Source organism: Loxodonta africana, chromosome 8 (genome assembly GCF_030014295.1).
Source record: "Loxodonta africana isolate mLoxAfr1 chromosome 8, mLoxAfr1.hap2, whole genome shotgun sequence".
Lineage (NCBI taxonomy): Eukaryota > Metazoa > Chordata > Mammalia > Proboscidea > Elephantidae > Loxodonta > Loxodonta africana.
In genome coordinates this window covers 84,238,227-84,307,683 of record NC_087349.1, presented here as the reverse complement: position 1 = coordinate 84,307,683, position 69,457 = coordinate 84,238,227, and the positions used below count along the sequence as shown (strand labels likewise).

The following is a 69,457-nucleotide window of genomic DNA, read 5'->3' as shown; positions in this document are numbered from 1 at the left end:
ATATATATAGTGAGAGAGAGATTTATCTCAAGGAAATGGCTAATGTAGAGGCTGGCAAGTCCCAAGTCCATGGGTCAGGCATCAGGCTGGAGGCTTCTCCTGATTCATGTAACTACGGGTGCTGACAAACCCAAGATCATCATGTCAGATGACAGGCTGCTGGCTCATGGGCTGTGGAGGCAGAGAAATCCCAAAATCAACAAGCAATACTGCAGGCCACTGTCTCAAGTCCCAAGAACCAGAGGTAAGATGATGATGAGCCAGATACAGGATCCAGAGCAAGCAAAGGTCAGTGAGCTTTGCTCGAACATCCACATATTTTGGATACAGGCCACACCCCCAAGGAAACTCCCCTACAACCGATTGGCTGATCATATCAGATCACATCATGAAATGATTACAAAATGGAGGATAACATCATTACATAACTGCCAAATTACATCATAACATAACTGCCAAACCATTGAGAATCATGGCCCAGCCAAGTTGAGACACAATGTTAACCATCACAGTCCACCTCTTGTCAACTTGGCACCTGTAAGCATTTCCTTAAACCATACATAATCTCTAAGTAAAGACAATTACACAGTCATACTTGCACCTAACATGATACAACTAACATGTACCACCAAAAATGCACTAGCCCCGTTTACATTTTATATTTTGTAAGTGAAGAAAACAAAAATATTTAATGCATACATACAATGAAGAAATACTCATAACAATTACAGTCCTCGTTTCTGCAACTGGTCACATAGTCATAACTGGTATTTAGAACTGCCTTCTTCCCCCACCCATTCTGTATTCCTTTTACCCTCAGGAAGTGCCTCAGCTGGTCATGGTTCTTTGGGGTGACCCAAACCTTCATTTCTGAAGGGTCTGGGCCATCGGTAGTCTTGTCGGAATTGAGTCGCTGTAATTTTCCATTGATTTTAATCACAGGGCATGGTAGTACTAAGAGATACCCTAAGGGATCTCCTGTATTCCAGACATACTCTTCTTTACCTCCATTATGTAATATCAATCAAATTTCCTGTCAATAATCAGGACCAAGCACACCAGCCAGTACACCCTGCTTCACACTTTTAGCTTTAAATAAAGAATAATAACTACCTTCAAAAGTTCTCCTATAAACAGGTCAAGTTTTATTATAATTATTAACACAAAAATTTCAGTGTATCTGGAAAATTTCTAAACCCCTTGACGTGCTTAATTTATTGGATTACTATTAATGCAACAAAAATGTCAGGCTGATGGAAGAATTTGGAAAATTCCTTTGAAAAATGAGATTTTTATTTATTGGCTAAAAGATGTCTCTTACTATTAAGTAAATCTGGACCTGTATTTTATTTATTTTATTGAATTCCTTATAATTATCTCTGAAGCTCCTTTTCCTACTAATTATACATATATGTAAAAGTTGATAAGTATAAAGATTTTTATTTTAATTCCTTTGAAAGGAATAAAACAGCCATTCTACATCATTTTATAAAGCATCTGTTTTCTTATGTAGGGAATTTCACATCATTATAGTTGAATTAACGTTTTTCCCCTAATAATTTTTACACCTTATATATTTAAGAACCTGAACCTTATTGCAGAAGTCAGTACTGAACTTGAGATGATTTGTAACTTTAAATCATAGTTGTAAGTACCAGTATACACATTTTTTTTTTAATTACATATTTTCTAGCTCTGTCCACTGAAAAAACCAAGAAGCGTTACTACAAATCACAGATTCGAGCCGCCTGCCACAAAGCCAATACTGAGACAGGAGAAGGTAAGCAGCAAAAGGGCTTTATTGAATACTGGTACCCAAGAGACAGAGGGGATAAGTTCCTCCCAAATTCTGTCTGACTCAAAACGGCTAACTAAAGGGTTTTATAGAGAGGAGGTCAGGGTTTAGATATTTCCGGGAATGTTGGTTCTTCTTTGAGGTGGACATGATGATGAAGTGACCTATTATTGAAGTCTTGCGGGTCTCTTGACACCATCCTGGTTTCAATCACAAGATGGATCTGAGTTTTGTTCAGGTACCTCTGTCCTGATGGTATCGCTCATTGTTCTGCCCCCTGGGAGAGGAACATAGTTTAATCAATAAAAAAAATCTTGATTACCTTATTTTTCTGCAAAGGAACAGTCGTGAGACCGATTCCAGAGCAAGTAACTACGTTTCAAAGACTAGAGATTAATCACAGCCCATACAGAAAATACATTCTCCCTACTTCAATACTAAAACACTGGGGAATATATATTTTCCCTACTTCAATCCTCCCCTTTTTCTGAAAGTTTCTCAAGCTTGGTTAACGGGGCATCGCTCAGTCTGGCTACTTCTTGCTGATGATCGCCATGGAGTCGGGATACATTTATTTAGGGTGGGTGTTAGAAATAGAGTTAGTATAAAAGGCAATAGCGTCTAAGTGAATTAAATGGTGAGCATCCCCTAGGTTGACCAGAGAATTCTCTCGACCAACCAGGGCAAGTGTATTTCCTGCTTTTAAAGTGGTCTCAGTTCTTTTGACAAAGATTTTTGTAAAACATGGAACACAAACACATGCAATTACAATTATCATTTCCAAGGTTACAAGGGGGACTAATCAAGATCCTATAGATGGGAATAGGTTCGAGATCCAATTCCATGGTCCACTGGGCCGTGCTATGGGATCTGTCCATTCAGCAACTTTATGGATCGCTTTCAATCCAACGTCCACTTCCCCTGAAGTGTTGATCTGGGTACAACAAGTCTTATTAATTATGGCACAAATGCCCCCTGATTAATAAGAAGTCTAGTACAATTCTGTTGTCTAAGACCACTACCACTAGGGAATTCAAGGAGGCTTGCAGGGATTTCAGGGCTCTTTCAGTACTCATGGCTAATAAATGGATTGTATTTGAGAGGTTTTTAATAGGTATTTCTATATAGTACGTTCTTAGTCTGGGGATTATTGTCTTGAGAAACTACTATCTAAAACCGGTTTCTTCTAGCACTGGGTTATATCTATCACTCTGGGTTTTTAATGTGACGGGATTTACAGAGAAAACATCTCACTTTCCCCTTGATGGGTGTGGAATGCTAGTGGTACAATAGAGTTGGGTGGGAAAGACCAGGAATCCTAAGGTGTATTGGCCTACAAAGTGTATCCCATTTAAGCACTGGATGGCCCAAGTCCAGGGTGACTCAGACAAATTGGGTGACTCACTATTGGGGTATGGCCTTCTTCCACATAGAAAAGTATACCCTGGTGGGGCACAGAAAGACAAATCTTTATTTGGGACATCTGGAATGTTTCAATCAAAATGTAACAGATAGGGGTTGACAAAGGAGTCACTGCATGAAGAGAGAAGCTGGAAATCCCTGAAGATTTGTTGGCTTATTAATACTTGGGGTACTTGGGACTTTAATTCCCATCTTCTTTTTTCACTATGGTTATACAGGTTAGAGAGGGAAAAGTAAGGGATGGAGAAAGGGTACTGTACTAATCTTGTGCTTCTAGGTGCTCGGGGAGCATGGTGTGTTAACACAACTTCATACATAATTTTATCTTAGTGGAAAACCAGGGCAGCCATAGGACTTGGGGGGCACCAGAGCGTGGCAAGTAGTTGCACACCCAGCAATTACTGAGATTTCCTCCCTTAGCCACGGCTTGGGACATGGCGACTAGACCATTAGATGATCAATCTCAGCCACCTGGAAGGTGAGGTGGTTCTTTTTTTCCCAATAATAATTACATGGGTCCCTTTTCCCCGGCTGATTTTGACATCCGAGGGGTATCCTTTTTTATATTTCACACAGAAATATGTCCCTGTATTAGATAGCGTAACATTCTGGATAATAATAGGAAAAATCACAATTTTTAGACTGAGTAGTGTCAGCCATGGGGGAAGCTTGAGGAAAATCACCAGCCGCTTCCCAAATTAGAGACCCTTCTTCTGGGGATTCACGAATCCACCTAATAGGACCTGCAGGGGTTAAAGAAGAAATAATGCAAGGAAGTGTCAGGGTATTTCCTACTCATAAAGTCAGGGTACCTCCAGACTGGAGGATTGTAGGAGCCTGGCTTGACTCTCTTCGGGTTGAGGCTGGCCCAACCTGGAACACAAAAAGGATAAGGATTAGAGTCACGTTTGAGTCTTTGCTAATCTATACTTTAGGCTTTGAACTGGGGTGTGTGTATATGAGGATTCTTTAGTCCTTTTACTAGGTTCTTCCTGAGGAGGTGGGGCTGCCCTCACTCTAGTGTGATGCGCCCATGTAGTTACTCCGGCCAGCTTCAGAGAGGAATGAGTAGTTAGAAGGGCTCCAAAGAGTCCCAGCCAGATGGGGGGTTAGTTGATCTTCACGGTACTGATTTTTCTAAACATTTAACAGGACTCAATTTCCTGGCTTGAACCTGTGGAGAGGCATATCAGAAGGGAAGGACAAACAAGAAGAAGCATGTTTATAAATGGTATTTATAACTGTTCTTAAGGATCGGACCCAATCTCTCTTTTCGACTTCTGTCATGACTGAGGTGGGTAAAGTTGACTGTTTCAGGAATGGTCTCTCTTATGTAAGTTTATAAGGACTCAACTTAAGTCTGCTTCAAAGGGCCACCCAAACCTAAGCAGGACAATTGGTAATACCTGTAGCCTAGTGGAGTGGGTTTCTTGGCAAAGTTTGGCAAGTCTTTTTCAAAGTATCGTTCATTTTTTTAGTCTTTCTAGTAGATTGTGATCTCCATGGTGAGTGCACTTTCTAGTGGATGTCTAAAGCTTTGCTAAGTTCTTAATTTACCTGGGCCACAAAGGCTTCTCCATTGTCGCTCTGAATTGAGAGCAGCAAGCCAAATCGGGGAATAATTTCTTTAAGTAATGCCTTAGTCACTACTTGAGCTTGTTCAGCCTGACAAGGAAAAGCCTCTACTCACCTAGCGTACGTGTCTACCAAAACCAGCAAATACCTGAAGTTTTTAGGTGCTCAGGGCATCACCGTAAAATCCACTTGCCAATCTTCTCCCATGTTCCTTCCTCAATGTTGGATCCCCAGCTCCCTGGGGTGAGGCACTGTCTTTGCATTGTTTTTAGCACACAGCAGACATCTTTTGGTGATCTCATGTACTGTGCTAAGAATCTTTAGTCCTGCAGCTATTCGTTGAATCCATTCGTGACTTGCGTCCCTCCCATGATGAGTGCTTATATTATGCAAAGTTGATATTATGTTATACACTTGGTCTTCTGGTAATATTTTTCTTCAGAATTAATCAGCCAATTAGAGCCTGGTGAAGACTGAAACCCCCACTCCTTTGCTCTACTTAAGTCTTGGGGGGTATATGATGGCTGGGGAAACTCATTAAGATTCAAATGGGGAATTAGGGCTAGTTCTTGTCTTGTTTCTCCCCATTCTTGTAAGGCTGGGTTTTTTTGCTTCCATATCAGCTTTCCAATTTCTGACAGTCTCAAGGGACTGCCCCCTCTGATGTCTTGGGCAATACACCACTGTCACCTGGAGAGGATCGTGAGCAGCTTCTAAGAGTTCAAGGATCTCAGGCACATTTTTTTATTTCTTTATTAGTAGCTGTCAGGAGTCTTCTCTCCTTCTATAGGGCCCTGTGGGAATGTAAAATTAAATGAGTGTACGTGCTGTCTGTGTAAATGATCACTCGCTTCTCTTTTCTCAAACAGAGAGCTAGACTGAGGGCTACGAGCTCAGCCTTCTGGGCCAAAGTTCTCTTTGGCAAGGGGGCAGCCTCCAAGATGTTTGTTAGGGTTACTACCGCATATCCTGCCGCTTGATATCTCCCATGCATAAGGCTACTTCCATTTGTGAACATTTTAACATCAAAATTCTGTAGTGTGACATCAGACAAGTCAGGTCTACTTGAATAGATTTCCTCAATCACCTCTACACAGTCATGCATCGGAGGGTCCTCAAATATTGGCAACAAGGTAGCGGGGTTCAAAGAGGGGACAGCTTTTAAAACAACATTAGGGCTATCTAACAGGATGGCCTGATATCGTCCCATGCGGCCACCGTAAGCCAGAACGCCCCTTTTTCTTCTAAGAGAGGAAGAACTGCATGCGGGGTATTTACAGTTACATTTTGGCCAAGTGTGAATTTTTCAGTCTCTTGAAGCAAGTCACAGGTCGAGGCTACAGCCCACAAGCACGGCAGCCATCCGCTAGCCAAGGCGTCTAATTGCTTTGAGAAGTATGCCACAGGGCGCCGAGTCGAGGCCAAAGTCTGAGTCAAGATTCTCACAGCGATCCCCTGCCTTTCATACACAGTTTAGAAGGCTTTTGCAAATCGGGCAATTTTAATGCTGGGGCCGTCATCAGCTTGTATTTAATTTTTTCAAAGGCTTACTGGCACTCTTTAGTTTCACTGGCCACCAGAAAGTCATCTATGTATTGTAAGACTAGACTTCAATTCATTTTTAATAATCTCAAATCCTTTGTCAATATTTTTCTAAAAATAGTGGGGAAATTTTAAATCACTGGACTAAAACTTGCCACTTAGGATGTCGTTTTGCTCTGGTAACTACATTAGTCTATTTAAAAGCAAATAGAGGCTGAGACTCGGGGTGCAGGGGAATGTAAAAGAAGGCATTTTTAAAATCTAACACTGAAAACTAAGCACATTGGTCCAGTCTTAGCGGTGGTCTCACTCTATGCCCTGGATTTGTCTCTTTTTCTTTTTGGCTCTTGGCCTCTTTTCCGGGCCTGAAGGGGTTAAGGCGGCTCCCAGCAAGGCCACCTTTTGTTTCTCTGTTTCTGCTGCTTGGTCTCTATTACTGAAGACCTTGAAGGCGGCTAGCATTTGTCTTTGTGATCTCCCCTCAGCGTTTACCGTAGCTGGAACTTCTCTCAAGGGATATTGCCCTGCCTGGGCTCCTGGGGCACCCTCACCAAAACAGTACCCTGACAGGTATGAGAGGGGGAGACCATACCTGATGAAGCTGGACCCACACTGTTCTTTCTCTGTCAGCCCCTGGTGGGCTGGCCAGGCTAGAACTGGGCTCAGTCATCCTAGTAGGAGATCTTGTTGTCTTTTCACAGTCTGACCCCTTGGCTTTTACCGCACTTCTCGTGGCGGGGGGTGGGCGGGGGGGCGGAGATGAAGTGGTGGCTGGAGCCCATCCTTCTAAAAGGGGGTTCTCAGTTGCAGAATTGGGAAGCACCTTTGGTTTTGGTTTCCCCTGGAAAAGAAACTGTTTAAAGGGGTTTAAAGTTTGGTAAAGAGACATAAAAGCTTGCATATAGGAGTCTTCATCTCATTTTTCCTCTTTTACAAAATAAATCAAGCTGAAAAACCGTACTAAAAATCAAGGAACCATACAGGGGCCAACGTTCTTGATTTCTTAGCTGATATTGAGGCCAAACATTATTGTATAAAAATTTGTATATTTTTTAAGTCATGGGTTCATATCTGTGCCTTTTCCAGTTTGCTAGGATGCACCCCAGGAGGGATTCAGCAGGGATTGATGAGCCTCCTCCCACCCCATGCTGGGTGACCTTTTCAAATGTTTAGTAGTTATTAATGGGCGGATTCTTCCCTTTTGAACCCGAGGATGGTTAATTCACGGTCTACCTGGAAGTCTACCTCTTTTTTAATTAACCTTAATTCAGCCAGAATCCCCCCCCAATCCCTATCCTGGGTCCCCAACCTCTCCTGAGATGCTCTTCTAAGACACCTTGAACTTAGTAGACTTTCGATGACCAATGGGACCAACTGACACAATTAAAGAACTGGGACCAAAAATACTCATGAATCTGATGACAGGTTCTATACAACTAGGGGTTAGCACAATGATGAAAACGATGCGACGTTTTTTCAGTTTTACACGGACAATTTTACTGGCATGTACACAGATCATACATATACACACTCAGCTACTTGGCCGGCCTCACAGTCTTCGCAATCTCAACCTCTCAGACAATCCCTAGAATGACAGAGGTGATCTTGACATCCTTAAGCTCATTCACACACCCAAAAACCCAAACTAAGACTCCAGAGTCACCCAGAGTCTCTTGTGGGAACCTACTCACAGGGTCAGTCATCTGATACAACATGTGTTTCAGAAACCAAGAGCCTGAGCCCCTGCCCACCTTCCCCCCCACCCCCCTACTTACTCTATCTGCCCTGGCCCTATAGGAGCACAACAGGGAGAGGAATCGCGGACTTGTCCCCAGGGATTTTTACCTTAGCCTGCCCTGCTCCATGCTTACCTTGTTTCTGTGTTGTTAGGGACTGGCGGTGCTGTGGCAAGAATAAGGACCAGGCAGTGTTCTCCTGTTGAGGTGGAAAAATCTCCAGCGGTCACTTCAATTAAGGAGTTAATTGGCTCGTCTGAGTCTCACCCCAGGGCCACCCATCTCAAGTGGCAAAAGGCGCCATGTTGGGCGCGAGAATTTGTTACCACAAATTGTGGATTGGAGCCTCCTGCTGCAAAGCCAATACTGAGACAGGAGAAGGTAAGCAGCAAGAGGGCTTTACTGAATATCAGTACCCAAGAGACTGAAAGGATAGGTTCCTCCCAAATCCTGTCTGACTCAAAAGGGCTAACTAAAGGGTTTTATAGGGAGGAGGACAAGGCTTAGAGACTTCCAGGAATGTTGGTTCTTCTTTGAGGTGGACATAATAATGAAGTGACTTATTACTGAAGTCTTGCAGGTCTCTTGACACCATCCTGGTTTCGGTCACAAGATGGATCTGAGTTTTGTTCAGGTACCTCTGTCCTAATGGTATCACTCATTGTTCTGCCCCCAGGAGAGGAACATAGTTTAATCAATAAAAAAATCTTGATCACCTTATTTTTCTGCAAAGGAACAATCGTGAGACCGATTCCAGAGCAAGTAACTACGTTTCAAAGACTAGAGATGAATTACAGCCCATACAGATATATATTCTCTCTACTTCAATACTAAAACACTAAAGAATATGTATTTTCCCTACTTCAGAAGCAATGATAGCCTAGTAGTAGCAATAAGAATTCCATATTATGATCTCAGCATACCATTTGAGACTAAAAGAACTCAGGGTTACTTGGACACATGGGCAATTCCAGATCTGCTGTAGGGAATGTACCAGTTGAGCTTGGAACATCTCACTGTGCCAGAGGGCAAGGCAGCTTTCAAAAACTAATATTGCCATATCAAATGAATACAGAAACAAAGGGCTCTCCCTTAGGATCAAAATAGAGTATCAAAAGACTGAAATTGGTAGAAACACGCTAAATGTATAAAGCCATTGTTTCTGACTCGGTGACCTTATAGGACACAGTAGAACTGCCCCATAGGACTTCCAGGGAGTGGCTGGTGGATTGGAACTGCAGACTTTTTGGTTAGCACCCAAGCTTTTAAACACTATACCACCAGGGCTCCCATGAGTTCATAATGATACAAAAAAAAAAGAAGACGACAGAGAGAGAAAGAGAAATTAAATGAACACTATGAAGGTTGCTAGGTGACTGAAACATTACTCTAAAATTGGATAATTAGAAGAAAAGAATTAAAGAGTTTTCCTTACTTTTCGATGTAGTTTTCCCATACAGTAAAATTCCAGCTATTAAATATAGAGGAAATGCTAAAATTATAAAATCACCATCTTACAACCCCTAATTATTTCAAAATCAGTCAGGCACTAGTAATCACTAGATGCTAAAATCATTAGATGACACATGGAAAAATGCTCATCATTAGTTGTTAAGGAAATGCAAATCAAAACCACAATGAGATACCACTTTACATCCACTCAAACGGCTATTATCAAAAGAACAGAAAATAAGAAGTGTTGACATTGCTGGTGGAAATATAAAATGGTACAGCTGCTGTGGAAAACAGTTTGGCTATTCCTCAAAAAGTTAAACATAAAATTACCACGCGACCCAACAATTCCACTCCCAGGTATATACCCCAGAGACTTGAAAGCAGGGACTCAAACAGATATTTGAACACCAATATTTTATTCATTGTAGCATTATTCACAATAGCCAAAAGGTAGAAACAACCCAAATGTCATCAACAGACAAATGGAGACAAAAGATGGTATATCCAGATAATGAAATATTATTCAGGCATAAAGAGAAATGAAGTTTTGATACATTCTACAACATAGATAAACATTGAAGACATTATGCTGAGTAAAATAAGCCAGAAACAAAAGGACAAATATTATATGATCCCACTTATAAGAAATACCTCAAATAGGCAAATGTATGGAGACAGAAAGTAAATTGTGGTTACCAGGGATTGAGGAAAAGAGGAGAATGAGGAGTTATTGCTTAAGAAATACTGAGTTTCTGTTGGGGTGATAAAACTTTTGAAAATGGATAGAGGTAATGGTTGCGTAGGAGCCCTGGTGGGACAGTAGTTAAGCACTCAGTTGGTAACTGAAAGGTTGGCTGTTTGAACCCACCACCTACTCAGTTGGAGAAAGATATGATGATCTGCTTCCGTAAAGATCACAGCCTAGGAAACTCTACGGGCAGTTCTTTTCTGTTCTATAAGAATTGACTCAATGGCAACATGTTTAGTTTTTGGTAATGGCTGCACAACATGATGAACGTAATTAATGTCACTGAATTACACACTTAAAATTAGCTAAATTGGCAAAGTTTTATATATATTTTAACACAATACTTTTTTTTTTTTTTTAAAGTAACATCAACAACAGAATAAGAAACTAGGGTTGGGGTACTGAACAAATACTGAAATCACTGGGATTATGAGGTGACTAGTACTAGAGAAAAATACAAGACAGTAAGCCAGGTGTTAGAATCTTCAAGGAATAAGTGAGGTCTTTTTTTACACACGTTTACAAAGAAAAGGAGTGGGTGGCATAGTTTGGAGATAAGACCTTCAAAGAAACTAGGTGGTTTTAGAGTGGAGGGGACAATTGAAGTATCAATGAGAAGCAAGGAGAGCATCTGTTCCACATCCAGGGTCAGTGATATGAGAGGTATGGGGGATAAAATAGCCAGCACTTTGATAGGACTTCAGGACAGGCAATGTCCTCAGGAGAAAACCAGATTTCAGGTAGAACAAGAAGATGAAAGGAACAGAAGGGAAGCTAGGGATAAAGGGATTCTGCTAACATCAGTGCCAAAGGGCATAGTGGGAGAGTCTGGGGGACTTGGGTTAGGTAGGAAATGGAGTCAGGCTAAGGATGTACCAAGTTATAAGCGTATGAGGGTTGGCCTAGGAGTCTTAGACTGCAGTTTAATGGTGATGTTGAGGCTGGCACAAGGATGGTGACACAACTAGCACTGGGGGCTCCATGGGTACCCCCTGACAACACTACCGATACGGATGGAGGTAACCAAGGATGTTGAGGCCAGCAGAGCAAAGTGCATTTCATCACACTTTGGGAAGAGGCCTGGTGGTTTCCTAATACACTTACCCTATGGCCCAGTAACTTCACTCCTACATATTTATCCAAGAGAAATGAAAATTTATGCTCACAAAAAGACCTCTATAAGAAGGTTCATAGCAGCTTTACTCATAATAGTCGAAAACTAGATACAGCCCAGGTGTTCATCAATAGGAGCTGTGTTATAGTCATATAATGGGCTACTTAACAGTGAGGAAACTACTGATAGACACAACATGGAAGAACATAAAAACATGAGTGCAGGAAGCCAGACACAACAGTACATACTGCATGATTCCATTTACTCAAAATCAATAATAGAAAGCAAATCTATGGTGGGAAAAATGCCTTGGGAAAGGAGGGTGGGAATTGACTTGGAAGGGCATAAGGGGCCTTTCTGGCATGATGGTAATGTTCTATATCTTAATAGCAATTTGGGTAACAGGTTAATGCATTTGTCAAAATTCAGCTAATGTGCACTTAAAACATGTGCATGTAAATTTTCCATCAAAAGAAAAAAACTAAACAAACATTGAACTCTAATGATATGCATGCTGAAATATTTAAGGGGAAGTATACTGATATCCACCAGCCCCTCCTTGGAAACTCTCTAGGGCAACTCTACTCTGTCCTATAGGGTTGCTATGAGTAGGAATCGACTCAACAGCAATGGGTTTGGTTTGGTTTTGGTTTATGCTGATATCTATGATTTGTTTTAAAAGCATCAAAAAAATAAGATGGGTTAAAGGATAAATAGATGTGATAAATTTTGGGGGGTATCACATCTATTTATCCTTTAACCCAAAAATAGATGTGATAGAGTATAATAAAAAATTAATGATAGAATTCGGTGGTTGGGCATGGATGTTCACTGAAATTTTTCAATCTTGCTATACGTTTGAATTTTTTCATGTTGAAAAAATTTTAAGAAGCTCTGATGCCTCATGTGAAGCAAGTTCAGTGAGGAGGCTTTCTCCAAGTAGATACATTAAAATTACAAATTTTCATTTCTTTTTAGCAGTATATATAATTAGGATGTACAGTTTTCAGTGTGTGTTATGGATTGAATTATGACCACCCCCCATAATATGTGTTGTAAATCCCAACCTTTATGCCTGGGGTTATAATCTCATTTGTGAATGGCTTGTCTTTGTTATGTAAATAAAAAAAAAATTTTTTTTTTTTTTTTTGAGGCAGGGTTAATATAGAGTGTGTCTTAAGTCAAATCTTTCTAGAGATGTAAGAGATTAAACAAGCAAGTGAGAGAAGCAGAGATGGGGTAAGATAGATGCCAGGCCACAGGGAGATTTCCAAGGAACCAGAAAACAGAAGCTGAAGAAACAAGGACCTTCTTCCAGAGTGAGAGAGAAAAAGAAGCCTTCACCTAGAGCTGTGTTTTAGGCTGGGTTCTCTAACACATATAAATATATATAAAGGGAAATTTATATCAAGGAAATGGCTCATGTGGTTGTAAAGGCTGGAATGTCCCATGTCCATGGGTTAGGATAGAGGCTTCTCCTTATTCACGTAGCTGCAGGGGCAGGCAAACACAAGATCAGTAGGTTAGACAGCAGGGCTCTTGCTCACAGGCTGCGAAGATTGACGAATCCCAAGATCTGCAAGTAAGGTGGCAGGTAGGCTGCTAGCTCAAGTCCCAAGAATTGGATGTCAAACAAACAGGAGCCAGCTGCAGGATCCAGAGTGAGCAAAAGCCCACAAGTGTTGCCAGAAAGTCCACTTATATATTCAATGCTGGCCACACCCCCAAGGAAACTTCCTTTCAACTGATTGGCTACTCACAGCAGATCTCATCATGGAGGTGATCACATTATATCAAATCTTATCATGGAAGTGATCACATCATCATACAACTTCCAAACTACATCATAACTGCCAAACCACTGAGAATCATGGCCCAGCCAAATTAATACAGAACTGTAATGATCAGAAGCCAGCACTTTGGATTCAGACTTCTAGATTCCTAAGCTGAGAGAAAATAAATTTCTGTTTGTTAAAGCCATCCACTTGTGGTATTTCTGTTATAGCAGCACTAGATAACTAAGGCAGAATTTACTACCAAGAAGTAGGGATGCTGCTCTAACAAATACCTAAAATGTGGAAGAGGTTTTGGAATTGGGTAATTTGGGTTAAAAGATAAATAGATGTGATACCCCCCAAAATTTATCACATCTATTTATCCTTTAACCCATCTTATTTTTTTGATGCATTTAAAACAAATTGTAGATATCAATATAAACCAAAACCAAACCAAACCCATTGCCGTTGAGTCGATTCCTATTCATAGCAACCCTATAGGACAGAGTAGAGCTGCCCTAGAGAGTTTCCGAGGAGAGGCTGGTGGATATCAGTATTTAAAAAAAAAAAAAAATTTTTTTTTTTTTATCAGTATACTTCCCCTTAAATATTTCAGCATGCATATCATTAGAGTTCAATGTTTGTTTAGTTTTTTTCTTTTGATGGAAAATTTACATGCACATGTTTTAAGGCTGGAAGAGTTTTAAGGTTATTTTTTTTAATAGTAAAAGCCTAGGTGTGGTGGTTAAGTGCTATGGCTGCTAACCAAAGGGTCGGCAGTTCAAATCAACCAGGCACTCCTTGGAAACTCTACGGGGCAGCTCTACCCTGTCCTATAGGGTCGCTATGAGTCAGAATCGACTCGACGGCACTGGGTTTTGGGTTGAATAGTAAAAGCCTAGATTGCCTTGAAAAGAAGGTTGGTAGAATTATGGACATCAAAGGCAATTCTGGTGAGGGCTCAGAAGGAAGTGAGGAGAGCTATAGAGAAAATCTCTATCCTCTTAAAGAATACATATGGTACCAGCCACAGAATGTCGCTAGAAATGTGGATGTTAAATGTGCTTCTGATAAGACTTTAAAAGAAAATGATGAACCTGTGATTGGATAATGGAGGAAGGGTGATGCTTTTTATGCAGTGGCAAAAAACTTGTCTGAATTATGTTCAAATGTTTGGTGGGAGGTAGAACTTGTAAGTGATGAACTTGTATATCTGGCTGAGGAGATTTCTAAGCAAGATCTTAAAGGGGCCATGTGGTTTCTCCTGGCTGCTTACAGTAAAATGTGAGAGGGAAGAGATGGACTTAAAAATGAACTGTGCAAAATGAAAACAGAACTTAAAGATTTGGAAAATTCTGTTGTACAAACTAAGGACACGTATCCTAGAATGTTCACCAAGGACTTGGCTACACAATCTTTTGTTAAAAGAGATTAAGCCTATGACTGATGGATCTAACCAACTACCACAACAGAAAACCTATCAGCTTTAGACTGAAGGGGAGAGAGAGAACAAAAGGAAAGAACGCTGTCTGCCTCTTGAAATTCTACAGGCAGGAAAGAGGCCAAAGGAGCTACATCTGTTGTCCTCCAAGAAAAGAAAAAGATCTTTTGTGGAGCAGCTTGGAGATCAGCAGAACTGCTGGAAGGAGCATGGGAAGCAGGACCTTCTCTGTTTCAAAAGATGGGGCCACAGTTTCCTGGATCTCAAACGGTGGGGCCACAGCTCCTAGGTTTCAAAGAGTTGGATCTTCATCAACTCAGTTCTGGAGTGTAGGGCTATCATTAAGGTGTTCTAGGGAGATATGGCTGCCCCCCAAAGCTGAGGGGGTAGGGCTGCCATGCCCAAGGGGCAGAAGAAGGGGGCCTGCTGGGGTGAGGGGTGGGGTTGCTACTTAGAAGTACTAGGAGAATGGGACCTACCAGGGGAGCAGAGTTGCTGTTCCAGTGGGCCTGGAAGGCCAAGCTGAAACCCAGGGCCGAGGGGCCTCCACCCAGAATCCAGTGGGCATGGCCCACACTGAGAGTCTAGAGGGCAGGGCCGTTGCCTAGATTGTCTCAGAGAAGAAAGAATTATTTTCAAGCCTTGAGAGCTAACGTAAATTGTCATGCTGGGTTTTAGACTTGCTTGGTGCCCGTTACTCGTTCTTTCCCTCCAAATTCTCCCGTTTGTAATAGAAACGTCTACCTTGTGCCTGTTCTACCATTGTACCTTGGAAGCAGATCATTTGTAGTCTAGATTTCACAGGTTCACAGATGAAAAGGAATTTTGTTCCAGAATGGAATATGCCTAAAGCCTCACCCATATTTGATTTAGATGCTTCAGAAGGGGAGATTTTGGACTTGGAGATGATTTAAGACTTTTGCGATCATGTGGCGGGGTGAAATGTTTTACATGTGGCAAGGACATGGATTTTGGGGGTCAAAGGGTAGAATATTATGGATTGAATAAAGTCCCCCCCAAAATATGTGTTGTAATCCTAACCTCTATGCCTATAGGGTCCCTACAAGGTGGAATTTACTCAACGACAGTGGGTTGGGTTTGGTTTTTATGTCCGTGCTTATGATCTCATTTGGGAATGGGCTGTTTCTGTTATATTAATGAGGCGGGGTTAGTGTAGGGTGTATCTTAAGTCAAATCTCTAGAGGTATAAAAGCAAAGGAGAGAAGCAGAGCTGGGGTAAGATAGATGCCAAGCCGCATGGAGATCTTCAAAGACCCAGGAAGCAGAAACTGAAGAGACAAGAACCTTCCTCCAGAGTCAAGAGAGAAAGCCCTCCCCTCAAGCCAGCGCTCTGAATTCAGACTTCCAGCTTCCTAAACTGTGAAAAAAATAAATTTGTTTGCTAAAGCCATCCCCTTGTGGTATTTTTGTAATAGCAGCACTAGAGAACTAAGACAATGTGACTTGACTTAAAATTACTAGCTGATAGTAATAATTTGATAATCTCATTTGTTTCTCATAAGAAATAAGGGGGAAAAAGTTCTATATGCCCTATTTGTCACAGAATTTTGTTTTTCATCCTCGCTGCTAGCAGCATACTGCAATTCTGTATCCATTATTTTTCTTCTTAAATCAAGCAAAATGGTAACAGCTCTGTGTAAATTATACTATATCAGTGGCATCTAAAACTTTTTTTTAACCTCAACATACCTAAGAAATACACTTTATATCACGATCCAGGACACACAGACACACACGACAGCTGAATCAAGTTTCAGGAAGCACTTAGCCTTACTACTTATGATGCAATCTGATATTTAATTTTATTCCATTATTTCAAATGCTGATCACAGCCCACTAAATTGATTTCATATCTCCCTAATGGATCATAACTGAAAGTTTGAAACATTGTACTACATAGTTCTTAAGGTTTTTTAGGAAAATATAAGTCCTGGATATGACTGCATCGTGGTACAGTCTAATTGTAGGACAATAAGTATCTACTACTTTATATATGCTATTTCACAGACTCCTCTTGCGTTAAATTAGATGAACAAATACATACTGAACACCTACTTTGTGCAAGGCCTTATGTTAGGAACTTGAGGTGAACAATCTGATAATTCTTCTTTTACGTATTTCCTTTTTTTTTGATTTTTTTAAATTTTATTTTGTTGTTGAGAATATACACAGCAAAACATACATCAATTCAACCATTTCTCCATGTACAGTTTAGTGACATTGATTACATTCTTTGAGTTGTGCAACCATTCTCACTCTCCTTTTCTGAACTGTTCTTCTCCCATTAACATAAACTCACTGCCCCTTAAATTTCCTAATTTTCTTTTTTTTTTTATTAACTTTTATTAAGCTTCAAGTGAACGTTTACAAATCCAGTCTGTTACATGTAAGTTTACATACATCTTACTCCGTACTCCCACCTGCTCTTCCCCTATTGAGTCAGCCCTTTCAGTCTCTCCTTTCGTGACAATTTTGCCAGCTTCCCTCTCTCTCTATCCTCCCATCCCCCCTCCAGACAAGAGCTGCCAACACACTCTCAAGTGTCCACCTGATATAATTAGATCACTCTTCATCAGCATCTCTCTCCCACCCTCAGACCAGTCCCTTTCATGTCTGATGAGTTGTCTTCAGGGATGGTTCCTGTCCTGTGCCAACAGAAGGTCTGGGGAGCATGGCCGCTGGGATTCCTCTAGTCTCAGTCAGACCATTAAGTATGGTCTTTTTATGAGAATTTGGGGTCTGCATCCCACTGATCTCCTGTTCCCTCAGGAGTTCTCTGTTGTGCTCCCTGTCAGGGCAGTCATCGGTTGTGGCCGGGCACCAACTAGTTCTTCTGGTCTCAGGATGATGTAGGTCTCTGGTTCATGTGGCCCTTTCTGTCTCTTGGGCTCCTAGTTGTCGTGTGACCTTGGTGTTCTTCCTTTTCCTTTGCTCCAGGTGGGTTGAGACCAATTGATGCATCTTAGATGGCCGCTTGTTAGCATTTAAGACCCCAGACGCCACATTTCAAAGTGGGATGCAGAATGTTTTCATAATAGAATTATTTTGCCAATTGACTTAGAAGTCCCCTCAAACCATGTTCCCCAGACCCCCGCCCCTGCTCCGTTGACCTTTGAAGCATTCATTTTATCCCGTAACTTCTTTGCTTTTGGTCCAGTCCAATTGAGCTGACCTTCCATGTATTGAGTGTTGTCTTTCCCTTCACCCAAAGCAGTTCTTATCTACTGATTAATCAATAAAAAACCCTCTCCCTCCCTCCCACCCTCCCCCCTTCGTAACCACAAAACTATGTGTTCTTCTCAGTTTTTACTATTTCTCAAGATCTTATAATTGTGGTCTTATACAATATTTGTCCTTTTGCCTCTAATTTCGCTCAGCATAATGCCTTCCAGGTTCCTCCATGTTATGAAATGTTTCACAGATTCGTCACTGTTCTTTATCGATGCGTAGTATTCCATTGTGTGAATATACCACAATTTATTTACCCATTCATCCGTTGATGGACACCTTGGTTGTACGTATTTCCTTTTTAAGAGCACAAAGGATTCTAGACACACCATGCTAATTCTACTAAAAACCGCATAGACTTACATGGGATAGGCATTATTAATGTTTTGGAGTTACAGGCACTGAGTCAGAAATCACATATTTGCCAAAAGTCATATTGCTAACACAATCAAAGTTAAGAACCAAATTTTCTCAACCTCAACTCCAAAAATCTAGGGTATTTTAAAACAATCAACTTCAAAATGATGTTTATTTTCTTTTTTGCAGAGAAAAAACTAGAATAAAAGGCTCATTAAACTTCTATTTAAATTATACCCTTCATCACAATATGTTCAGATGTTCATTAAACATTATATGAAAGATAAAAACATTTACCTCAAAATTGAACGTATCGGTAGGTTGCTGTGAGTCAGATTCAATTCAATGGCAACAGATCCTTTTGGCACTGGTTAAGAGCTCGGCTGCTAACCAAAAGGTCAGCCGTTGGAATCCACCAGCTGCTCCTTGGAAACCCTATGGAGCAGTTCTACTCTGCCCTATAGGGTCACTATATATCAGAATTGACTTGACCACAATGGGTTTTTTTGTGTGTGGTTTAATGTTATGTAAAAATTCCCAGATACCACTGGTTCAAAATATTCCCTTTGGCCCAAGCCTTGATCTCACATCTACCACCTTCCTACGTTTTAAAGACTCCACAGAACCAGTTTATTTCTTTGACTGACAAATCAGTTGATATTAAAGAAAGGGTAGATGGGTGGAAAGAAAGTTAAATGAAAATACTGATTTGTTCAAATAAAGGACACTGCTACCAACACTTAGTAGTAGTGTGGAGTTACGCTTGACCTACTAAGGACTCCATGGAAGTCCTAAGCTCACTCTGAAAGATACCACCATTGGTAAAATATAACAAACATTTTTTTTTAAATCTTTATGCCTTAACTTCTTACTTAAATATCCACTCATATTTATTCATTTGGAGTCCCTGAGTGGTGCAAATGGTTAACATGCTCAGCTGCTAACTGAAAGATTGGAGGTCCTAGTCCACCCAGAGGGACCTCAAAAGAAAGGCCTGAAAATCTAATTATGAAAAATCTGCCACTGAAAAAACTCTGTGGAGCACTGTTGTACTCTGACACACATAGGGTCAGCTGAGTTGAAATTGATTCAGTGGCAACTGGTTTGGTTTATTGGTTCATCTAAGCCAAAAGGTTTAAAATTATAAACTTAATTGATCAAGCATGAATTTGACCAATAATCAACCCTCTCTCAGTTTTCTTACCCAATTAGGGATTAGCCATTGTACATTTTATTCTCAGTCTTGCCTTACTCTGCAAAATGCTTCTAGCCTGCTGGACATGATATAAAAATAAAGTCTGAGGATGATCACCTATTTTGGCTTTTCTATGTCCTTATATTTCTATGCAAGTGGAGACATTTTACCATTTTGTCTCCCCCATATGGGTATTAATCACACCATATTATGTTACTCTCCAGCATTCAAAAAAACGACAGCACAGGATAATGCAAAGAGGACAAGCTTTAGATTTGCCCCACATCTAGGTCTAAATCTTTTACCTGCAACCTAAATGCCTAATAATTGAGTGAAAGAATATATCAGTTGTGATACAGTCACACAACAAAACAGCCATGAAAGTTATATACTGACTTAAGAGGCTCATGATACATTGTACAAAAAAAATTGTATGCCATGAGTTTTTACAAATATATGTATAGATGTACAAACTAAAAATATAGAGTGGCTTAGTAATTCATTCTTTTAACAAATATTTATTGGGCATCTACTATGTTCCAGGCACAGTTGCAGAGGCCCAGTTTGTATCAGTGAACAAAACAAAGTCCCTGCCTCCATAGAGCTTAGGTTCTATGAAGCATCGGGGGAAAAAAAGAGAAATTGACAATTTAATGTTAAGTATACGAGAACTGGAAACCCTGGTGGCATAGTGGTTAAGTGCTACAGCTGCTAACCAAGTGGTCAGCGGTTCAAATCTGCCAGGCACTCCTTGGAAACACTGTGGGGCAGTTCTACTCTGTTCTATAGGGTCGCTATGAGTCGGAATCAATTCGACGGCAGTGGGTTTGGTTTTTTGGTTATATGAGAACTGTTAATAAAAAGGATAAGAAAAGTATTAGGCATGCTATGGTTGACAGGTAGTCAGAAACAACTGCCCTTAAGAAGGAACATCTGAGCAAAAACTTAAACGACGTAAGGGAGGGAACCATGAAGTTACGAGGGGGTGAGAGTTGTAGGTAGAAACTACCGAGTTTGCACATGCTGAGGCAAAAGCAAGCTTGGTATGCTCTAGGAAGAGAAAGTCTATAAGTGAAGAGGAATTGGGAAGGAGGAAAGCGGTAAGAGATGAGGTCAGGGAGGCACGAGGAGCAAAGTAGGCCTTGAAGGCCATGGTGAGAATTCTGGATTTTATTCTAGGTGGAATGGAAAGTCAATAGAAAGTGCAGCCAGGGGAAATCAGCTTCACATTTATATACTAAAATGTCACAGCAGTTATCCCTTGGTAGAAATATTTCAGATCACCTCCCTCCCATTTTGCTTCTCTGTATTCATTCCCATATTCCTTCTCTCTCTCTAGTTCTCAAGCTTGCTCTTACCATTCCGCCAAATTAAGGTTTTCAAGAATTACCCAAGGCTACTTCGATTAACTCATTTTTTTGACTGTTTCATTATATCATGCCCCCTTTACAGGTAGACACTTTTCTTAAAAAAGGGAAAATAATGAAGGCATATTGACAGTTCTTCAGCTCAAAAGTGTTTGATTAAAAACAGAACACTGTTTGCAATTAAACCAAATCTGCAAGTCAGAGGTTTCTGTGTAAGCTGCTAACATGTAATTCTCACACTTCAGGCTTCTGAGACATAATTAGATAAGATGAAACAGATTCTGTAAGTTCAAAAGAAGGAATAATAGACTGTCCGTAAAAATGCAGACTTGAGCCTCTGTAGCCTACCTCACTCCAGAGTCATGGTCATAAACACTTCTTGAAGACTGAGACCCAAGTTATCATTAACTACCAGAAACAATGTTTAAATTACTTTTTAATCAGTGTAGTGCTTAAGGTACACCTAAAGATATTCTGATATAAATTTTAAAGTGTTTAGTACCTTTAATAATGCCTCTGTGCTAATGTCCCCATTAACCAAGATTATCTGAAGATATAAATTCTAAGGCTTGACTTTTAAAAATCAACAGTAAACTTTAACTAAAGGATAAAAACCTAGGAACCACCTCCAATCACAATCCTCATACTTGTTCTCATTTATCCCTAGATTCAGACTCACCCATCCTGGCCTTCTTATCAAATGAGGCACTACTAGGTAACCTTCAATTTTTCTCTTTTGAAAAAGTTGTCTGAATGCAAGATGTTAATAGGAGAAACAATGTGTAGCTGGAAACTTACATTCTGTACAATTTTTCTGTAAACCTGAAACTGCTCTAAAAAATAAATTTTTAAAAAAATTATCTGGAGTTTACAGAACAAAATCCCAAAGTATCTAAGATTCCTTTTAATCATTTACCATTTGTTACATACACAACCACATTTAAAGAAAAAAGCTTATGATGACACTTTGTAAGTAGAAATGATACATTTTATTTTATCCCTGAAAATAAAAAACGAAGATATCCACAACTAATAACAGAGACTGAACAATTATTCTAAATTTGACTTGGCAACAGTATATACTTCATTTCTTCACATAAAGGTAGAATGTAGAGGAAGGAGTTTGGAAAACTACCTTTCAATAAAACAATATTTTTTCATATTTATTTTAATAAAATATTATAATTATTGCTACTACATGTAGAAACATTTTAATAATGAACAATACATGTCTAAAACTAAATTCAATACAGTCTAAATCTAAAAGCTAGCTGCACTTAAGCAGTTATCACAGAGAATAAATACCATGAAATATAGGGCACCATTATGGTAATTACATTTGCTACAAGGGAAATTTAAATAAAATTATACTTTGCTTTATATTAGAATTACTCAAAATTAGGATCTCTTGTGCTATATACAATCACTGTTTTCCTGAAAAGATAGTCTATCTTCATAATTTAAATTATACTTTAAATGTTCTTAATTATTTTTCAGTGGTCATTATATAAAATGAGCATCTAAGGTGTTACATAAATACAAAATTTCATAAAATGGGATATCATATAATGTTAACATTTTCCAAGCAATTTAATACAGCACAAATACCTTTATTAGATACAACTGGCTAAAGTCCTCAAGAGTTCCAGTCTCTCAAATACCTTAGTTCACCTCCCTCCAACATAATAAAAGCAAAAATAACCCAGATATGGAAATAATGTGCTTCCCTTATAGTACAGACACTCAAAGGGTTAAACTTTTAAATTAAAATTCATGTATGTGAAAAATCAGGACTTAATATTTTTAATCTCATCATAAAAATCTGTTATTCCTTAGGATATATGTAAGAAAGTATTAACTGTGAGATAATTTTTTCTTATTAAGTTGCCCTGATTTTAGAATAGGTTACGGACAGTGGCAGCTACCCATTTCAGGATTATACTCCTACAAATGTAGTTTTAAAAAATATACAATAATTAACCTTCAGTTATTCTGAAAGATAGTGCAAATGAAGACATTCTTTGGGTCACAATTTCAAAACATTATCTTCAACATTATACTTCCTTTCTTTGCTCATAATCTGAGTAACAAAATATAGTAGTGGAAGTAAGCACATTTTTCTGATAGCTTTTTAATCTAATAGTTACATTATCGAGAACAAATGACGGAATGATTCAATGAGAGTATTCTCTACTTGTCTGAAAAACAAGTTTTATTTTAAATAAATACAGAAATGAATCCATGTCTTTCAGTGTTGTTTCAGTTTGACCTGAAACACAAAAGATTTATACAAAGATCACCTACCTGCTTACTACATCAACCATGTTACCAAATTCCGTTTAAAGATATAATACAGCACTGAACAGACCTGCCTGAAAGCAAACTAATAACTTTTAAAATTTTATATACAGAATTAGAGTTCCATGAATCCAGCATACTCTTTGAAAATGCATAGAACTTTTATTGTAAATTATTACTCTGTCCCCTAACCAGCGATTAAAAAGCTTTTCTGCCACAGGATATAATCCATGGTGGATGTACCAGCACAAGGTGATCTTCAGCTGCTATCTAATGCTCCCTGATGCGTTTATCCTCTTATTTGTGGTTACTGGCACCAAATTCCCACTAGTACCACTGGTAGTGTTGGTTGCTGAGCCATTCACAACAATATAGTTGACTCGGTTCTCCAGCTTCACCAAGCGTTGTAAAATGTCATCCAAAAGGACGGCAATTGTTCTTTTCAGATCCGCTAAGGGAAAAAAATCAGAATAAACCACATTAGATGCTGATAAAGCACTGAATTTTTTTTTTTAAATAGCTTAAGGAAGAAAGGTGAACAATTATTGAGTCATTTGAGAGAAAATATACTAGAAAGAATGCACTCATATCACAAATAGGTAAAACTGAATTATTTTAATCAATTACATCACATCCGGAGCTTCCTAAAAGGAATTTTAGAGTTACAAATATGTGGAAAATCTCACTTTTCTACTGCAATGCAAAATGAAAGATGACTTCAAGCTTGGTTCAAAATGTTAGTCCTTCTATAAGGAATCCACTTACCTTGAGTTTCTTAAGCAAAAGAAGACTATGGACTAGGCAGGTAAGATGTGAGCCAGGCTAAAAAAAAAAAAAAATTTTTTTTTTTTTTTTTCTTAAGATTCAAAGAAATGCAGAAACAAGAAACCTGGGACTGCCACAGCTGAAGTGTGGGAGAAGCCTAAGGTCCACGACAAGTGCCAGGAAGCACACTAGTAGTACTTCTGACATAAATTTTTTCCAGAGAAAGATGGGGGAAAATCATATCTTCTAGCATCTTTGGAGGGAGCCCTGTTCGCACAGTGATTAGATGCTCGGCTGCTAACCAAAAGGCCAGTGGTTTGAACCCACCAGCCGCTCGGCAGAAGAAAGATGTGGCAGTCTGCTTCTGTAAAGATTACAGCCTTGGAAACCCTATGGGACAATTCTACTGTCCTATAAGGTCACACTATGACTCAGAATCAACTTGATGTCAGTGGGTTTGGTTTTTTGGTTTTTAGCATGTTTGGGAGGTTAAGAGGTTTCTGTAGAACTGACCTGACAAGAATGAAATTATGGATCTCTTCCTTTGAATTTTTAATTTTCTTTTTTCAGGTTTCCCAAAGGCACCTAGTACCTACTAGGTACTCAATAAGTAGTAACTAGTATAATTGTTTTTTGTTGATCCTGGAACAAAAATACAGCCTAAGCCCTAATCTGGGATCACCAGGGGAAAGTTCATCTAATATCAACTGATAAAAATTTACTGATGATTCTGGTTTTTTCTATTATTTAAGATCATAAAGGAGTAAAGGTGAAAGTAGAGGTGGTGGTGGAGGGTGGTCAGGAAGAGCCTATCAAAAAATCAAACAAAAAATGTGAGTGTAATACAAAGTTAGGGAAAAACTCCAAGTGGAGGAAGTCTAGTTGTGAAAATATAAGACTTTCCAAGCAGTTTAACTTTTGGCATCTGGATATATGATGTTTACCATATACTTCCCCACCCCCCATAAATGTGAAAGGAAACCCTGGTGGCCTAGTGGTTAAGTGCTAGGGCTGCTAACCTAAAGGTCAGCAGTTCGGATTCGCCAGGCGCTCCTTGGAAACTCTAAGGGGCAGTTCTACTCTGTCCTATAGGGTCGCTATGAGTCGGAATTGACTTGACAGCAGTGGGTTTTTTTGTTTGTTTGTTTGTTTATAGGTGTGAAAATTTTCAAAATAAATGACTGGAGAGAGGAGACTTTTTTTATTAAGACCTTTCAATCAAGAGTTGTAACACTAAAAAGAAAAAAATTTTTTTTCTTCTTTTTAGTGTACTTGGTAAATAGGAGAAAAGTATATGTATTTCAGAATCCTTTAGCAAGCCTAAAAGATAAATACTCGATCTCTGTTTTTGCCCTGGCAGTCATCTCCTTCACAGTATTTGAAGCGGAAGCAACCTAGGCCAAAGAAGGTAGAGAAAATCGACAGAAGGGCTTGCTAGAATGTTAACATGAAATACAGCTATCCCCCCAGAAAGTGTGACACCAAGCTTTTGTGTGAAAAGAATTATAAAGGTATAGTCTAATCATTGATTAGAGTTGGCTATTAAAGGAAAAGTTGGGTTTAATGAAAATCAACTATATGATAAGTTTACTTTAACAATGTTCTAGATTATCATTATATACAGTGCTCCTTTCAAATTTTCTAAAAACTATCAGCTTAATAAAATATTACAAAAGAGATAACTACCTTGCTCTATGTATGACACAAAACTGGTTAGTGGAAAAACCAGAATAAGAACTCCGGTTTCCTGAACTTGAAATTCTTTCAAATACACCAAAATGCCGACTTTACTCTAGATTCACAATTTTGTTTATATTTCATGGGACTATATATTTATGGGAATTATATGTCTACATTATATGGAAGTCCATAATAGTTCCCCGTGAAGCGCTGTCACTGATGGTACTAGTAACAGGAACTCCCTTCCCCACATGGGCCCTTTCTAAACCCAGTGGGCCCTCTCTAGAAGTCCTAAAAGCAATGTGAAAGTAGAGATGGTGTCATATCCAACCTTTCAGTGTCAGCTTACCTAGCTTAGTGCTATACCACATAGTAGGCACTCAACAAATTCTTCATATAAACATTTGCTGAATTTCTAATTCATGTGTTTGGTAAGAGGTATCGTTGTTGAGACTGATGGAAATAAAACCATTTAAAACTGCCCTATTTCTGCTCTAACTTTCTCTGTTCTAGAAGAAATAAAATATTTCAGTTTAAGGAAGACAAAATAGGGTGGGGGAGATTATTATAAAGGCACACAAGAACATAATTACTATCAAAACAGGATTTCTATCACCTAGCCAGATTAATTCACAGTACATAAAAATCTAAAGGAGGATATAATGCTAATAAGATACTAAGGACATTGGCTATATAAAGACTCTAACCATACTAAGTATAATCAGGGAACTGTGAGGCACAGTAGGAAGCCACTACCCTCCCTATGCCTATGGAACAGAGGGAGAAAGCAGTGATATTACCAGAATCCAAGTTTAGCGTCACCTGTTAGAAAACAGAACCAAGGCATACTTGTCTGGCAGAAGCTAGTGCTACAAAGGCAACAAGTGCACTGCCAAACACACCACCTGGCATTTCCCTTCCTCCTTCATCCCAAACTCAGCCAGTGATTCCCACTGGGTGGACCCAGGCAGAAGCCAGCTGATTTGGCAACTTGGAAAATACAGCCTGCTGGGATCACTTTCCGTAAGATGCAAAACAGAACAGGCAAAGGGTTAAGGATTAAATCTGAGAGCAAACAAGCACAGGACCAGCACAAACAGCAAGTACATGTGTCCTTGTTGGATCCCATACTTAATACTTCTGTCTTGACTTGTCTTTTATTTACATCTAAATATTATTTTATTATTTGTACTCTCAATGTGAGCTGCCTTAAATTCTTTGTGTAAGAAGACAGATGTAAACATGTATCTTAAAAAAGGAATAAAACAATAGTAAAATGCAAAACAACTAATGAAAATAAAACACAGATGTGTTTAATGTACATTGTATAAGTCAAAAACTTTTACTTATTATTTTTTCAAATTCAAATTGATTTTATACCACTAAATATTAGCTTAATAGTACAAAGAAGAAAGCTTGGAAGTCATTTCTTGATTATCAAAGTGAATTACCCACTGTAAAATTTTATTACCAAGCTAGCAATAAAACAAGAATGCTTCTTTTTAAAAAAACACACTAAATATCATAGCAGAGGACATTGTTAGTTAGGTGAAACTGCTTTCAAAAACCTCAATTCTATGACTAAGTGTACATTGTTTAATTGTTTTACATTTTTAATACAGCTACCATCTCTTGTTGAGTGCTGAATAAATGATGCCATTCAACAAATATTTTATTACTTCCCTACTTAAGACTGCCAGGCACATTGTTTAGACCTCATGAGTGATTCAAGATATGTTCTCATCAAACTTTAAATACAAATTAAATGCATAGAAACATAAAACAAACCTAAATGTTCTTAAGTGAAAGCAAAAATACTAGATAATGAATTTTATTAAATGATATTAATCACCATAAACAAGCTACTTTTTAAATAACCACATCAAAATCACTTCTAATTTGAATCCTGAGATCTGGTTCCCTTTAACATATCTACAATACAGGAAAGACTCATTTTACAGGTTTAGTTTAGAGTTGCGTGTCTTGTAAAGAAACTTTTTCAGACACTTATTGTCATGGATTGAATTCTGTCCCCCCAAAATATGTGTTGACTTAGTTAGGCCGGATTCCCAGTATTGTGTGGTTGTCCTCCATTTTGTGATTGTAATTTTATGTTAAAGATGATTAGGGTGGGACTGTAACACCACCCTTACCCAGGTCACGTCCCTGATTCAATGTAAAGAGAATTTCCCTGGGGTGTGGCCTGCACCACCTTTTCTCTCTTGAGAGATAAAAAGGGAAGCTAGCAGTGAGGCATGACTTCATACCACCAAGAAAGCAGCTCCAGGAGCAGAGCACGTCCTTTGTGCCCCGGTCCCTGTGCAGAAAAGCTCCTAGTCTGGGGGAAGGTTGATGAGAATGCTGAGAGAGAGAGAAAGCCTTCCCCTGGAGCTGATGCCCTGAGTTTGGCTTGTAGCCTACTTTATTATGAGGAAATAAACTTCTCTTTGTTAAAAGCTATCTGCTTGTGGTATCTCTAACAGCACTAGATGACTAACGCACCTGTAGATTTACATGCGGTTGTAAGAAACCATACAGAAATGCCTATACCCTTTATTCACTTTCCCCAAATGGTAACAATCTTGCAAAACTATATATATACACACATATCACAACCAGAATACTGACATTGATGCAGTCAAGATACAGACTATTTTCATCACAAGGACCCCTCATGTTGCCCTTTTATAGAAACACCCACTTCCCTCCCATCAGCCTATTAATATGGGGGATTACACTGATTTTCAAATACTGAATCAGCCTCCCATCACTGGAATAAACGCTATGGGATCTTGGTGAATAATTCTTTTGTATGTTGCTGACTTGTATTTGCTAATATTTTCTTAAGGATTTTCACCTATATTCATGAGGGATATGTCCTATAGTTTTTATTTCTTGTACTGTCTTTTTCTGGTTTTAGAATCAGGGTAATACTAACTTCATAAAATGAACTGAGAAATATTCCCTTCTCTTCTGTTTTCTGGAACAGACTGTGGAATTGATGTTAATTCTTTAAAATTCTTAAAGAATTCTCCAGTGAAACCATCTGAGCCCGGAGATTTTGGGCAGAGCTTTTAAACTATGAATTCAACTTCCCTAATAAACACACAGCTATTCGAATTATCTATTTCATACTGGGTAAATTGTGGTAGTTTGTGTTTTTCAAGGAAGTGGTCCATTTCATCTAAGTTATTAAATTTATACATGTAGAAATGTTCCTTTTGCTGTCTGCAGGGTCTGCACTGATACCCGCTTTTTTATTCCTGATACTGGTTAATTTTCATTGTCAAGTCTTGTTGAGTTTAGGTGATTGTTTTTGATCCTTTAAAGGACAAGCTCTTTGCTTCATTGATTTTCTCTACTGTTTTCAGTTTCACTGATATCTCTTCTTTTCCATTTCCTTCCTTCTGCTTCCTTTGGGTATATTTTGATCTTCATTTTTAGGTTCTTGAGGTGCGAGTTTGGATTATGTGTTTGACGCTACCATCTTTTCTAATATATGCATTTAGTGCTCTAGATTTCCCTCTCAGCACTCCGTTGGCTGTGTCCCACCATTTTTGATATATTGTTTTTGTCATTTTCACTCAGTTCAATATATTTTTTTATTTCCCTAAAGGCTTCCTCTTTGACCCATAAATTATTTAGAAGCATGCTATTTAGTTTTCATGTATTTGGAGATTTTTCTCTTATCTGCTATTGATTTCTGGTTTGTGGTTGAAGAACACACCCTGTATCATTTCAATTCTTTCAAATTTGTTGAGGTTTTTTTATAGCCCAGGATATATATATCTTGGTAACTGTTTAACAGGACCTTGAAAAACATGTGTATTCTCTTGTTGGGTGGAGAGCTGTATATACGTAAATTAGATCCTGTTGTGTTCTTCTGATCTTCTATAGCCTGAAGTCTGGTAGTTCTATTTGTTGCTGAAAGGGAAGTGTTGAAGTCCACAACTGTAATTGTAAGTTTGTCTATTTCTCCTTTCAGTTCTACCAGTTTTTGCTTCACATATTTTTCCAGCTCTGTTGTTTGGTAGATAACACATCTACCAAATAAGTACCAATAAGTATTTCTTCTGGGTAGAATGACCCTTTCATGATTATAGAATGTCCTTCTTTGACTCTGGTAGTTTTCTTTGCTCTGAATCTATTCTATCTAATGTTAATGGAACCACTCCTGCTTTTCTTGGCTTAATGTCTGCATGATATATCTTTTCCCATCCTTTAACTTCCAGCCAGCCTATAGCATTATACTTGAAGTCAATTTCTATAGACAGCACATAATTTTAATCCAGTCTGTGAATCTCTTTTAATTGGTATATTTACGTCCTTTACATTTAAAGTAATTCTTATATATTAGGACTTAAGTTGGTCATTTTACTTTTTGTTTTCTATTTGCTCTGTTTTTCATTTAACTTACCACATTCTACTGGTACCATCATTTCATCAGTCTGAGGGAAGTACAGAAACCTTACATCCCTTAACCATCCTTTACCCCATGGCATTTATAATTGCTTTAAATATTTCCTCTACATACATTTAAAACCACACCAGACAGTATTATAATTTTTGCAGCAACCATACAGTTTAGAAAACTCTAGAGGAAAATAAAAACCCACTGAATTAACCCTTATTTTTGTTTACCAAGCTTTCCTCCCTTCCTGATGTCCCAGATTCTTCATTTCTGTTTAGAGAATTTCCTTTAGCCATCTTTTAGGGTAGATATGCTGGTGACAAATTCTTTCAGTTTTCCTTCATCTGAGAATGTCTTGATTTATCCTTCATTCCTGAAGGACATTTTTCACTGGGTATAGAATTCTGGGTTGGTAGTTTTCTTTCAGCACTTGAAAAATTGTGTCACTTCCTTCTAGTCTTCATGGTTTTGTGTGTGTGTGTGTGTGTGTGCTTTAGATCAAGGTTTACAGGGCAAAATAGTTTCTTATCAAACAATACATGTATTGTTTTGTGACACTGGTTGCCAACACCACCACATGTCAGCATTCTTCCTTTCTCAATCCTGAGTTCCCCATACCAGCTTTCCTATTCCTCCCTTCCTTCTTGTCCCTGTCCCTGGACTGGTGTGCCCATTAACTCTCATTTTGTTTATGGGTCTGTCTAATCTTTGGCTGAAGGGTGAGCCTCAGGAGTGACTTCAGTACTGAGTTAAAAGGGTGTCCAGGGGCCATACTCTCGGGGTTTCTCCAGTCTCTGTCATACCAGTGAGTCTGGTCTTCTTTTTGCAAGTTAGAATTTTTTTCTACATTTTTTTTCTACCTCTGTCTAGGGCCCTCTATTGTGATCCCTGTCAGAGCAGTCAGTGGTGGTAGCTGGGCACCATCTAGTTTTGCTGGACTCAGTCTGGTGGAGGCCGTGGTAGTTGTGGTGGTCTCCATGGTTTCTGCTGAGAAATCTGCTGTCACTTGAATTGCTTTTCCTCTTAAGTAAGGTGTCACTCTTCTCTGGTCACCTTCAAGATTTTTTATCTTTAGTTTTCAGAAGTTTAATTGTGATGTATCTTGGCATTAATTTCTTTGGGTTTATCCTGCTTAGGGTTCGCTCAGCTTCCAGAATCTGAGGTCTATGTCTCTTGACAAATTTGAGAAGTTTGCAGCCATTATTTCTTCAAGTACTTTTCCAGCTCTGCCATCATTCTCCTCTCCTTCCAAAACTGATGGAGCAAATGCTGAGTTTTTGTTATAGTCCCACAGGTCCCTGAGCCTTTTTTCCCTTTTTGTCTCTTTCCTCTCAGTTGTCAAGATTAATTACATGATTCTATCTTCCAGTTCATAAGTCTTTCTTCTACTTCCTCCATTCTCTTATTGACTCCATTCACTGAGGTTTTAATTTCAATTATTGTTTTTTTTTTTTTTTCAGTTTAAACATTTCCATTTGGTTCTTATTTTATTTCTTCGATGAGACTTTGTATTTGTTTGCTGAAACTATTTTTTCATTTGCTTCAAGTGTGTTTGAAATTGTTCACTGAAGCATTATTAGTATGGCTGTTTTAAAATCTTTGAGATAATTCTAACATCTGTCATTGTCTTTTTTCATTCAGTTTGAGATGTTCCTGGTTCTTACTATAACAAATAATTTGTCTAAAATCTGGACATTTTTATACTACTTTATGGGATTCTGGATCTTATTTAAACCTCCTGTTTTAAGTGCTTTATTCTGATACCATTCTGGCAAGGGAAGGGAGTTACTATCATGGAGATAAAAGTCCAAATTCTTCACTCAGCCTCTGTGGACACCCGTAGAGGGGAATGGGCTCCTCATTACTCTTGGACAGAGGTAGGAGTTCCCAGTCCCCATGTGGTCTCCACTGATACCATGGAGGGGGTAACATCTGAGCAATGGTGAAAGTCCTTACTCTCTACTAGGCCTCTTCTAACACCACCTAAGAGGGGTGGGGCAGGACTGCCTCATTACTACCCTGTGGGCATATAAGTCCTGGTTTGCCAAACTGTCTTCACTGACATGTAGGGGAGGACCTGTCCTCATTACTGGCAGGTGGGGATGGAAGTACAAGCTCCTACTTGGCTTTCTCTAACACCACTCTGGCAGGGATATTGGGTGCCCTCGGCCTCTGACTGTGTACGTGGTGGTGTGGCCACAATTTTTTTCTGTGCTGTTTGGCTGGAGTAAAGCAGTTACTGTTGAAAAGTTTTCTCTTTTGCAAGGCTGTGCCTTCTTCGCTAGAGAAAGCAGGCTTTTGCCAGAACTTTTTTGTCTGCATCCATTGACATTTCTGAATTGCTGACTTTTTCAGCTCCAAATCTGGGATATATACAGCAAAAAGAAAACCCAGAAAATGTACCACTATGCTATTCCTTGGGTCCCAAGGTCCCTAGCTAGTCTGCCTTCTCCCCACCTTCCAGAGTCTTACGTTTGTTTTATATAAAATGTCTAGGACTTTCAGTTGCACTGAGACAGGAGGAATATGGAGAAGATGGGTAGAGTAGGAATAGGGAGAAGATGGATCTCCATCTTCCCAGAAGCAGAAGCCCCTGGTTCAGAGTATTTTTTAAACTGGTATTCTTCCACTATAAAAGATATTCTCTAATAATTTATTTTCTGAAACGTTTTATAACATTTTCCATTCATTATTTACATAAAAGTTTACACATTTGAAAAATTGATTAAAATAAGAAATTTTAATCTCAGCTGTTTTCATAAAGGTAATTTTTGGTAGATTTGAGTAGAAGAGCAACTATTTTCTAACTTAATTTTCAGAACAGCATCTAAATAATAACACTCAAATTGTTCTTCAACTCTCCTAAAACATTTCTAGAATCTTTTTTTCTTTTCTTTTCTTTTTTTTAATGTTTAGCTACACTGGTATATAACCAGTTGCTGTCAAGTCAATTCAGACTCACAGTGACATCACGTGTGTCAAATAGTAGAACTCTGCTCCACAGGTTTTCAAGGGCAGATTTTTCAGAAGTAGACTGCTAGCCATGAACCACCAACCTTTCGGTTAGCAGCTGAGCATGTTAACCATTTACACCACCCAGGAACTCTCACTGGTAGACAGAAAAAACAAAATTCTTAAGAAGACAGGGTCAGTCTTTGCATGGGAAAGGCTCACATGGTGAAGAAGTGATGTTGCTGGAGATTCAGAACCAGGCATAGGAAACCATGCACGAACTGCAAGGCATCCCACAACAGTCAATGAGAGGCTCAGAGCAATTCACTGTACGGCAAACCCCGGCAAACCCCAGAATCTGACAGAGATGTTACAAGGAAAGAAACAGAATTACATCAGAGAGGCATAAGAATGCAGAGGAAAGAGCTTAAGGCAGTTGGAGATTATGACATACATTTAAAAGAAAGCACAAGTTATGGCTCATATATTACAGTTATCCATAAAGCTGAATTAATCTGTTCATGTCCTTTGAAATAGTAACAATTCATTGTAGACTGGCATTTTTTAAAAATACTGGCTTACGTTTATTTTACCAGTTGGGAAAACAGGTGAAATAGGTCAAGGGAGGACCACTGAATAAATATATTTGATTGACTAGGTGTTTTTGTATGGCACTAAGAGGCTGTGAACAAATGGCTTCTACAGACTGTTGAAGGTTTAAGTGCTCCAGAACTTGTAAAAGTGTAATCTTACTGTAACTTGTACTACCAATTCAAACTAATGGAGCAAAGGATGGAATTCAAATCATGCAACTGAAATAACTGGCTAACTAATTTGGGGAAAAAAAGCCCCACATTCCTAACTCACTCCTTGCATCAGAAATTCCAAGTATGTTACAGATATAAATTTTTTTTTAAAACACCTAATACACTAATTAGATGGTAGATAAGAACTACTTTAGGTGAAGGGAAAGACAGCACACAATACAGGAGAGGTCAGCACAACTGGACTAAACCACAAGCAAAGAAGTTTCCTGAATAAACTGAATGCTTCAAAGGCCAATGTAGCAGGGGCAGGGGTTTGGAGACCATGATTTCAGGGGATATCTAAGTCAATTGGCATAATAAAATCTATTAAGAAAACATTCTGCATCCCACTTTGAAGAGTGGCATCTGGGGTCTTAAACGCTAGCAAGCAGCCATCTAAGATGCATCTATTGGTCTCAACACACCTGGATCAAAGGAGAATGAAGAACACCAAGGACACAAGGTAATTACAAGCCCCAGAGATAGAAAGGGCCACATGAACCAGAGACTACATCATCCTGAGACCAGAAGAACTGGAGGATGCCCGGCTACAACCAATGACTGCCCTGACAGGGAACACAACAGAGAACCCCTGAGGGAGCAGGAAAGCAGTGGGATGCAGACCCCAAATTCTTATAAAAAGGCCAGACTTAATGGTCTGACTGAGACTGGAAGGACCCCAGTGGTCATGGCCCCCAGACCTTCTGTTGGCCCAGGACAGGAACCATTCCTGAATCAAACTCTTCAGACATGGATTGGACTGGACAATGGGCTGGAGAGGGATGCTGGTGAGGAGTGAGCTTCTTGAATCAGGTGGACACTTGAGACTGTGTTGGCATCTCCTGCCTGGAGGGAAGATGAGAGGGTAGAGGGGGTTAGAAGCTGGTGAAATGGACACGGAAAGAGAGAGTGGAGGAAGAGAGCAGTCTGTCTCATTAGAGGGAGAGTAATTGGGAGTATGTAGCTAGGTGTATAAAAGTTTTCATGTGAGAGACTGACTTGATTTGTAAACTTTGACTTAAAGCACAATAAAAATTATTTAAAAAAATAGAAAAAAGGAAGTCAAGGACAAACAGGGCTATTTTAAACTAGTTTCAAACTTTATTTTAAACCTGTCTCAATTTTGTTACTCTACACTTTCACATTCCCAGTTATAAGGTGTTGGTTTTATCTTTCAATAGAAGCAAATACACAAATAACCCCTCACAAAAAGCAAACAAAATAAAAGATCGAGTTAAAGCAATAAAGATCACAGAAAAAGAAAAAAAGGAAGAAAAGAAACATTCTGAGTGAATCACTCAAGCAAGAGGTGACTAATTCCTAGAGCAGAAGAACAACAAAAATAGAAACCCATGAATGGTTTTCTCCAACTAGTTTTGGGGAGGATGGGGAAGTGTCCAGCCTGCCCACTAATTAAAACCCAGAAGACAAGGTGGAAACAACCTACAGGCCCATCAGTGGATGAATGGATAAGCAAAAGATGCTCTGTATATACAATGAACTATTACTCAGCCATAAAGAGAAATCAAGTTCTGATACAGGCTACAACATGAATAAACCTTGAAAATGTTATGCTGAGCGAAATAAGCCAGTCACAGAAGGATAAACACTGTACGAAACATCTAGACTAGGCAAATGTATTGAGACCAGAGTGTATTAGTGGTTGCCAGGGGCTGGAGAGAGGGAGAAAGAATCACTGCTTAGGGGACCCTGAGTTTCTGTTAAAGGTGGTGGAACAACTGGGAGATGGAAAGTGATGGCTGCACAGCCTGATAAGCACAGTCAAAGTCACTGAATAGTACATGGAGGCACTGCTGAACTGGCAAATGTTTTGTTATATATATTTTTTTACCACAATAAAATAATTAAAACCAGAAAAAAAAAACTCACCTGGGCAGCAACAGAAGACGACTGAGGATTTAAGCTTTTGTTTATTGTTTCCCCCACCCCCGCATCTGCCATCCCCAAATAAAACAAGAGGTAGACAAAAAAAAAAAAAAAAAAACCTAATAGAATATAATTTTAGGGAAAAAATTTTAAGCATAAAACTAAACCACGTGGTTTAGTTTGCACAGATCTTACTACATAAATTTTAAAACAATGTAACAAGTTATCAGACAACTGAAAAGCCTGAAGAAAAACATTTCCAACATACAGTGACAGATTAGCATCTTTATAAATGGTCAAATACTTAAATAAACAGATTCCCCTGCCAAAAAATTGGCAAAGAATACAAACAATTCACGCTCTCATACACACAAGAAATACAAATAGCCAACAAACCTAAGAAAATCTTTTAACTTCCTCTGGGACCCTGGTAGTATAGTGGTTAAGAGCTTGGCTGCTAACCAAAAGGTCAGCAGTTTGAATCTACCAGGCAGTCCTTGGAAACCCTATGGGGCAGTTCTACTGTGTCCTATAGGGTCACTATGAATCAGAAACGACTCGACAGCAACAGGTTTGGCTTTTGGTTTTCTGTAATCAAAGAAATGAAAAAGCAAATATTAAAAAAAAAAAAAACCTGTTGCCGTCGAGTCGATTCTGACTCATAGCGACCCTACAGGACAGAGTAAAACTGCCCCACAGAGTTTCCAAGGAGCGCCTGGTGGATTCGAACGGCCAGCCTTTTAGTTAGCAGCCATAGCACTTAACCACTACGCAGAGATGCCGTTTAAAATTAAATGGAACTGGTAAAGTGTGGATAATCTGAGAGTTTCACACTGTTGGTAAAGTACTAGTAGGAATATAAATTGGCAGAACCATTCTGGAAGACAGTCTGACAAATGTCTATTAAATGTAATACGTGCATATCCTTGACCCAAAAATTTCACTTCAAGGAAATCTATCTTTCTGAAACATTCACACAAACATGAAATACACACACACTTATATTCACACATATACTTCATACACCCACATACACACATTGCAGCATCAAAACACACACACACAAAAAGGCTGGTACCAAATTATCTGTCATTAGAAAATAAGCTAAATAACGTGAGCAGTCAATCAGTTGGGAAGGGAGTTTCCATGGGGGTGTGGTCTGCTTCAAACACACATAGATGTTCTGGCAAAGCTTGCTCTCTCAATCCTGCATTTGGATCATCATTCTCTGACCTCCGGGTCTTGGGATGTGAGCCAGCAACCTGCCACTGGACCTGCAGATTTTGGTTCATCAGCCCGTGTAACCATGTGAGTCAGGAGAAGCCTCCAGCCTGCTGCTGAACCATGGATTTGGGACATGCATAGTACAGATGGCTGTCTTTTAAAATACCACAGTTATTACACTCAAATAGAAGGAATTTTCTTTGAAGTGTTTCTCCTGTTCCCAAGGAATCCACTTCTCTATTGTTTCTATCGGTGTTCTCTGACTAAGCCAAATGCACCATACAATTTCTGCATGTGTATCTGGCACAGTACCTCTATCTCAGTTTACACTCACTCTTTTATCTCTCATCATCTAACTTTGATCCTGAAGAGAAAATGCAGACTATCCCTCATCACTTCACAAAAATCTTTATAAGGGGTAAGAGAAAAAAATGCAAAGTGTCCTGGGCATTCCCTGGTAAAGATGGTGAACTAAACACAGGTATTTAACCTCTACTGTCTCTGTATGCCCCACCAAAACAGTAAAGTTGCTTTTCTCTCTCTCTCTCTTTTTTTTAAAGCGTAAGTCCACAAGGCCAAAGATAACATGAGATGAGAAAATAGCAACAAAACTTCTAAAAGCAAACGGATAAGTGGTAACTGACTTAGCAGACCTGAAAAGCACAAAAATTGAGAAAAGCCAAGAAGCTGTCCAATTTTCTCCATACAGCCCCATCCCTGTCCCCATAAGGCCCAGAAATTGTTAGACCGGATACCACTAAAAACAGAGGTAAAGAAGGGACAAAAACAGGACTAGGTGAAAATCTGTCTATGAAACATCCTCTATACCACTCCAGAAAACTGGGTGACTGCAGCAGAAGATCTGAGAATTATTTTCTGAAGAAGGTAAAGCAGTTGAGGGCCTGGATACCACACTGAAAACTCAGAGATTAAGTAAAAGTTTACAGAGTGAGTGCTGAGACCACCCTCTCCTCTCCCTTTTTCTCTCATTCAGACCCCAGAACACTTGGAGACATATACATTCCAACAAGACACTGGAAGTGCTTCTTGAGGTAACCTAACCAGCTCGAGGAAAGATCTAAATATACTGATATTAGGAATATCCCCAGAGAGATAAAGATATCAAGGATACCTCCAAGAAATGTCCCAGCCAGATCACTCTAATAGTAAATACCATCCAACAACTCAACATTTCCCATCAACCTTTTACTACCCCATCCTTAGTGTGTGCAAAAGGGCAAGGATCACCAGACATATCTGAAAGAAACATTAAGAACACTTCATGGTTACCCGGGGTGGGGGAGAGGGAGTCATTGTCTAGGTAGTAGTAAATTTCTGCTTATGGTTATGGGAAAGGTAGCACTGAATGTGGGTGAAAATTACACAACCTGACTGTGACATTACAAAGCTGCACATAAGAAAAAAGGTGAACTAGCAAATGCTGTGTTATATATAATTGGAACAACAACAACAACAACAAAATGGGGTACAACTGCTGATACTACTTAGACATAACAAAACACCTCAAAGGACTAGTTTTTTTTTCTTTCCAATTTGGAGAGTTAGGGTCATGGTCTCGTGGGATAATCCAGTCAACTGGCATAATATTGTTTGTAAAGGTTCTGTTCTACCTTCCAGTTCGGTTGAGTAGTGTCTGGGGTTTTAAAAGCTTGCTAGCGGCCATGCAAGATACAATAATTGGTCTCTTTTGAATGGAACAACACAGGAAGAAGGAAACCCAAGAATCAGAGACACAGCTGGACTAGAGGACTAACAGCCTCCATGAAACGCTTCTTCCTCTAACATGAGACTAGAAGAACTAGATGGTGCTCAGCTACCATTGCCAAATGTTTCAATCAGAGACACAATAGATGAATCCTGATAGAAAGGGTAAAAATGTTGAACAGAACTTCAAATTCCCAAAGAATCCAGACTTACTGGGCCCTTTGAGGCTAGAAGAATCCCTTAGAATACTGTCATGGGATACTCTTTAAACCTTAAAATGAAACTATCCTCTAAAGTCATCTTTAAACAAAAAAAAGAAAGTTTAGCTCAAAAAGTAAAAAATGTCATCCTTAAGCACTGCACTTTTAAAAAAATGTATCTATATGAGACAAAAGGGACAACAGTAACTCTAAAGCATAGATGAGAAGTTTAGGGAGCAGTAAGTATACATTGAGGAGCCTTGGTGGCACAGTGGTTAAGAGTTATGGCTGCTAAACAAAAGGTTGGCAGTTCGAATCCACTAGCTGCTCCTTGGAAACCTATGGGGCAGTTCTACTCTCTCCTGTAGGATCAATATAAGTCGGAATTGACTTGACGGCAATTTGTTTGTTTCTTAAGTCTAAATTAGTAAGGGTGAAACTAGAGCAGAAATGATGAGAATTTGACACAATATGAAGAATGTAACCAATGTCACTGAATAATATGTGCAGAAATTGCTAAATGGGAACATGTTTCGATGTGTATGTTTTCTCCAAAAATAAAATAAAATGTTTAAAAAAGAATACTTTAGAAAAATTACCGTTGATAATCTCAGAGAGACGACAAAAAAGAGGTCTTAGACCATTGACCTGTCGGTTAGTAGTCTACTGCTTTACGCATTGTACCACCAGGGCTCCTTAAAATCTAACAGCACTGACTGGAGTCAGAAACAACAAAGAAGTTGAAAAGCAGGGATACACTTGACCTCCACCTCCTAGGAACCAGCTTTGTGCTGATTCTTATTCACTTAATTATTTGTTTACATAATGTGTCTAAATACCATTGGAAGGATAGTCAAACAACTGTGGGAAAAATGGAGTAAAGAACTAGGTAAAGAAACAAAAATAGATACTTATTAATTCTATGGGGAAAAATAAAATTGTACAGGAAGGGAAAAGTAATCATAATATATTACATGGCTCAGCAATGAATATCATTAACACAGAATACCATCAAACCAAAATTATGATGGGAACATGGCAGGACAAGAAGGACATATGCGTGTGAAGGTGGCCTGGGGGTGGGTGGAATACATTTTGGGGTGAGAAAGAAAGCTGAACTCTCACCTTGCATAACAACAAATAACTCCTATAATTGAAAAAAAATCAAGAGGTAGTTTATATAGGATATTATTTAGAGATATAGAAGTAATCAATAAATAAGTTGCCTGAAAGAACTTAAAATGGGTGTCTCTGAGGAAGTGGAAATTGGAGGAATGTTGGAGATGGGAAGAACTGTCCTTTTTTCTTAAAACCTTTGTAACACTTTGTTTCTTTAAATATATGCATGTATAACTTTGAGTTAAAAAAACAAACACTGAAATAGAAAAAAATGTTCACACACTCAGATACATACAAAGTGTTCCAAAGAGAATAACATGTTCTCTCCTTTTTTTTTTTTGTTTGAAGTCTTAACAGCAAGAGAGAACATGGCATACATAAGGCATTTAAAACATAGCAGGAACCCAAGGTGTGAAAGGGAGAATGGCAATAAACACTACTTCACATACAGATAAATGCTGCTTCTTAGGAATTAATAAATGTTACACAATTAATCGTTTATATTGGGACAGTACAAACTTTTTTTAGAGATACATATGGAAATATCTAGCAGTGACATGTCACAATATCTACACTTTAAATATTCTTCCAAAAAGCAGACAAAACATTGTAAAATGTTTATCATTGTTAAATCAAGAGATGAGCATTACATATGGGTATTTATCACACTATTTCTATTTTTCAGTACATTTAAATTTTCATAAGAAAAAATTACTTTGTAAAGGCCTATGCATTAAGCAATGAATTCAATTTCCACGGCTATCTTTAAATGGGGATAGGTTGGGAAAGGCTAGAAACATTCTATGGTTATCTTACCATATCCTGCCATGGAAGCACCATTCTCGACATCCACTGTGTTCTTATTTTCCTCTGCTAGAGCTTTAACATATCTTTTGCTTAAATCTAGTATTTGTTCACGTAACTTGACACTGCTTTGATGTCTTGGTTGCTGGAAAGTATAGTGCAGTAACATCAATCCCCAAATGAGTCCAAATATTAGCAACAGTAAACTCAATTTCTGGGACATATTTTTTCTTGAGATTGTAAAAAACATTTCTGATGAAGTGAATAGACTTGATTGAAAAGTGGCAACTAGAAACAAGTCACCAAACAAACAAAACTTCTGAAAAAAGAAAAAAATTCTTCCTCTAATATTTTATATCTTTCATCTTCAGCAAGGTTGTCTTCAACTCTTAACTCTGTAAAATTGAGAAGAAAAAAGGCAGTTAGTCATAATCTATATCAGTAATACAATAGACAGACTTAAGGAGAGATCCTATAGTTTTGATTTGAAACTATATCATCTTCTTTGGCAACTTTCTCCACCACTAAGGAAGCCTTCAAGTCTTTTACCAGTTTCATTTAATAGCGCTTCAAAATTTTAAACTAGAAATATCAATTCCTTGAAAATATCTGAAGGCAGAACCAACATGGTACCCTAGACAGCCAGACCATGCTATCTGAAAGCAAAGACCTGAAAAACTAAGTAAAATAGATTCAAAAGTCAGTCCTGGAACCCCAAGCATCAAATAAAGGGATAGAGAACTAGATCAAACGCCAAATGGAAGCAGAAACTGGTGGAAAACAGAGAACAAGAAGAGACACAGAGGGGAGGTCCCCTGCCAACTAACACAGCACAGCATCACCATCTTGGAACACAGCCAGCAAAGACGCAAGACAAGGAGTATGGGAAGGCAACTTCACAGAACTCTCAACAAGAGATAGAGAATCCAGTAAGCAGAGAAACACGCTTTCCTACAACTCACCCTTCTGGTGAGTTGAAGCAAAAACTACCCCCATCTTGGTGGACACACTGCCAGGGTCCACAATACAAGCCCTGTCCCCAGGCCTGCTCCACCCCCTCCCACCATGCACCTTTCATTTTTCCTTCTTTCTTCCTTTTCTTTCTCCCTCCCACCTAACCCCATACACCAACTTCCCCTTTCCACAGGCCTCTGCTGCATCATTGCAGCCAAAGAGCCACTGGCCCCCCACCACTCTGGGGCTGCCCTACCCTCACTCACTGGCTCCAGCTGCACTGCCATTTTTTGTTTCTTTTTTTCCACTTCTCCCTTTTCTTTCTCCCTCCCAACTACCCTCCTATGCCACCTCCCTCCTTTCCCACTGGCCCCTGTCAAGCCACCACAGACAGCGTGCCACTAGTGCACCAGCCAGCCACTGCCCCAGGTCTGCCACGCCCTGACCCGCTGCCATTTATTTATTTTTATTCATTTTTCTTTTTCTTTCTTTCCTTTCTGCCGCCTTCCACCTAGCCCCATATGTAACCTCCTTCCCCTTCTCGCCAGCCCCTGGGTCCACCCTGCCCTCACCCACCAGCTACTGCTACACCACACGTTTTTTCTTTCTCCCCATACACCACCTCCCCCCTTCCCACCAGACTCAGCTGCAGCACCATGGCTAGAGCATCCCAGGCACTCAGGGCTGCTGCCACATCAGACCCATACCACCCCACTCTTCCTGCCATTCAACCAGCTGCTGAACGGTGGGAAGTGAGCCCACACCATTCCCAGCCCAACAGCCCCCATCTGGTAAGGGGCTGTGAACGTTCTCACACTGCTGGAGCAACATCAGAAGGCAGACAGAGACTGCCCAGTCCTCCCTCAACCACCTTGCCAAACCAGTATACATTGAAGCAGCTCACCCTGCCTGCTTCTACCTTGCCCACTTGGACAAGCTGTTGAGAGCAATCATATCCACAGACTAGCAGCCAGCAAAGCATGCACAGCCCACCCACCCTGAAATGTTGAAACAAAGAAGAAAAAGCAGGATGAAACAAATACACAAATCAATAAATAAAGGAAATAATACCTTAATGTCTCGGAGACAGCAGAGAATATCAAAACATAAAAAAAGCAGGACAAGAGGGCTCCAGCAAGTGACCACAATAAAAAATCAGATAATATCCTGGCAGAAGACAAGGCAGTGGAACTGCCTGATATACAATTCATATGACAAATATTTAGGGCTCTGTAAGAGATTAGGAAAGAGATCAAGGAAAACAGTGACAAAACCAAAGAAAAAAATTAGACAAAATCATGGCAAACACAGTTGAAAACATGGCCCAAATCGAGACAAACACAGACAAAGCAAAAGAATAATTCAGGAAAATAATACAAAAAAAAAAAATCAAAATAAATAATTAGATCATATACAAAAACAGCAACTAGAAATCCAAAAATTAAATGACCAAATTTGAGAAATAGACAATTCAATAGAAGGTCTTAGAAGAAAATCTGAAACAAGAGAAGACAGAATCCGTGAAATTGAAGACAAATCCATGAATGCCGCTTTGAGGAAAAATCAGAGAAAAGAATGAAAAAAAGGAAAAAAAGCTAAGAATTATGTGGGACAAAATCAAGAACAAAAATTTGTGCTTGATAGGAGTTCCAGAACAGGGGGAGAAAATGGAAAACACAGAGAAGATTGTTGAAAATTAGCTGGCAGAAACCTTCCCAAAAATCAGAGAAGACAAAAAAACTGACAACTCAAGAAGCTCAACGAACCTTAATAGGATGGTTCCCAAGGCATATCATAACCATAACTGCCAAAACCAAAGACAGAAGAAGCCCACAGGCACGAGAAGAAAGCAAATGATAAAGATTAGAGCAGAAATGAGTGAAACAGAGAACAGAAAAACAATAGAAATAATCAACAAGACCAGAAGGTGGTTCTTTGAAAGGATTAATAAAACCAACAAACCACTGGCCAAATAAACAAAAGTAAAGCAGGAGAAGGAGCAAATAACGTAAATAAGAAATGAGATGGGTGACATTACAACAGAACCAACTGAAATAAAAAGGATCTTAACAGAATACTACGAAAAATTGTACTCTAACAAATTTGAAAACCTAGAGGAAATGCACAGATTTCTAGAAACACACTACCTACATACCTAACAAAACTGAGGTAGAATAACTGAACAGACCCAAAACAGAAGAGCTTGAAGGTGTAATAAAAAAAAATCCCAACCAAAAAAAAGCCCTGGCCTGGACAGCTTCACTGGAGAATTCTACCAACTATTCAGAGAACAGCTCACACCAATACTAACTCAAATTATTTCAGAGCATAAAAAAAAAAGGAATACTCCAGAATTCATTCTATGAATCCAGAATAATCCTGATACCAGAACCAGCAAAAGATACCACAAAAAAAATTAATAGACCAATATCTCTTATGAATATAGATGCAAAATTTTTCAACAAAATTCTAGCCAATAGAATTCAGCATCAGATCAAAAAAATAATACAGCACAACCAAGTGGGATTCCTACAAGGTATGCAAGGATGGTTCAACATTCGAAAATCAATCAATGTAATCCAACACATAAATAAAACAAAAGAATCACATGATCATCTCAATCAGTACAGAAAAGGCATTTGATAAAGTCCAACACCCATTTCTAATGAAAACTCTCAATAAAATAGGTATAGAAAGGAAATCCCTCAACATAATAAAGGGCATCTATACAAAACCAACAGCCAACATTATTCTCAATGGAGAGAGGCTGAAAGTATTCCCTGAAAACAGGAACAAGACAAGGCATTGTGCTGGAAGTCCTAGCTAGAGCAATAAAAAAAATAAATAAATAAGGAAGAAAAAGAGATAAAAGGCATTCAAATTGGAAAACAAGAAGTAAAACTAAGTACAGGATTCAATTATCCTGTACATAGAGAACCCCAAAGATTTCACAAGAAAACTATTAGAACTAATAGAAAGATTCAGCAGAGTAGCAGGATACAAGATCAATTTATACAAAAATCCGTTGGATTCCTATACACCAACAAAGAGAACTTCGAAACGGAAATCAGGAAAACATTACCATTTATAACAGCACCTAAAAAGATAAAATACTTAGGAGTAAATATAACCAGGGACGTAAAAGACTTATACAAAGAAAATTACAAAACACTATTTCATGAAACCAAGAGATCTACATAAATGCAAAAACGTATGATGCTCATGGATAGGAAGACTCAACACTGTGAAAATGTCAATTCTACAAATATAATGCAATCCCGATCCAAATACCAACAGTGTTCTTTAACAAGATGGAAAACTAATCACCAACTTTATATGAAAGAGAAAGAGGAAAAAAAAAAAAGAGAAAGAGGCCCCAGATAAACAAAGCATCATTGAAGAAAAAGAACGAAGTAGGAGGCCTGACACTACCTGATCTAAGAACCTACTGTACAGCCACAGTAGTCAAAACAGCCTGGTACTAGTACAATGACAGACAAACAGACGAATGGAAAAGAACTGAAAACCCAGATGTAAACCCATCTTATGATCAGCTGATCTTTGACAAAGGACCAAAGTTCTTTAAACGGGGAAAAGACAGTCTTTTTAACAGATGGTGCTGGCAAAACTGGATGTCCATCTGTAAAAAAAATGAAACAAGACCCATACCTCACACCATGCACAAAAACAAACTCGAAGTGGATCAAAGACCTAAATATAAAACCTAAAACAATGAAGATCGTAGGAGAAAAAACAGGGACAATGCTAGGGACTTTAATATATGGCATAAATACAAAACAAACGATAACAGTACACAAACACCAGAAAATAAACTAGGTAACTGGGAGCTCCTAAAAATTAAACTTATGCTCATCAAAAGACTTCACCAAAACAGTAAAAAGAGAACCTACAGACTGGAAAAAAACTCTTGGCTACATCCGACAAGGGTCTAATCTCTAAAATCTATAAAATACTTCAACACCTCAACAACGAAAAGACAAATGGCCGAATTAAAAAATGGGCAAAGGATATGAACACACATTTCACCAAAGAAGACATTCAGCAGCTAGCAGACAAATGAAGAAACACTCACAATCATTAGCCATTACAGAAACGCAAATTAAAACTACAATGAGATACCATCTCACCCCAATATTACTGGCACTAATCAAAAAAACAGAAAACAATAAATATTAGAGAGGTTGCGAGGAGACTGGAACTCTTATACACTGCTGGTGGGAATGTAAAATGGTACAACCACTATGGAAAATGATACAGCTCCTCCTTAAAAAGCTAGAAGTAGAATTACCATATGATCTAGCATTCCCACTCCTAGGAATATATCCTAGAGAAATAAGACCCGTCACGCAAATAGACATATGCACACCCATGTTCACTACAGCATTATTTGCAGTAACAAAAAGATGGAAACAACTGAAGTGCCCATCAACAGATGAATGGATAAACAAATGATAGTACATACATACAATGGAATACTTCAAAACAATAAAGAATAAGAACGAATCCTCAAAACATCTCACAACACAGATGAATCTGGAGGGCACTATGCTGAATGAAATAAGTCAATCACAAAAGGACAAATATTGTATGAGACCACTATTACAAAAACCCAAGAAAAGGTTTACACACAGATAAAAACATGCCAATTTTAATCCATTTACTAGGGGCAGGTTAATCACATGAGTTAACCAATCAAATCTAATTTGAGGACAAGACTAAAAATGAATATTGCATATGACCTGGTTACACAAGGCACGGTTATAGGGAAGGGAAATCACTGACTAAATAATAGGCAAGCATTAATTTTGGTGAAGGATAAGACAACACACAATTATAGGAAGTCAGCATAACTTGACCAAGGCAAAGCCATAGAAGCTTCCTAGACACATCCGAACACCTTGACAAGACTGAGTTACTGGGGCTGAGGGCTGAGAACCAGGCTCTTGCAGGACATCTAGATGAATTGGCATAACATAGTGCATGAAGAAAATGTTCTACATCCTACTTCAGCAAGTTGCATGTGGGGTCTTAAAAGCTTGCAAGCGGCCATCTAAGATACATCTATTGGTCCCATCCCATTCAGAGCAAAGGAGAATAAAGAAAACCAAAGACACGAGGAAAATATTAGTCCAAAGGATTAATGGACCACATGAAGCACACCCTCCATCTGGCTACTACCACCAACTGCTCTAACAGGAATCATAATAGATGGTCCTGGACAGAGCAGGGGAAAAAATGTAGAACAAAACTCAAATTCATACACACAAAAAAATACCAGACTTACTGGTCTGACAGAGACTGGAGTAACCCCTGAAACTATGGCTCCCATATACCCTGCTAACTCAGAACTGAAGCCACTCCCAAAGTTCATCTTTCAGCCAAAGATCAGATGAGCCTATGAAACAAACAATAACACAACTGAGAAACATGCTTCTTAATTCAATCAAGTAGACAAGACCAAATTGGCAACACCTGCCCAAAAGACAAGAAAGTAGGAAGGGACAGCAAAACTGGACGAATGGACATAGAGAAAACCCTGGGTGAAAAAGGAATGGGGGAGAGTGCTGACATGATGCAGGGATTGCAGCCAATGTCACAAAACAATTCGTGTATAAATTTTTGGATGAGAAACTAATTTGTGCTGTAAACTTTCACCTAAAGCACAAGTTAAAAAAAAAAAATTTTAATATTTGAAAAATTGAATCATGGTCGCAAAACTCTTCAAATGACTTATTCTCATTTGTAACTAAAATTGTGGACATAAGCAAGATTTACAGATCTCGGTCTATCTGAATACAGGCACTCCCCAGATTATGAATGAGTTCCATTCCTAGATCTGTCTTAAAGACGAATTTGTATGTCAGTTCCAATAGTTAGGTAGGGTTCGTATCTAACTTCAGTCAAATATTTGCCTTAGTATATAGTATATAGTGTACCTTTCTATGAATAAAAAAACGTTAAAGAAATGCTTCCGGATACACTAAAACATTTTTAACATAATAATACAGTAATAATAATAATGTTTTGATGCACATGGCAAAGTAGCACCCATTTGTTATTACAAACCACTGTATATACCTCAAATTTTTAATATAATAGACTTCATGAAGGTTGATTCGTAACTACGGCTTGTATGTAAATTGGATGTTCATAACCTGTGGGCTGCCTGTACATTTCACTGATCTAAATGCCATTCTAAAATTATTCCTCTTCCAAAAAAAAAAAAAGGTGGATGCCAAAATAAAGTTAGAAATGAGGAGAGCTTAAACAGATTGTGATGGTTAAGACTGACTGTCAACTTGGCTGGGCATGATTCTCAGTGTTTTGGCAGTCATATAATATTGTGATCACTTCCCAGTTGAGATCTGATATGTGGTCACCCCCACAATGGGATCTGTTGTGAGAAGCCAATCAGTTGAAAGGGTGTTTCCTTGGGCATGTGGCCTGCATCAAATATAAGCGGACATTCTGGCAAGGCTCGAAAGCTTTTTGCTTGTCCTGGATCGTACAGCTGGCTCCTGTTCGTCTGGTCTCTGGTTCTTGGGACTTGAGCTAGCAGCCTGCCTGTGGTCTCCCTGGCAGATCTTGGGATTCATGGATCTTCACAGCCTGTGAGCAAGTGCCCTGCTCTCTGACCTGCCGATCTTGGGTTCATCAGCCCCTGTGGCTACATGAATTAGGAGAAGCCTCTATCCTGGCCCGTGGACTTGGGATGTTCCAGCCTCTATAAACGCATGAGCCACTTCCTTGATATAAATCGCTCTCTATGTATATTTATACACTTTACTGGTTTTGCTTCTCTAGAGAACCCAGCCTAAGACATAGATCAAAAAATCTAAATGACTAATAAGAACTTCCATAATATAAAGTGTGCCAATGTTTGAAGATATCACTAGGAGGGACAAGGACGAGAAGGCAGGAGGGGACAGGAAAGATGGTAATGGGAAACCCAGCTCAAGAAGGGGAGAGTGTTGACATGTTGGGGGGTTGGCAACCAATGTCACAAAACATTATGTCCATTAATTGTTTAATAAGAAACGAATTTGCTCTGTCAACTTTCATCTAAAGCACAATAAAAAGCCTTGAAAAGAACTGTCTTCATTATTGTAACAGACAAATATGACAACATCCTTATCCTTTCTCCCTTTTTCAAAAAACACGTTAATGTAAATGAAAAGTTTTAATACACTGTTTTTTTTCCTTTTTGGTACATTATTTTGGTTTTTTATTAGCGTGATTATAAATATGAAGTTCAATAAAAGAAAACTTGAACTGCCTGCAAAAAATCACTAGGAGACAATACTAAAATGGGAATGAAGTAACTTCAGGAAGCATCCAAACTAAGATGAAAAATAAGTTTTAATTTCTAAGTTGATACCTTATAAAAGTAAACTGGGCATAACGGTAATCATTTAATGGCAAGTGTTAAAATATTTTTCTATATTTCTAACTTTAAAACTTCAAATTTTAAATGATACAACTATATATTTTTATAATTTAAGAAAACATTGAAAGGTTATATTTCAATTTTTTAAAAAAAGAGAAAGGTGATGATGATCATGGAATCCACAAAGAACTGGAGAATAATAATGTGTAAGTGAATCACCAAAGTGTCCAGCAGAGAAAACCCTCTGATTTCATCAATGGAGCAAAAATCTATAGATAACAATATATCTGGAGTCAAAAAAGGGCATCTCAGAAGGATATTTCATAGCTTAACGAAAATAATCCTTAAGAACTTTTTAACTTCTAGTATGGGCAAATAAAACATCCCAATTTTAATCCATTTGCTAGGGTATAATCACATGAGAGTCAGAATCGACTTGACGGCGCTGGGTTTGGTTGTTTTTTTTTTAATCACATGGGTTAACTAATCAAATCTAATTTGAGGACAAGACTAAAAATGAATATTTCATAGTGTAAAGGTAATATACCTTACAGAGCATTCAATCACTTTTATTCAACAAACATTTGCTGAGCCAGTATATATGCTAAGCACTGGGAATACTAGGTTCCTGCCCCAGAAATTTGCTCTCTGGCACAGGTGTTTTCAAATCTTTTTAAAAAATAATATAAGGTATTTTTTAATCTATGCGAAGTACCAAAAAACAAAACACATACAATCAAAGCTTCTCTATTAGACATATGTGTGTGTTTGCGTAGGCATACATATAAGACTGGGGATCTTCTGCCCTGCCTGTTCATCTGTCCTGCTCAGAAAGCTCCCACTCTTCCTTCCCTCCACCCTGCCACCTAGTCACCCCTCAGTCCCTGGTGCACCGCTACTAAATATTCAGGGGCTCCAAGGTTTGAAGAACACCTATCTACTCTTGTTGAAGACCAGACCATCCTGCCAAACCTCACTACAAGTATGACTACACCACTAACTAGGTACACTAATCACTAATAAAGTGTTAACTGCATTGAAACTTAGGAATTAACTCCGTTTCAAATTTTCTACTTCTGTTTATGTCTTCTTGAGTTACCATATCCAGAATAAATCCCTTCAGATCTTATAAAAATACCAATATCGATACTGGATTACTGAACATTTAGCAAAGTCAGGTAACCATAACCTAATATTTTTTTCTATAGAGATTTTACATTTGCACTCAGAAAGTAGAAATTCTGTATTTCCAAGCATTTTTTAAAAAGTTTTTTGTATGTATTTATACTAAATTTATTCTTCCTTTGTAACCCTTTGCTGTTGTTCTTGTTGTGTGCCGTTGAGTTAATTCCAACTCATAGTGACCCCATGTGATAGAGTAGAACTGTTCCACAGGGTTTTCTAGGCTGTAATCTTTACAAAAGCAGAACACCAGGTCGTTCTCCCTCCAAGCTTGCTGAGTGGGTTCCAACAGCCAACCTTTCAGTTAGCAGCCAAGTGCTTAACCATTGTGCCACCAGGGCTCCTTTTGTAACACTTTACTGTCTTTCAAATATGGACTGTGTGCCACACTACCTGACCTAGCAGCCCATGGGGAATCAACTGGGACCTGTACTGAAGCAGTCACAACAGAGTTCTAAGGGTGGGTATGACAACAAAGACAGAAAAGTGACATCACCAGAGAACTGAGAACATAGATTCCTAGGTATTTTGGCAGATGAAGTTTAAAATGGCAGGCCATAAAGTCTGGGCCTCTATACATACAACCAAAAAGAAAGAGATTTGAAACCAGAGGCAATAGGGCACGCCAATTAAATGACAACAACCATTACTACAATCACTTATTACATACCAGATAGTGCTCTAAGTGTTTTTATCAATTAACTCCTTTAATCCTCACAATAACCCTTAAAAAAAAAAAAAAAACTAAACCCATTGCCATCGATTCCATTGCCATCGATTCCAACTCATAGCGACCCTACAGGACAGAGTAGAGCCACATCATAGGGTTTCCAAGGAGCGGCTGGTAGATTCAAACTGCCGACCTTTTGGTTGGCAGCTGAGCTCTTAGCCACCGTACCACCAGGTTTCCATACTAGCAATAATAATAAAAAAAAAAACCCAAACCCACTGCCATCCAGTTGTTTCCAACTCATAGCAACCTTATAGGACAGAGTAGCACTGCCCCCATAGAGTTTCCTAGGAGTGCCCAGTAGAGCCGAATTGACGACCTTTTGGTCAGCAGCCATAACACTTAACCACTACGCCACCAAGGTTTCCATACTAGTGACAGCCTCACTTAAAAGGTAAGAAAACTGAAGCAGAGAGAAGTTAAATAACTTGCCCAGGTCTTACAACTGGATAGTGGTAGAGAGAGAATTCACAGCTTAGTCTCTTAACCACTGTTCCTCTTCTACAGCAATGACAATCTACCAGTAGCAGCAGGAACACCAGCAGTGAACGATTATTACGCTTATTATCTGCCTAACTGAGGTAAACACTTCACAAGGACTATTTCAGTTAATATTTGCAATAACCCCATAAAGAAACTATTATTGTTGTTGTTGCTTTTGTTATAACTTTATTCTCATTTTAAAGATAATCAAAATAAGGCTTAGAGAGATTCACCTGCCTAAGATTTTTACCCAAGCCAAGTGACTGGAGCCCTAAACTTTGACAAGAGATAGAATCTCTACCAATTCAGGGTCTCTCCTTTCCTTTAGAAAGGTTTCTTAAACCCAGACTTTTAAAACTCATAGGTTTCACAAAACTCCACAAAAGTAACAAATTCCAAAACTGCAATGGCATTAGAGAACAGATTTGCAGGAAAAAAAAAAAAACTAGTCAAACACGGGGAGCCTAATTTATGAGAAGTAAAGTCCTTCCAAGTTAAGTGCAAGCTTAAGAATGAAAGGTTGGCTCAATACCATCATGAATTTTGCTTAAAAGATAAGTGGTAGTACCAACACGAGACAGAGAGAAAACATACTGGTAGTGAACAAGGTAGAAGGCACAGCAAGTGAGGATGTGCCCCCAAAGTGAAAACTTCCAGGAAACAAGAGGCCTAGTTTAAATCTACCGTCTCTCAAAGTGTGGAGGTACCCATAAATTTAAATTGTAAACTTTAAAGCAACCCTTCTATCTCTGTATTGACTGTATATTAAGGTCTGATGTACCATCAGATTGGGAAAAGAGGCCTTCATGAATAAAAGGGTCATGTCTTGACTTTGTATGCCATGTGTCTCCTCAGCACAGCTCTCACTGAAATAAAATCAGAAGCAAAAGCCCATGTCAGAAGGGAATCAGGTACTTTTACCAGGACTACTACAGTAAGAACTTTACATGCTTTGTAATTTGCACATGTTTGTTATATGTTCTCCTGTAGGAATAAGCATTAAATGTTTAATATGAAAACCATTTGTCTTTGGGAATAGCAAAGACACTTCACGCCACTCTACCCAATTATGAAAGAATACCAAGGAATAAAGTAAGTATGGGAGCTATTGGGAAGAAAGGATGCCTGGAGCCTTCTTCAAGTTAAAAAGATGGCCTAGAGCCAGCCAGCTTATATCTGACAAATGGCTGAACAATTCAAAGACCCATGAGGAATTCCTAAAGCAACCCATAGGAAACAGGTAGCCTCTGCTGAAATCCAAGTCATTTCTGCCAGGGTGGGCTAGACCTGTATTTACTAGGCAGGGTTGAGGGTGGAATAGAGAGAAAGGAATTTCCACTGGTACCACCTTAGTTCCTAGGATCAATATGAATACACTGTTCTGTTCTGTGATTTCATACCAAAAAAAAAAAAAAAAAGAAAGAGAGAGAAGCTTTGAATTCTTTAACAACTAGAATTGTTATTTAATTCTGTCATTAAGGTAATTTAATTCTGGAATTTAGTGATTACCAAAAAAAAAAAAAAAACCCTTGCCATCAAGTCAATTCCGACTCATAGCAACCCTACAGGACAGAGCAGAAACTGCTCCATAGGGTTTCCAAGGAGCACCTGGTGAATTCGAACTGCCGACCTTTTGGTTAGCAGCAGTAGCTCTTAACCACTATGCCACCAGGGTTTCCATTTAAAGATTAGTAAGGGAAATAATTCTTAGAATCAAACTTTAGGAAAGAAAGAAAAAATGAAGGGGTTTCAATGTCTCTTCTTTCTGGGCAATGTTCAAAGCTGTGAATGGCAGAGAAACCTGCGCCTTGAACCTCCCCAATTTTTCTTTACAAGTACTGGTCCAGGTACTGGAAGGCCACCTAGGTCAGGGCAGAGAACTCTAACTGGAATTCTAGTAGGCCAACACAGCCACTGAGATCTTACAGGCACCACCTAGTACAGTCCTTAGAGTCCTTTCTCCACTGTAATAGTTTACAATCTAAAAACTTTTCGATCCTAACTTCTAGGCCCCTATACTGCCTACTAATCATTTTTAAAACAAAAATTAAAAAACTTCAAAACCACCCCAAGTAACAACTAGAAAAAATAAAATCATCGTCGCCTTCGTTATTATTTTGATCTAAGACTGCTAAACGTTTTTTTAGGATTCCCAAAGGAAAATTCTCACCTTATTGCCCAGATTACAAAAGGAATTATAGTCCACATGAAACAAAGGTGGAAGAATTGAGGAGAGAAGACACACTTAAAACGAAGTATCTGTAAAGTACTAGACCTGAAGAAGGACAGCAAAGTGTGGTCCAAGTAACTTCAGCGCCCACTGGATTCCTGCAGCTACTTTCTTCTAAAGCAGTCTCCCAGCTTCCTCTCCAAACCCATCTCAATTCACTCTTCTCAGAGCAACCAAAGTGTTTCCAAAAACAAAAGTCACAGCACATCACTCCCATTTAATAGTTCCCCACTGCACTTAGAATAAAATTCAAACTCTGTATGATGGTCCACAAGGCTTAGCGTAATTAGACTTCTACTCATCTCCCTGGAAGGAGCCCTGGTAGTGCGGTGGTTAAGCCTCAGCTGCTAACTGAAAGGGCAGTGATTTGAACCCACCAGCAGCTCTGCAGGAGAAAGATGTGCCAGTCTGCTTCTGTAAGGATTTACAGCCTTAAGAAACTCGGTGGGGCAGTTCTACTGTGTACTATATGGTCGCTATGGGTCGGAATTGACTGGACGGCAATGGGTTTGGTCGACTCATCTCTCTGTTCTAATCTCACACCACTCCCTCCTTGCTCACTACACTACAGCTACACTAGCCAAAACACACCAAGTTCCTTCTGACCTCAGGGGCTATACAACTATTTTCCTGTTTGAATGTACTGCCTATGGCTTGTTCCTGTTCATCCTCTAGTACTTAGCTCAAGTGTCGCCTCTTCAAATAGTTACACTCCCATTCTCCACCCTACCTCCAGCCTCAAGTTACTGTTTATCATTTCAATATGAAATTATTACATGTTCTACTATCTTTAAAACCTTGAGCAGTTGTTTTATCACTTTCTGTCTCAATGTCCTCACTTATGAAATGGGGACAAAAGTACCTACCTACTACTGGTAGTGATTAAATAATACCTCATACTATTCTATTCAATAAATATTAATCTTTATCAACATCGGGTAAACAGTACCACTAATTCTTAATAATTTGAATAATTTGAGCTATAAAGGAGATGTTTTACCAAACCCACATAAAACTTTTCTCATTAGTTCTCATGGTCCTCCATAAACCAGTCTACAAAAACCAAATTTATTTCCCATTAGCCCCCAAAATATCTCCCCTAATCAAGCCAGTCTTCTCACTGTCTCATGCTGTTGTCCTTATTGTTAGTTCCATCAAGTCAATTCCAACTCGTGGCGACTCAACTGTCTCACACAGGTGGAACAATAACTTCTTACCATTTATATATTTCCGTTTACCAAGCATGCTTCCTTACAGCCTCTCATTCACATAGGCATGGCAATATGACCTGCCTGCAATTTTTTTTTTGGGGGGGGGGAAGGAGAAGGGGCAGAGGATGGAAAGTTGGAGGTAAAATTAAAGTATCTTCAATTATCCATTTTTGGGCTAGAAGAACCTGAAAAGAAATCTAATCCAATCCTCTCACATTTCAAATGAAGATCCTAAAGCCCAGAGATGTTAATGCCTGCCTAAAGTGAGACAACTAGTTAGTGGCAGAAGCTGTGCTGGTCTAGACCACAGGTCCTGACTCATTATCTAGGTTTTTCTCTATACTACACTACCTCCTTTACCTCCAACTGGGTAAACTGTTTGTAAATACTGAATGAATTATAACATTGAATAAAGCTTTGTTATTCTTTTTGAATTAAAAAAAAGTAACCAGAAAACAGTAATGGCAGTTTAGAGCAATGATCCTAAAATCCTGATTACATAATTTAGATTATTTATAAAATTATAAAGTTGGCACATTAAGGTTTCAAATAAGCATTATTCAGGCAACTCAAAGTATTGCAAAGTCACTTCAAGAAGGATTTAAGAAATCACAGATCTTAGTTTTTTACGTAGGCCAAAAAACTACGATAAAAAAAAAATATGAAGTAAAAGACAACTACAAGGTCCTCTGGATGTAGGGACCTTCACCATAATCAGCAAATATACTGATAAAAAAGATCCGATTTTCCGAGGGGGAAAAAAAATTAGGGGGAAGAGTACAGAAAAGCCCAGACTCAAACACAACCTTTGCTACATGCAGTTTCATCTCAAGCATGACAGAATTAGGTTTGCTCATTATTTGTTCACTCATTCATTCCCAATATTTATTAAACCCGCTATGACTCCAAATTAACCCAATGGCGGCCATACATCCACCCATCCATCCATCCACCCACCTCTCTGTGTGTGCCAAAAACTAGTCTAAGCACTAGAGATGACGGTGGAACAGGATAGACAGGATTTCAGTTCTTCTGGAGTTTATGCTTCAGTAGGAGAGGCAATAAACTAGCAAAGAAAAAGCGAATTTCAGCTTGGGATAAGTGCTATGAAGAAAATATGGTGGTGTGAGAGCAAATGACTGGGGAAATCTACATGAGATGTGGGGCCAAGGCAGGCCTTCTGAGGAAGAAACATTTGATCTGAGAAGAGCAGGTATAGTCTGGTTCCAACTTCCCTCCAAGAAAAACCGTTAAAATTCTTTTCTGACCAGAATCTTGCAAGCAGGCAGTAAATTCCTATTCCTATTCTCCTCAAGTACAAACAAATGAAAATGAGAGGGAACGGCCTGGTCGGGAGAAAACACCCAAACTGAATAGAAGGAAACTCACCAACAAAGAAAGCTCTACATTCCCCTTTCTTAGGAGAAGGGCAGTTCCACTGTTTGGTAACATTCAGGAAGAGTAATGATCTGATAAGGTGATTTTACCCGGAAAAACACATTCTTATTGGCATTTTCTAATACGAACAGGGCAGTGACAAGATTGGATATGGAATAAAATCTAGGTAGCAAACTGCCAATGTATTAAAACTGTTATTAAGCATTTTAAAAATAACTTTTCAAACTCTAAAATATTCTTGGTTCTGGAACACAAAAGCAGAGAAACAACATGGGAGAAATTTTTTTCCTAATTTTTATATTTATTATAGACCTCACATCTCCACTCGAATTTACAAGCTTTTTGGAAAAAAGGGCTATTCAAAGCTGTATTATGCCACTTGCCTAACAGCACACCATGTAAACAACTGGATGTTTAAGGACTTTCTCTCTAGCAAGGACCTAAAAACAAATATATTAGTCTAACACTATTACTAGAGAAAAGTAAAGACAAAAAATCACTGAATATTTAAACTAAAACCACCTCATTTTAAAGATAAAGTGAAGCACAAAAAGGATTAATGACTATCCAGTGTTGAACAAATAGGGGGAAATCGGGCAACCAACCTCTCAGTCCAAAGCTTTAGTGTTTTTCAAAAGCAGGGAACAAAAGCCAACTTAACAGGTTGCAAACGGCACTTTAAAAAACAAAATAAAATAGAAACCATCAGAACAGACTACACACACTACAGATTTTGTTTTGTGAAACTTTTGTTTCAGGTGTGTGTGTGTGCACAGAGACATATGCACACACACAGGTATACAACTGTGGAGTCTTGATATATGAAGACCTGTTGCTGTGGGTTGCAGTTAAAAATTTTTTAAAAGCACTGCATTTCACATTGCCAGTCTTGAAGTGCTTCCTTGTATTTTTATACGAACGCTGAGGTGCTGGTTGTTATTTGAGTAGCTAAACCAAAACCCAAGCCCACCATAAAATCTCCTTCAAATCCCATTTTTTGCATTTATTCAGGGCTCTAACTAAAGTAACTACTAACAGCAATGAAAACAATTAGCAAACAGCTCTCAGTTGGCCAACGGTGCTACAGGAATCACTGCTTACTAGCCTAAGGCATTTTACAGAGGGAAGGTATTTATTACAAAAGCCACAGTCTGTTCACCAGCACTCAGAGGTTCAGATGATTCTCTCCAAAAAGACTCAGAAATGAGCCCTCCACAGACTTGACCGTGGAATGTAATTTCAAGGAAAAAAGCCTATTCCTAAAATATTTTCTCTACATATCTGAGAAATATCTGATAAGGTGATTTTACCCAGAAAAACATATTCTTATTGGCATTTTCTAATACAAACAGGGCAATGACAAGATTGGATATGGAATAAAATCTAGGTAGCAAACTGCCAATGTATTAAAACTTTTATTAAGCATTTTAAACATAATTTTTCAAACTCTAAAATATTATTGGTTCTGGAACACAAAAGCAGAGAAACAACATGGGAGAAACATTTGGGGAAAAAAAAATAACAAAGGGTATAGACAGCCACTCCATAATTAGATCTAAGATTTAAAATATAAACTGCCTCAAGAGAAGCTACACTAAACTCTAGCTGGGATATAGAAATATATCTCAAGACAACAGACCATTTTTAGACGGCATATTTGGGAGAGGAAAAAGAAGACAATGGCACTGAAGAGCAAAAAGATAGATAAATAAAAAGGTTTTTAAAGCCAGGCAGGGATAAAAATATAAAGCGTTAGAGCCAAAGGGAAGCTACTTAATCACTGTGCTGCAGTAAAACTTAACAATATTTCTATTAAAAGTACCAAACTAAACTTTTAAAATACGATGGTTCTCACACGCAATACTTGAGATGATTCACTCTAAAATATATTAAAAAAAAAAAAAAAAAAAAACTCACAGCTGTAGAGTCAATTTCGACTCATAGTGACCCTATAGCAACCCTGTAAGACAGAGTATAACTGCCTCATAGCGTTTCCAAGAAGCACCTGGCAGATTCGAACTGCTGATCTTCTGGATAGCAGCTGTAGCACTTAACCACTACACCACCAAGGTTTCCAAAATACATTAGGCAGTAAAAAATATCTCAATCATAGAACTTGCCCTGCCCACAGCCTCAGCCAATCATGTTTTGAGTTATCGAACCCCATTTCCCCTTCCACAGCTGACCACACTACCACTGGACTACTTGCAAAAGACTCCCTACAAAAACACAGCCTAATCAGACATAAGAAAACCAGGGAGTTGGCCGTAGGAACTGAAAAGGAAGGAATTCACAAAAATAAATAATGAAGTTGGGTCAGGGAACTGACAAGCTAAACTTTTAAAGAAACAGACAAAACAGATAAACAGGCTATAAAAAAAAAGTGATATAGAGAGGGGGAACTAAGCATGTCAAAAATGAAGAGAAAGCATGTGCAGCTAGCTCACAAAAGAGAGGGAAGAACTGGTGGTAGAGATTGATTTCTAGCAGCTTCTGTCCTTTCATGTGCATGCCTTTCCTCAAGGTGGGTTGGGAGAACTGTATGACCTGGAGTAAAAAACCAAAAAACAAAACCCTAAGACACAAATAAATGACCAAGAGAGTGTTACATCATTTTTTCCACATTAAAAAAACCTCCAAGGTTTAGGTCATGGTTTAATGGGACATCCCAGTTAATTGGCCTAATAACACGTTCAGTGCCTTTGTTCTACCTCTTGCTTCGATAAGAAGTGCCTGGGGTCTTAAAAGCTTGCAAGTGGATAGCCAAGGCACAACGATTGGTGTCTGTTTGACTAAAACAACAGAGGAAGAAAGAGAATCAGGAACAGGAGGAGGATATGGAATGTGTGACTAATTGCCTCCACAAACAACTGCCTCCTTTGTCATGAGACAAGAAGAACTGGATGGTGCCCAGCTACCATTACCGAACATTTTGATCAAAGATTCCACAGAAGAATCCTGATCAAAAGGGGAGAAATGCTGAATGGAATTTCAAATTCTCTTGGACTGCAGACTTACTGGAGCCATAAAGGTTGGATAAACGCCTAAAACTTGACCTGAGATAATCTTTAAACTTCAAACCAAAAACATCCTCTCAAGTTTTCTTAAAACCAAACAATAGTGTAACTAGTAAAACATGTCTGCCTTGAGCATTATGCTTTTTTAAGAACTATATTGGATCAGGAAACCCTGGTGGCATAGCAGTTAAGAGCTACGGCTGCTAAGTAAAAGGTCCGCAGTTGGAATCCCCCAGGCGCTCCTTGGAAACCTTATAGGGCAGTTCTACTCTGTCCTGTTGTTGTTGTGGTTAGGTGCTGTTGAGTCACTTCTGACTCATAGCAACCCTATGTACAAGAGAACAAAACACTGCCCAATCCTGCACAATGCCCACAATCATCGTTATGTTTAAGCCCATTGTTGCGGCTACTGTCAGTCCATCTTGTTGACAGTCTTCCTCTTTTTTCATTGACCCTATACTTTACAAGCATGATGTCCTTCTCCAGGGACTGATCTCTACTGACGATATGTCCAAAGTATGTAAGAAGTACTCTTACCATCCTTGCTTCTAAGGAGCATTCTGATTGTACTTCTTCCAAGACAGATTGGTTTGTTCTTTTGGCAGTCCATGGTATAGTCAATGTTCTTCACCAACACAATTCAAAGGCATCGATTTCTGCTTCTGTCTTGCTTATTCACTGTCCAGCTTTCACAGGCATATGATGCCACTGAAAATACCATGGCTTGGGTCAGGTGCACTGTCTTAGTCATCTAGTGCTGCTATAACACAAGGGGATGGCTTTAACAAAGAGGAATATATTCTCTCGCTGTCTAGTAGGCTACAAGTCCAAATTCAGGGCATCAGCTCCAGGCAGAGGCTTTCCCTCTTTGTCGGCTCTAGAGGAAGGTCCTTATCATCAATCTTCCCTTGGTCTGGGAGCATCTCTGCGCAGGAACCTCAGATCCAAAGATCCCGCTCTGCTCCTGGCACTGCTTTCTTGGTGGTATAAGGTCGCCAACTCTCTGCTTGCTTCCCTTTCATCTCTCATAAGATAAAAGGTAGTGCAGGCCACACCCCAGGGAAACACCCTTTACATTGGATCAGGGGTGTGACCTGAGTAAGGATGTTATAGCCCACCCTAATCGTCTTTAACCACAGGCAGAGATTTTGATTTATAACACATAGGAAAATCACAAAATGGAGGACAAGCACACAATTCTGGGAATCATGGCCTAACCAAGTTAACACATATTTTGGGCGGACACAATTCAATCCATGACACGTACCTTAGTCTTCAAGGTGACACCTTGCTTTTCAACACTTTTAAGAGGTTCTTTGCAGCAGACTTGCCCAATGCAATGTATCTTTTAATTTCTTGACTACTGCTTTCATGGGTGTTGATTATTGATCCAAGTAAAATGAAATCATTGACGACTTCAATCTTTTCTCCATTTATCATGATATTGCTTACTGGTCCAATTGTGAGGATTTTTGTTTTGTTTTACGCTGAGGTGCAATTCATACTGAAGGCTGTGGTCTTTGATCTTTATCAATAAGTGTTTCAAGTCCTCTTCGCTTTCAGCAAGTAAGGTTGTGTCATCTGCATAACACAAGTTAATGAGTCTTCCACCAATCCTGATGCCCCATTCTTCTTCATATAATCCAGCTCGGATTATGTGCTCAGCATACAGATTGAATAGGTATGGTGAAAGGATACAACCCTGACGCACACCTTTCCTGACTTTAAACCACACAGTATCCTCTTGGTCTGTTCAAACAACTGCCTCTTGATCTATGTACAGGTTCCTCATGAGCACAATTCAGCATTCGGGAATTCCCATTCTTCGCAATATTATCCATAATTTGTTATGATCCATACAGGTGAATGCCTCTGCACAGTCAATAAAACACAGGTAAACATCCTTCTGGTATTCTCTGCTTTCAGCCAGGATCCATCTGACATTAGCAATGATATCCCTGGTTCCACGTCCTCTTCTGAATCTGGCCTGAATTTCCGGCAGTTCCCTGTTGATATACTGCTACAGCTACTTTTGAATGATCTTCAGCAAAATTTTGCTTGGGGTTTTTTTTTTTTTATTAATGATATTGTTCGATAATTTCTGCATTCAGTTGGATCACCTTTCTTGGAAATAGGCATAAATATGGATCGCTTCCAGTCGATTGGCCAGGTAGCTGCCTTCTGTGTTGCTTGGCATAGACAAGTGAGCACTTCCAGCACTGCCTCCATTAGTTTCAACATCTCAACTGACATTCCGTCAATTCCTGCAGCCTTGTTTTCCACCAATGCCTTCAGTGCAGCTTGGATTTCTTTCCTCAGAACCATCAGTTCCTGATCATATGTTACTTCTTGAAATGGTTGAATGTTGACCAATTCTTTTTGGTATAATGACTCTGAGTACTCCTTTCACCTTCTTTTGATGCTTCCTGTGTCGTTTAATATTTTCCCCGTAGAATCCTTCACTATTGCAACTCAAGGCTTGAATTTTTTCTTCAGTTCTTTCAGCTTGAGAAATGACGAGCGTGTTCGTCCCTTTTGGTTCTCCAACTCCAGCTCTTTGCACATGTCATTATAATACTTTACTTTGTCTTCTCGAGACGCCCTTTGAAATCTTCTGTTCATTTGTTTTACTTCATCATTTTTTCCTTTTCCTTTAGCCACTCAACATTCAAGAGCAAGTTTCAGAGTCTCTTTTGACATCCACTTTGGTCTTTTCTTTCTTTCCTGTCTTTCTAATGACCTCTTGCTTTCTTCACGTATGATATCCTTGATGTCATTCCACAACTCATCTGGTCTTCAGTCACTAGTGTTCAACATGTCAAATCTATTCTTGAGATGGTCTCTAAATTTAGGTGGGATATACTCAAGGTCATACTTTGGCTCTTGTGGACCTGTTCTAATTTTTTTCAGTTTCAACTTGAACTTGCATATGAGCAATTGATGGTCTGTTCCACAGTCGGCCCCTGGCCTTGTTCTGACTGATGATATTGAGCTTGACCATCGTCTCTTTCCACAGATATAGTCAATTCGATTCCTGTACATTCCATCTGGTGAGGTTCATGTGTATAGTCACCATTTATGTTGGTGAAAAAAAGTATTTGCAATGAAGAAGTCATTGGTCTTGCAAAATTCTATTATGCGATCTCCAACATAGTTTCTATCACCAAGGCAGTATTTTCCAACTACTAATCCTTCTTCGTTTCCAACTATCACTTTCCAATCACCAGTAATTATCACTGCATCCCGATTGCATGTGTGATCAATTTCAGACTGCAGAAGTTGGTAAAAATCTTCAATTTCTTCACCTTCGGCCTTAGTGGTTGGTGTGTAATCTGAATAATAGCCATGTTAACTGATCTTCCTTGTAGGCATATGGATATTATCCTATCACTGACAATGTTGTAATTCAGGATAGTTCTTGAAATGTTCTTTTTGACGATGAATGCGATGCCATTCCTCTTCAAGTTGTTGTTCCCAGCATAGTAGACCATATGGTTGTCCAATTCAAAATAACCAATACCAGTCCATTTCAGCTCACTAATGCCTAGGATATTGATCTTTATGCTTTCCATTTCATTTTTGATGATTTCCAATTTTCCTAGATTCATAATTCGTACATTCCAGGTCCCAATTATAAATGAATGTTTGCAGCTGTTTCTTCTCATTTTGAGTCATGTCACAACAGCAAATGAAGGTCTTGAAAGCTTGACTCCATCCATGTCATTAAGGTTGACTCTGCTTTGAGGAGGCAGTTCTTCCCCAGTCATATTTTGAGTTCCTTCCAACCTGGGGAGCTCATCTTCCAGCACGGTATCAGACAATGTTCTGACGCTATTCATAAGGTTTTCACTGACTAATTCTTTTTAGAAGTATACTGCTGGGTCCTTCTTCCTAGTCTGTCTTAGTTTGGATGCACAGCTGAAACCTGTCCACCATGGGTGACCCTGCTGGTATCAATACCTGTGGTATAGATTCCAGCATCACAGCAACAGGCAAGCCCCTATAGTACAACTAACTGACAGACATGTGGGGGACTCGGTCCTATAGGATCGCCATGAGTCAGAATTGACTCGACGGCAGTGGGTTTGGTTTGGTGGGTTTTTATATGGGATCGAACTGACAAACGCAACTCAAAAGATTAGACAGGAACCTTAGAGGGCAGTCAAATTTAGTTAATGAGGGTGGAACAACTCAGAAAAAGAGGGTGAGAACGGTTGCAGAAGTTTGAAGAATGTAATCAATGTCACTAAATGGTGCATGTAGAAACTGTTTATTGATGTTATGTTTTCCTGGGTATATTCTCAACAACAACAAAATAAAAAAAATTATTTTTTTAAAAAACCTTTATCATTAAAAGGCTAAGCTAGAAGAGTCCTTGGAATCAGACCAATTCACTATTTTAGAGGTGAGGAAATTGAGGACTACAAAGGCACCTAAGGTTACACATATAATGACAGAGCCAGGACACGTACCAAGGCCTCCTATTTCCCTAGTCATCACTCTTGTCATATGCTGCACTAAATAGCATTAACATAAAAAATTTTTTTTTCAAAACAAGCATTTTTGCCACGTATTTTTTTTATTAACTTTTATTGAGCTTCAAGTGAACGCTTACAAATCAAGTCAGACTGTCACATATAAGTTTATATACACCTTACTCCGTAGTTCCACTTGCTCTCCCCCTAATGAGTCAGCCCTTCCAGTCTCTCCTTTCGTGACAATTTTGCCAGCTTCCTACTCTCTCTATCCTCCCATCCCCCCTCCAGACAGGAGATGCCAACACAGTCTCAAGTGTCCACCTGAAATAATTAGCTCACTCCTCATCAGCATCTCTCTCCTACCTACTGTCCAGTCCCTTTCATGTCTGATGAGTTGTCTTCGGGAATGGTTCCTGTCCTGTGCCAACAGAAGGTTTGGGGACCATGACCGCCGGGATTCCTCCAGTCTCAGTCAGACCATTAAGTATGGTCTTTTTATGAGAATTTGGGGTCTGCATCCCACTGATCACCTGCTCCCTCAGGGGTCTCTGTTGTGCTCCCTGTCAGAGCAGTCATCGATTGTGGCCAGGCACCAACTAGTTCTTCTGGTCTCAGGATGATGTAGGTCTCTGGTTCATGTGGCCCTTGCTGTCTCTTGGGCTCTTAGTTATCGTGTGACCTTGGTGTTCTTCATTCTCCTTTGATCCAGGTGGGTTGAGACCAATTGATGCATCTTAGTTGGCCGCTTGTTAGCATTTAAGACCCCATATGCCACATTTCAAAGTGGGATGCAGAATGTTTTCATAATAGAATTATTTTGCCAATTGACTTAGAAGTCCCCTTAAACCATGGTCTCCAAACCCCCGCCATTGCTCCGCTGACCTTTGAAACATTCAGTTTATCCTGGAAACTTCTTTGCTTTTGGTCCAGTCCAGTTGAGCTGACCTTCCATGTAATGAGTATTGTCCTTCCCTTCACCTAAAGCAGTTCTTATCTACTAATTAATCAGTAAAAACCCTCTCCCACCCTCCCTCCCTCCCCACCTCGTAACCACAAAAGTATGTGTTCTTCTCAGTTTATACTATTTCTTAAGATCTTATAATAGTGGTCTTATACAATATTTGTCCTTTTGCCTCTGACTAATTTCACTCAGCATAATGCCTTCCAGGTTCCTCCATGTTATGAAATGTTTCACAGATTCGTCACTGTTCTTTATCGATGCGTAGTATTCCATTGTGTGAATATACCACAATTTATTTACCCATTCATCCGTTGATGGACACCTTGGTTGCTTCCAGCTTTTTGCTATTGTAAACAGAGCTGCAATAAACATGGGTGTGCATATATCTGTTTGTGTGAAGGCTCTTATTTCTCTAGGGTATATTCCGAGGAGTGGGATTTCTGGGTTGTATGGTAGTTCTATTTCTAACTGTTTAAGATAACGCCAGATAGATTTCCAAAGTGCTTGTACCATTTTACATTCCCACCAGCAGTGTATGAGAGTTCCAATCTCTCCGCAGCCTCTCCAACATTTATTATTTTGTGTTTTTTGGATTAATGCCAGCCTTGTTGGAGTGAGATGGAATCTCATCATAGTTTTAATTTGCATTTCTCTAATGGCTAATGATCGAGAGCATTTTCTCATGTATCTGTTAGCTGCCTGAATATCTTCTTTAGTGAAGTGCATGTTCATATCCTTTGCCCACTTCTTGATTGGGTTGTTTGTCTTTTTGTGGTTGAGTTTTGACAGAATCATATAGATTTTAGAGATCAGGCGCTGGTCGGAGATGTCATAGCTGAAAATTCTTTCCCAGTCTGTAGGTGGTCTTTTTACTCTTTTGGTGAAGTCTTTAGATGCGCATAGGTGTTTGATTTTTAGGAGCTCCCAGTTATCTGGTTTCTCTTTGTCATTTTTGGTAATGTTTTGTGTTCTGTTTATGCCTTGTATTAGGGCTCCTAAAGTTGTCCCTATTTTTTCTTCCATGATCTTTATCGTTTTAGTCTTTATGTTTAGGTCTTTGATCCACTTGGAGTTAATTTTTGTGCATGGTGTGAGGTATGGGTCCTGTTTCATTTTTTTGCAAATGGATATCCAGTTATGCCAGCACCATTTGTTAAAAAGACTATCTTTTCCCCAATTAACTGACACTGGGCCTTTGTCAAATATCAGCTACTCATATGTGGATGGATTTATATCTGGGTTCTCAATTCTGTTCCACTGGTCTAAGTGTCTACTGTTGTACCAGTACCAGGCTATTTTGACTACTGTGGCTGTATAATAGGTTCTGAAATCAGGCAGAGTGAGGCCTCCCACTTTCTTCTTCTCTTTCAGTAATGCTTTGCCTATCCGAGGCTTCTTTCCCTTCCATATGAAGATGGTGATTTGTTTCTCTATCACCTTAAAAAATGACATTGGAATTTGGATCAGAAGTGCACTGTATGTATAGATGGCTTTTGGTAGAATAGACATTTTTACTATGTTAAGTTTTCCTATCCATGAGCAAGGCATGTTTTTCCACTTAAGTACGTCCTTTTTAATTTCTTGTAGTACAGCTTTGCAGTTTTCTTTGTATAGATCTTTTACATCCTTGGTAAGATTTATTCCTAAGTATTTTATCTTCTTGGGGGCTACTATGAATGGTACTGATTTGGTTATTTCCTCTTCGATGCTCTTTTTGTTGATGTAGAAGAATCCAAGTGATTTTTGTATGTTTATCTTATAACCTGAGACTCTGCCAAAGTCGTCTATTAGTTTCAGTAGTTTTCTGGAGGATTCCCTGGGGTTTTCTGTGTATAAGATCATGTCTTCTGCAAATAGAGATAATTTTACTTCCTCTTTGCCAATCCGGATGCCCTTTATTTCTTTATCTAGCCTAATTGCTCTGGCTAGGACCTCTAGCACAATGTTGAATAAGAGCGGTGATAAAGGGCATCCTTGTCTGGTTCCCGTTCTCAAGGGAAATGCTTTCAGGCTCTCTCCATTTAGAGTGATGTTGGCTGTTGGCTTTGCATAGATGCCCTTCATTATGTTGAGGAATTTTCCTTCAATTCCTATTTTGGTGAGAGTTTTTATCATAAATGGGTGTTGAACTTTGTCAAATGCCTTTTCTGCATCAATTGATAAGATCATCTGGTTTTTGTCTTTTGTTTTATTTATATGTTGGATTACATTAATGGTTTTTCTAATATTAAACCAGCCTTGCATACCTGGTATAAATCCCACTTGGTCGTGGTGAATTATTTTTTTGATATGTTGTTGAATTCTATTGGCTAGAATTTTGTTGAGGATTTTTGCATCTATGTTCATGAGGGATATAGGTCTGTAATTTTCTTTTTTTGTGGTGTCTTTACCTGGTTTTGGTATCAGGGAGATGGTGTGCCACATGTATTTTAATGAATCAGAAATCTTTACGTACTTATGCCTTCTTCCACAATTTAAATAAGTTTTCCACTTACTACTCTCTGGCTTTCTGTTTGTCCTTATGAAATACACTCATTGGATTTCTCCTTTTCTTTCCCATAAACCTTTCTTAAAAATACAACTGTCACAAAAACATTACACAGAAAATTATTCGGCCCATGGTTTCCCCCCATAAATGTACATTCGAAAACAGCATTTACTCAGAAAACGTTATTTCACACACTGCACAATACTGTTTGAACTCAAAGTGGTACAGAATAGACACTTTAAGTGAAAAATAAATTTTAATTACTTCCAAAAAACCAAACCCACCGCTGTCGGGTTGATTCCGGCTCATTGCGGCCCTACAGGACAGACAAAAACTGCCCCCAAAGGATTTCCGAGGGGCAGCTGGTGGATTCGAACTGCCAGCCTTTTGGTTAGCAGCCAAACACTTAACCACTGCACCACCAGGGCTCCTTTAATTACTTAGGATCATAAAGATTTCCTGGAAGAAAAACTCATTACTAATGCCAGTAAAATTCAAGACAATTCACCAATTTTCAGTGAAACAGTGCAAGAGCAATTGAAATTTAAGAACTAATGTGAAATATTTCAAGTCATCCCTTATAAAATTTATTGCATTATTCAACTTGTCCTGAGAACAAAAATACAACTTGGAAACACCAATCCCGAAGAGAGAAAAATAATTATTAACCAGTAGGAAATGCAGAAAAAGGCAGAAAAGAGTTAACATGGGGTAAAGACTGCAGAGTGCCTAGATGCTTTCTCTGCCAAAACAAACACTTAAGATCCTCTAAGGATCTTCAAAGGACACAGCTAGGGAATGTGAATAAGTCCTTTTATCTCTAAAGCTGATCCACAGAAGAGTCATCAATTTTCTAAGAACATTCTCAGCCATCTTAAAACAGCGGAGAACAACATATTTTAAAGAATTATCTGCTTAGGTTTAACGTGGAAAAAGTATAAAGTGAAAAACACATAGCCTAGGGAATAGGGTGTTAATGATTAAACAAACAAAAGTACAAAACTCACAACTTAAAAATCCACTTCTGTTACGGCTAATGAAAGTATCACATTAAAGGATTTTCTCATCAAATGAAGAACCACGTTATAGATATATTATTTCTTAATTCTAACAACTTGAAGGTGTGTACTGTTATCTCAATTTGATCCATAAGAAAATTCAGGCTTAGAATCATTAATTAAACAAGGTCACAAAGTCAGCCGTGACACAATCAGAATTCGAACCCAGGCTGTCCACTCTTAACACTACCGCAGTCCCCCAGCCTAAGTTTATCCCTACCAGTCAGCCAGGAGATGAGTTTTGAGGAGGGAGTAAAAAGGGGGACATTTGACTCTCTCTCAAAGTAGAACAGAACTGAGCTGTCAAAAACAGAAAAAGAAGGGAGTGCAGCTGGGGGCCGAGGTCTCCATCCCCGCAGCTCGGGTCCGTCGCTCGGCTCAGCTCGCGCAGCCGGAGCCATGCTCGCCTCTCCGCCCCGGGCCCACCGCGCTGCGGCTGTCAGACCCGAAGAGGCAGGGACGCGGCCCGAAGGAAGGGACAAAGAGCCTCCCCGGCCGTGGCCGGGGGCTGCTGGCCCGTCCTCGAGCCGGGTTTCCGCCGCCAACACGCGGCAGCCCGGGGGGCGGGGGCGCCGCGGAAAGGGGCAAGCCGCCCGGGCCAGAGGGGCTCCGCGAGAGGCGCGGGTCCAGGCCGGCCAGGATGCCGCCCCCCTCGCATGCCTCTAGCCCCTTCCCCATTACCTGACTTGTGAGCTTCTCCTCACGGTCGCCTTAGCCGCCCGGCTCTCGAGCTGGGGCGTCGCAGCGAAAGCCGATTAGCGGACGTCACCTGCGTCCCGCAATAGCAAAGCAGCCTCCTGGTCGGGATGGAAGAAGGCCGGGTCCCGGAGTCAGGAAAGAGGTTGGGTCCCGGCTTGCGGAGATTTTACTCTTCTGGTCCCTCACACTCAGCTTCCGCTCCGCCTCCTGGTCCGGCCCTTCCCCCACTTCAGGGACCAGCCGTCCTCCGCGCGCAGCATTGTGGGGGATGTAGTCCCCGAATGCGTAAGAGGCGGCACGTGCTACTAGCTTCCGTGAGCCTTCTCCGCGGGACGCCGCCGTTGCGTGGCAACCAGAGAAGGGGCGTTCGGGTCCTTTTTCCGGATTGGAAGATGAGCTTGCGAAAGGCGCACCCTCTGCTTTAACTGTGCGTCCGTCCTGAAAGGAGGGCGTGAGTGTCTTACTCCAAATGTTCCCGCAGCGAACCAGCCGTTCCTACACTGTTCACTGAGGCTGTA

The 69,457-nt window shown here is 39.2% G+C and overlaps 1 protein-coding gene across 1 annotated transcript; it reads right to left on the bottom strand.

Annotated features, from left to right (window-relative positions):
• Positions 1–21,737: 21,737 nt before the first annotated feature.
• Positions 21,738–69,155, bottom strand: CCDC126 (coiled-coil domain containing 126). Its single transcript, XM_003407079.4, has 3 exons — positions 68,922–69,155; positions 40,655–41,037; positions 21,738–23,520 (listed from the first exon to the last, which is right to left on the bottom strand). The coding sequence occupies exons 2-3, from the start codon at positions 40,890–40,892 to the stop codon at positions 23,336–23,338; spliced, it is 423 nt and encodes a 140-aa protein (XP_003407127.1). The 5' UTR covers positions 40,893–41,037; positions 68,922–69,155; the 3' UTR covers positions 21,738–23,335.
• Between the last annotated feature and the right edge of the window lie 302 nt (positions 69,156–69,457).

Excerpts from the sequence above, each read along its gene's own strand:
- CCDC126 (XM_003407079.4), bottom strand. The coding sequence starts at position 40,892 with ATGTTTTTTACAATCTCAAGAAAAAATATGTCCCAGAAATTGAGTTTA. Across the intron at positions 23,521-40,654 it reads TGCTTCCATGGCAGGATATG|CGGATCTGAAAAGAACAATT; the intron begins GTAAGATAACCA and ends TTTTTCCCTTAG.